Consider the following 72089-nt stretch of genomic DNA (forward strand, 5'->3'; position numbering starts at 1 on the left):
TATTAGGTAATAATTTAATAAATACAAGTTTATCACTACAAATGGCTGACCTATAATGCAAATGTCAAAGTCCTTTACCTTTTGAAAGATATTTCTTCTCTGGGCAAAAATTTGACGTTTAACCCTCTGTGTTAAAATATCTAGTTTGACTATTTCGCAGTTGTATATAAGCAATGTCTTATCACTTGATTTTTGTGCAAAATGAGCAAAATTATCTTAAATTTGCATGTCATCTCCGATTTACAAAATAATAAATAATCATAATAATACGTGATAAAATGTTTGTTTTGATGGTGGTATGAACGGAATTAAGAAATGAGTAGACAAATAGTTAACACTGAACTTAAAAAAAAAAAAGAAAATCATAAACAAGAAGCACATTGTATAACAAGCATTCAATTAACCCTACCCAAAATTCAATTTATGTCTTTTTTTTTAAACATAAATTATTTCGGAACAAGAATGCGTTATATCGGTAGATTACATTCATTTACCAAAATTGCTTAAGATACATATTTAAAAAATGAAATAAGAAAAAAAATGAATAAATAAATGACGGAATGAAATTAAAATTATGACATCGAATATATCTACGCAACACTTATAAGGTCATCATGAAAAAGAAAATCATCGGAACATTGTTAATTTCATTTTTTAAAAAATGGAATAAATAATAAAAAGAAACAGATGACTGACGGAAAATTATGACATTGAAAATATCTATGCAGCACTTATAAGATCAATTTGGAAAAAAAGGCAGCTGAAAATTGTTGTGCACAAAAGATTAATGTTACACTTTTGCTAAAACTTTTTTATTATCAGATAACTTTCATAGCTCCCCCCCCCTCCCCCCCCCCCCCAAGAGAAAGAGAAGAAATTACAGTAAACGCGAATGAAAAGTTTCCTTTTAACTCCAAACTGAGTTTTTCTTGGAATTAAGATACAGAAGAACCTTGAACTAATTATTCTATGGCACATTTTTGATAAACCTTTGTCCCACCCTTGTAATCTGAACTACTTTTCTATTCTTCACAATAACACGGAAATTGAAAGATACAAGCGGACGGAGTTTAAATGTCTTCTTAAATTCAGAGGTCGTCAATAGTCCACGAAATGGGTTTATATAAACGAATATGGAAAAATTATTTTTTTCCCTTCTGACTTCCGAGAATTCTTTTTATCAGTTTTATTAAGAAAAATAAACCTTGTTCTTCGCAACACACATTTTCTGTTCTGATGTCTTAAAAGATAAAACACAAATTGCAAAAGATTCTTTACCTTAGTTTTTAAATCCAGATATACATCTTTCACTGAACTAAAGCCTGTAAATTACTTTACGGCACAACTAATAAAATAGATGAAACATGCTAACTTTCAAGATCAAACGCAAAATAAACAATAAATTGTTAATAATGCTTAACAAAATTTTAAAACAACAGATAATGAGGAGGCAATTTATTTGTTTCAGTGTTAAAAGACTGATTTGTGAAAAAGAAATTTCATGCCAGTATCTGCTAAAAGAGATATCCATATTTTTAAACATTTTTTGCTTAAAATATCTTATAATCTCTTTAACGAGTGGTCTTGTTTAACTTTAGGAATAAAGAAGAGTACTTTCTAGCTGTCAATCTACACACAGACTTGAAGCACCGTTAAATAATTGCGAATCATGTTGGAGAATTACTATATTGAATCATGCAACGGGAATTGGCTATTGCTTTTTTCCTATATACTGTTGCTAAATACTATGCATATTCCGAAATTACATCTCATGTTCTTATTACAAAGAGGTAAAATATAAAAAAAAATAATGTGATAGAATTTATATCGATGCACAATGTATCGTCTTCGGTACTCATGTGTAAAAATGCATTCCATTTAGGCATACAACTTTGTTTAAACGTTGAATATTAGTTGAGGTTATGAAAAGACTTTGAAAAACAGATTCAATTTTGATGTAAGGTTGACTTTTTAACGTTAAAATGTAACGTTGATTAGAAATCGAATTCAAATTTGTTGAATTGCAAACATTGATTAACTGGCGAATCTTCGCCGAGCGGGAATCAATTTTTTTATGACCACCAAACCATCTTCCTCAATCCCTATAACAATACGTTTTTTTTCTTCTGCCTTGCATTGCCATCAATTATACATGTAGCTCTTTCAAAAAGCTTTGCTGTTTTATAAATAACCTTTAACAGTAATATGAAACACCTATCAGGCCGTATTATTTTTGAGCAATTCTTCTTTGTATCTCCATCAGTTTTTACAGACATAAACCCTACCATTGATCACACCTTCTCGAGCCTTTTTGACTAGTGGAAAAACACGGTGTTTTTCCGAGCTTGTCGGAAAGGCCCGAGAAGGTGCGATTGGACCTAAGATGTGAAAGACAGACAAAACAAAGTAAAAAGAATAGCACAAATTTTAATGTTTACATACAAAAAAGAGCATTCCTGTTATCCATGAAAATAAAGAATCACTCTTTAATGCTTGCTATGAAAATTTCAAAATTGTAAATTTTATTTATTGCAATTTCTTTTGTTCATTTTGTCAATTTCATTTAAGAATGAAAATCTGAAAATACTGTTAAGTCGTACGAAAATTAGATCATCAGAAAACTATCCCCATTGCCATTAACAGCATTTCAACTAATGAAATAGTTGAAAATTTTCACATCATGCATTTTCTACCAGTCAGAAAACAGAGGAAGTGCATAGCCCGAAGACTGTAAAAATCTTCAACTCTGTATACCGTCTTCTAAGGAGTACAGTAACTATGCTTGCAAAACCAAGTAAGGATTCTGCCTTATGTATAAATCCATTTAGAATAATATGCATTGAGATTATCTGTTCATGACACTGTAAAGTCATTTAAATAAGAAAGGATTCAGTCTTTTCTTAACTCCAGGGAACCTCATCAAAATAATGTATAAAGGAAGAGCGATCGGACATTAAGAAACAATAACGTTATCGGGCGTCATAAAACTCATCGGCCGCAGCGCCGGGTGATCATATAATGTCTTTTTTATTTAATGATGATTTTGCAAATTATCAACGTGTCAAGCTAAAATTTTCAACATTTCTTTAACTTCTGTTATTTTACATTCCTTATGAATTTTGTAAACACCGACTACATAGTACATGTATTTACTTAATTGCATCAGTTCACAAACATTTTGGTAACCCCTCGTACTTAATGATGAATTTTGCAAGTTTATGTAAGTTCTTATGTTATCGATTGATTAATTGATTTGTAGAGCTTAGAACTTCAATTTTTGTTCTTTTTTCTCTTTTCTTTCTTTCTTTTATTTTTTTATTTATTTTTTTTTTTGAAAAAATGACCACCTTAATGTTAGTAGGTTTCCAATATATTAGGTTTTTCACCCTAAATTTTACAATAGATGTTTTATTTTGGGTTAAAATCGGGATATATATATATATATATATATATATATATATATATATATATATATATATATATATATATATATATATATATATATATATATATATATATATATATATATATAATTCTCTACAATGTATTTTTCTTGGATTTAGAAATACATTCAATTGGAAATAGCACATACCTATTCATTGAAATTTCTTTCTTCATTCTCAATGTCACGGTGATTTAAATTCATGATATGAAACTGTTTTTGCTACTTCTATAAATTTTTTAAACTCATTCCTCTATAAAATCACAGAAATTTTAAAGTATGATGTGAAACTGAAACAGTTTCACCTGGTGTATTAAATAAACCAAGGTAGATGAATTTTATGAATCCACATGTATGTGTATTAAGTTACAATGAAGTTTTCTTGGATTGGGAAATACCAAATACCCACGTCTTAAAATTAGAAACTATTAATATTCATGTTTTATTTTTCACATTTCACGTTCAAAATTTAAATCTAATCTAATGTTCTGTAATGCACAATCCAACGATGATATAAATATAAACTGTTTTAACCAGTTTTATAAATTTATAGAGGTCATTCTTTTACAAAATAATGGATATCTAAAAGCCTGTTCTGAAACTGAAACAGTTTCACCTGGTGATTTATAATGGTAATGGCTAATGAATCGTACCTGATAACGTCAATGTAAATGGGAAAGGCGGTGGCATATTATTGTTTTCTTCAGCATTTTTTTTTTGATATAGAAATAAATGTACTCTTGTTCTGCTGAATATACTTTCTCTTCTAGATCTAATGTATTTATCCCAAAGGATCGATTTTTTTACATACAATTTTGATCCAAATGATCAACTTCCGTATACTGAAAATAAAAACCCAGCATCTACACCTATACAACACACAAACTATATTGACCTTGTTTAAAGTACGCATTTTCAAAATTCTTTGGTCCTTTATAACTACTTTGATTGCACATACATCTTAACGTTGCGTCGTTTATTGACTCACAAGTGTCATGATTAGGTCATATGTTCATGTGTGGCCGGGACATGAGGTGTTCATTATGTTTGTTTTAGCTCAATGTTATAGAAACTATTCAAATTATTTTGATTCAACTTTATACACAGATGCATATTCGTGAAGTCTATTCAACTCTATCAAAATTTTTGACCTCGACCTTCCATATGATCTTGATCTAAATATTTTTCATTCTGCATTTAGCTCAGGTTTAAAGGAACTATTCAAGTCATTCTTTTTATCAAACTCATAAACTATTACTGGGAAGTGTTATCTATCTCCATCAATTCTTTGTGACACTATTGATTTTGCGTTTAACCCTGTTTAAAAAAAAATAACCGTGCTTTTTCTGTCCATGACCTTCCCCATAATTTGACCCCATTGTTCAATTTTTTTTTTTGTTTTTTTCTTAAGTTTCAAATAGAATATTCAGGATGTTTTTACCAAGCTTGACACAGACAAGCAATCATACATTCTATAATTATTGTCCCTGATCCCCTGTAACCTTTAACCCTTTTCCAAGATCTTTCAACAAGCATGATTCATAAGTTTTATTTTAGGAATGGCTCTAATTCTTGGCCAAATTATTCGCGAAGCGGATTATAAAACAGCGTAAACTGACCCAAACCAGGTTATACTCGAATAATTTGGCCAAGAATTAGAGTAATTCCTTATAATTTAACTTTAAAATCATGAAATAACTATGGGTGTAAAATTTCGTTGCTTTTTATTAGTTCAAATTTGCCGCTCAATAATACAACCTTAGTAACGAAGTAACGGAAGTGATAGGAAGCAAGGGGAGGTAAAAACTGATACATAGGCCTAGCAGCCTTTTTACATGTGGTAAGAGCGAATTATTGTTTGAAGTTAAAGGTACGTTTATTAAATTTGGAATTTTCCATGTATCTCGAGGACTGGAAATGAGAGGATTGTATGGATACAGATAATTCAGCTGGTTGCCAGGGGGGGGGGGGGGGGGTGTCCCCATACCAAACCAGGTTATACAGAAATGATTTGTGTTCCTTTTTGGATATTAACCAATCAGAGGCAAGAATACAAACAAAATTATTATTTAACTATGTCATAATTTTCTAACTTGACCTTTCTTATGACCTTGACATGCCATATGACCTTGAATCTTTCTTGATTTTGTTCTAAGTCCATCTTATTTAATTTCATGTCACAGGCGTTAAAATATTTGTATTAACCTTTTGAATAATAAGTCAATCAGTTATTGGGATCAATAATTATCGATTTTTAATTTATTGCAAGATTAGATCACCTTTAACAATAATAACAGAATTGCAAATAAATAAATACACTCTCACAACTCTGCAAGCACATTTTATAATTCAGTTTATCAAGCTTTTACATATTTGATCTAACTATCTTTAACCAAATTATTATTTTATTATTATTAAATTATTCATTTAATGTATTAGTATTCAACTTAATTAATATGAATGAAAAACTTTATGAATGGACATACAGCGAATTTTAGATGGCTGTAATTTATTTAGTGTTAAGGGTGATGATGATAATGAAATGATAATACGTACAGTTGAACTTCCGTATCTCGAACACGGATATCTCGAATACCATGGATATGTCGAAGTGATTTTGAAGTCCCAATCCCTTTTTCCTTGGGTATTTTACCCTGGATATCTCGAATCCTTGGATATCTTGAAGTTTTTGTCGGTCCCACTGAGATAAATCAATATCAAAACCTATGAAGAACATTTGTTATTATATTTCATCTGGCCAAAAAATTACTGGCGACCGACAGATAAGTTATCTTTTTATCTGGCGGCCGCTAGAAAATTATATGGTGGCCGCCAGATCTTTTTATCTGGTGGCCACTCCGCAAGATCTTTTTATCTGGTGACCACTAGAATTGATTTTCTTATTTGGCGGCCGCCAGTTATTTATGTGGCGACCGACAGATAATTATTTCGCAGCCGCCAGAAACTAATAAAATATTTTTTTCTACCTGGAACCTACCGGCTTCCATAGTTTTGGTGGATGTACATCACAGTTATTTCATTATGTTGGATGTCTTTCAGTGTGAACGACAAGTCATTATTCATTAATGTAATATCCGTTTCATATTTGGATGGTTTACTACTGAAGACAACAAAGGCTTACTAACAACTAAATTGTATGACAAAAGAGATGACTTTAGCAGTTTAATCGTCAACTATCCTTATTTTTGTAGTATATTCTACCATAACCTACATTATGGTGTTTACATCTCCCAGCTTATTCGAAACTCAAGGGCATGCTCCGAGTACAATCATTTTTTTTAACCGAGACAGGCTACTCACACATAAATTTATGTAACAGAGATTTCAACAACCTCGTTTAAAGTCAGCATTGTAGATGTCTTCTCCTGTAAACAAGAAGATTAGTAACGCATAAGCAACATGAGTTTTAATATTTCTGATCAATCAATAGATTAGCCAGATAATTATCTAGCGGCCACCAGATGAAATTATTTATTTTTACCTGATCAATCAATAGAATTTAAAACCATATACTATTCTAAAAAAAAAAAAATACACGATTGTCTTCATAGAATATATTTAGTAACTCTCTTTAGCTACTAAATAAATTCAAGGTCAGAAAACTATAATAAACACATACTGTACATCATATTTCAGATAGTTAGAAAATTCATTTAGTAAGACTTCTTCGTTCATTGCTGAATTTAATGTCATAAAACTATTATAAATATTTCATATCATTGTGACATTTCCCCTTATACATTCCAAACCTGCGTAGTGTTCCCCAACTAACCAGTTCCCAAATCTTTCTGGTATCTTTTGCACTGGAGTAGAGCGTCTTGGTTGTGTAATAGACGGATTCGTTTTACGTTCTTATGGCGAATTTTTATTAGCATTTGTATAATATAAGCCCGAAGTTGTGTTAGAGTTACATTATGTATTCTGAATATAAGATTCAGGTTCAACAGAAGAAAATCATCCTAACTGTAGATTAAGTCAACTGATGTTATTACTCACATTGAAAGTAAGCGTTGTACGAAGAATAACCCTCAATGCTCAATGGCACTGAGTACCGAGTAAAGATCTAAACTTAAAACCCTTCACCGGTGTATGCTTATGTCTCTATATGAGTGTGAAATTCTCGAATGGGACGTAAAACAAGATATAACAACAAAAAAGTTGCCCTAGAGGCACCTGATCCCATATGTTTACTTGAACCATTGAGGCCAGTATTATCATCTATACCTGAAGTGTGTGAGACATATCCTTTCTTTTTGTATAAAAAAAGGTCTTGGTATGTAGTATATTTCTTGTTCTGAATCTGACGCACTTGATTCAGACTCTTTTCTACAAACGGTACCTACTTTCATTTTCCTTATCATCTTATACTGTCTGGTATTTTTGGGAATGTCTTTTTAATCTCTTTCTCATCTGCAAGAAAAATGAAAGGTAACAGTAAATTCGTGTGCAGTAACCGTATAGGTCCCTATACTGATAACCTTTGCACCTTATACACAGGAAAAACATCACGTGGGATGTCTATAATTACTTAGGGAACTTTCAATAAGGAAGATTTCGTTTTTACATCCATTAGATTGGAGTGGAAGAAATAACATGAACTATATGCAGTTTTTTTTTTAAGTGAAATGCATAGCATTTAACCTTTAAGATTTTGGTGGCTGCACAAGGGTATCAATGTACGACCTTAAAATGACAGATAAAAACTGCTTTAATTTCTCACGCCATTGTTGACCTGTTGAAAGGAAAACACCATAACAGAACTTTATCCATTTCTTGTAATTCTATTTACGTCTCTTTCTAAAGAAAAGAAATTGGCCATTCATTGTGCTCTTAGTATATAAATATTCTAAGACAGCTATCATGAACAGTCTAGAGTGCTTTTGGTGATTTGAGCATCTTATTCTTGGAAGAGTTTTTGATTCCCTGTCATAAGCAACTGAAAGACAGGTACCTGTACCTATTTTCAATTCATCTAACATAATTAGTATAAAGCAAAATTATTCATATGCTTTGGTAATTTGCTTTCTTCATTTTTTAAAATGATTTTTAATTGTTTTTATTTTCTTAATACATATATTTTGTTCTTATCTCTTCACGTTTGTTCATTTTTTTTTATTTTGTAAGTGTCCATTATTATTCTTCCTTGGGGGGGGGGGGGGGGGGAGGTTTGATTTTGTGCAAACTTTTGCCTCTGTTGTTCATCAAAGATGAATTAGGTTTTTATACAGCATCCTCCTCTTTTATTTTAGCCTTTATATATATCCTAATAATTTCAGGTATTTTTTGAAGCGTAATACCCTTTGAATGGAATTTTTTGTGGGTTTTAAATATTGATCACTGAGATTACTTTATTTTCTTTCTTTTGGCTTTTGGTGCAAATTTTTCTTAATTTACAGCATTGATTATTAAATCCTGTTGTTTTTTTTTTTTCATTTGTTTAATTGTTTGCCTGCTTTTCCCTCCTGTTAAATTTTCCACTTACCTTACATTACGGCATATTGATACAAAATAGAATATATATATATATATATATATATATATATATATATATATATATATATATATATATATATATATATATATATATATATATATATATATATATATATATATATATATATATATATATATCCAAAAAATGAAAAGAAATATCACAGTGTCCGGTAATTAATATGAAAATTAAAAATAACAAGGCAACAATGTTAGTAAAACGTAAGCGCTTTCATTATACTTCTTCAGACGTTTTACAATTCAAGACAATTCAAACATGTGACGTTATAACGCTACCTGATGATAACGTCAACAACAATGCAATGACGTCACAATGCTTATAGAGGAAACAATTATAGAGTCTAAGTAAAATTACTTTGTTCATTAATAGCGTAATAAATAATAAAGTCATGAAACAGTCTATATTAAACTATTTAAGGACGGTTTAAAAATCTTGATGAAATGTTTTTCTTTTTCCCGTCTTTCTAAAAGATTTTCTGTTTTGAGTTTATAAAAGGGATAAACTGAGAATTGTCCCTGTCCACAAACAGCAAGATGTTCACTGAGTTTTATTTTTCTGTACTCGGGTTGGTTGATATGTTGTCTATGTATGCGTATACGAGTGCGTAGTGTGGTCCCCGTTTCTCCTATGTATAATTGTCCGCATCCAGTGCATGTTATACAATAAATAACGTTTTTAGATGCACAGGTCATATCTGCATTGATAGTAAATTCTTTATTTCCGAGTGTAAAAGTACTTCCCTCTTTAATATACTGGCAGGTTCCACAACGTGAATCAGAGCATTTATTGACCACATACAAATTCCGTTGGTGAAATGTAGATTTACACAATATTCTTCGGAGGTTTTTAGGTTGTCTTTTACTGTTGATGAATTTATATTTTTCCAGTACTTTGGACATTTTCTCATCCGTCTGTAGAATGTTGTTGAGGTGACGCACTGTAGAGGTTATATTCCTGTTCTTTGGATTGTATGTAGTTACAAGCGGTAATATTGCAGAATCTGATGTGTCACTTTTTGAAGAATTAATAAGTTTATCTCTGTCGATTTCTATAGCCTTTCTGATTCCGTCCTCAATGATTCCAAGAGGATAGCATTGTTCAAGCAGATATTTTTTTTAATTCATTCAGACGTTCATCTCTTTTTTTCTTGTCGCTAACAATAGTGCAGATTCTTCTAGCTAAATTGTAAGGGATTGAACGTTTCGTATGACTTGGATGACAGGAACTGAAATGGAGATATTGATGTGTGTCTGTCGGTTTGTAGTATATGTCTGTCGAAATACATTCTCCATGCTTTGCTATAAGGACGTCCAAAAACGGAATGCTTTGTAAACTTTCGTCCATTGTGAAGTTGATGTCAGGATCTAGATCGTTTATAATATTTAGGTAAACTGCTAGATTCGCATCGCTGTCATTCCAAATGATAAAACAATCGTCAAGGTATCTTTTCCAATTGTTCTTTATATTTTCTGAAGTCTGTTGGTCAAAGTACTGAGTAGTTTTTTCATACATCCTCTCCTCTAGATATCCTAGTGTAAGGGTGGCATAAGTAGGGGCCATCTTTGTACCCATTGCCGTTCCTTTCTTTTGTGCATAATGTTTGTCGTTAAAAGAGAAAGTATTATTTTCCAATACTATTTTACTAGCCTCTAAGATGAAGTCTTTGCTGAAACGCTCATTAATTTTTTGTGGATATTTATCAATCCAGTACTCGAGCGCCTTGACACCAAGAGAAGTAGTAATATTAGTGTACAAATTAGTAACATCCATTGTGACTAGCTTGGCATCATGACTAACTTTTTCAGGAAGATGTTTCAGGAAATCTAGATCATCCCGAACATAACTTTTTACTTCTAAACATAAAGGTTTCAGTAATATGTCCATAAGATGACTCAGCCTTTGTGTTGGAGCTTTTGGTCCACCCACGATAGGTCTAAATGTAAGATCCTCTGGATCGCTACATGTAATGTATGCAGAGTTTTGTATTTTGATCGCTTCCTTAATTATTTTAGATTTGTGTATCTTAGGAAGTCCATAAAAGGCACTTTCTCTAAAATCAAAATTAGTCAAAAAGTCCTCTTCTTTGGCTGTTAAAAAGGAAGTTGTATTGTGGTTTTTTATTAAGTTTTTAATTTTTCGCATTGTCTTTTTATCACTGTTCTCTGATATTTCATCGTAAAACTCGCTGTTAATGAGCATTTGTAATATTTTTGTTTTGTAAAATTCTGCATTCATAACTACTACTGCTCCACCCTTGTCTGCTTCTTTGATTACGATTGAACTGTCGTTTGTCAATGATTGAACAGCCTTTTCCTCTTCTTTTCGTAAATTATTTCTTGTGTTATTTTTTTCATTATTTAGAGGTATATTTTGCAGAGTATTACAAACGGTGTCAAGGAGACTGTTCCTTCCTTTCTTTGGATTAAAATTTGATTTGTTCCTAACAAGATCACCTTCAGACGTGTTTTCGTCTTCGTCATCATTATGAAAATACTCTGCTAGTCTTAATTTTCTTGTATATTCCTTGATATCCTTAGATAATTCCTGAAGATTAGAGTCACTTGGTGTTGGTGTAAATTTTAATCCTTTTGACAGTAATTTTATTTCAGCCGCGTTTAATGGCCTACTTGACAGGTTTATCACTTTTGGGTCTATGGTTCCCAATTTTTCCTCTGTCCTTGTAGGTATTGGTATTGCTGAAATCTTTGACCTTGGCTCTGTTTGCCTCCATTTCAGTTCCTGTCATCCAAGTCATACGAAACGTTCAATCCCTTACAATTTAGCTAGAAGAATCTGCACTATTGTTAGCGACAAGAAAAAAAGAGATGAACGTCTGAATGAATTAAAAAAATATCTGCTTGAACAATGCTATCCTCTTGGAATCATTGAGGACGGAATCAGAAAGGCTATAGAAATCGACAGAGATAAACTTATTAATTCTTCAAAAAGTGACACATCAGATTCTGCAATATTACCGCTTGTAACTACATACAATCCAAAGAACAGGAATATAACCTCTACAGTGCGTCACCTCAACAACATTCTACAGACGGATGAGAAAATGTCCAAAGTACTGGAAAAATATAAATTCATCAACAGTAAAAGACAACCTAAAAACCTCCGAAGAATATTGTGTAAATCTACATTTCACCAACGGAATTTGTATGTGGTCAATAAATGCTCTGATTCACGTTGTGGAACCTGCCAGTATATTAAAGAGGGAAGTACTTTTACACTCGGAAATAAAGAATTTACTATCAATGCAGATATGACCTGTGCATCTAAAAACGTTATTTATTGTATAACATGCACTGGATGCGGACAATTATACATAGGAGAAACGGGGACCACACTACGCACTCGTATACGCATACATAGACAACATATCAACCAACCCGAGTACAGAAAAATAAAACTCAGTGAACATCTTGCTGTTTGTGGACAGGGACAATTCTCAGTTTATCCCTTTTATAAACTCAAAACAGAAAATCTTTTAGAAAGACGGGAAAAAGAAAAACATTTCATCAAGATTTTTAAACCGTCCTTAAATAGTTTAATATAGACTGTTTCATGACTTTATTATTTATTACGCTATTAATGAACAAAGTAATTTTACTTAGACTCTATAATTGTTTCCTCTATAAGCATTGTGACGTCATTGCATTGTTGTTGACGTTATCATCAGGTAGCGTTATAACGTCACATGTTTGAATTGTCTTGAATTGTAAAACGTCTGAAGAAGTATAATGAAAGCGCTTACGTTTTACTAACATTGTTGCCTTGTTATTTTTAATTTTCATATATATATATATATATATATATATATATATATATATATATATATATATATATATATATATATATATATATATATATATATATATATATATATAAGAGGAATAAGTTTCTTATGATTTATTCAATTACTTGTCTTGAAATCAATTAGGATTTTTTTCAGAATCTATTCTATCGGTGCAAATTAATACCTTATATGCATTTACATACTGCATTTTACAGGAAAAAGAATGGAGATGGATAAACACAGTGGCAAGCATTGAGGGGACTCCAAGGAGAAAATGTGTGCAAATGAAACCTCATCTAAGGATGGTGGAAAGGCTGAAAAAAGCAAGAATTCAGGAGCTGATAATAAAGCTCCTCAACACTCAAAGGGATGTGATATACTTTCTTCCTTCACTCGTCCACCTCCTAAATAAAACAAAAAGTGAATAGCAGACATAATGCAAAGTTTTCTTTAAAGAAGGATGTTGAAAAATTCGGACTGCATTATCAAAGGTCTTCATAAACATCCATGGGCTAACAAAGTAAAGGATCAACCTATTTACTTACTAACAGACAGTTAATATTTTATTTTTGTTTTCACTTACTAATTTGAAATATTTTAGACATTATGAATAAAATTTAACTCAAATTTACACAAAATGGTGTTTTGCAATTATTTATCATAGTTATCCAATTTACATGTGAAATCTCTACTGATTGTTCTCACAGATAACTTTTATTCATCGCCATTGGTACTTGTAGTCCCTCTCATTAACAAACATTTCTTTCCCGATTTTTTGCCATGAAGAGAACATTGACTGCAATGATGTAAAAAGCATCATATCTTAAGAATCATGTTGGGTTTCATCATATACAATATTTAGTAATTAAATGTATTCAAATACCTTTTTTTTTGTTTCAACTCATGAGTACTTTAAGGTTTTTAACCAAATATCAGAATTACCATATGATGTTACCTCTTTTATTTACAAAGATACCACGACAGTATAGAATATGACGTCAATTATCATAAACTTTATACAGTGTATCCTGTTTTAAACTACATGCATAATGTTAGCACGTGATTGCAAAATCCATTTCTTAAATTATTCTTCACGAGATATAACAGCAAAGTAAACAAATATCTGGGAGGCATCTCCATGCAAATCGACAGTTGTCATACACAAAGATCATTAATTTGATAAAAATAAAAAAAGAAAGAATTGAGCTGAAAATGTAACGGAATTTTACAAGTATCTTGAAACTTTGGATGGCCTGACGATTTATATTTCCAAACTCATTATCATAATTGCCATACTTTATATGTTTATTCATACAAATAAAACATAAACAAAAAAAAAATGCCTTTCCTTGATTGTAAGAACAGGATTAACTGTTGCAGATGTCACTGAAAAAATTGCATAACCAACTTACTCGAGTAATGTTTTTGTTTTATGTAACAAATACAACCGTTTATACTTGTACTCACAAAGAAAGCAATCATAGAGACGTCATCATATACAGGTGAAGGGCCTCAAATATAGACCTATACTTGACACTCAGGATCATTGAACAGTGAGGGTTCATTATCGTGTCAACGCCTATCGTGATAGTGAAATGCCAATTATATTGCACAGCCTCCTGGTCTGCGATGATATAGTAGCAGATTTGTAGTAGAATGTTAACACTTTTAGAATAAGTTTTAGATATGTTTCGACAGAAATGTCCATTTGAAGCTTAGTAGAGTGGAAGAGTTTATCATTATGAGAAATGCAAGTAATGTATCAAGGAGATGTGCAAATAAATGCAAACCCTTTCCCAGCATTGTCAATGTCGGATGATAGATTTTACTGAAATGTAAATTTAAAGCCATCAACTTGATTATTTTCATTGTTTAGATCATGTGATACTGGAAATGGTTAATTTCCCTTTAACTCATGATCAGAACTATTTTTAGTGATATGAACGCATATTCTCAAATACATATTTTGAATCAATTAACATTACAATTTTTCTTTGAAAATAAACCTAATTCTATGAATTTTTAAATATAGATATATTTTTTTAATTCTTGGAATTTGCCAAGAGAATGACGCAGTTGTGTACCAACATAATTTTTGTCTCCAAATTTTTATTGACGATTTAAAATCATTTCTTTTTTTCAAGTAATCTCAAATATCCTGAGCATGGGACAAAAAGAGCTTGAATTGATGAATTTGAGCTTTAAAAATTGCAATCTCTTGGCAATCTGAAAAAGTATTTGAAAACACTAAACACTGCTGTGTAATTTAATAATTCGTTCACCCTATCTAGAGAAAACTATATTTCTTTTTTACATTTCTTTATTTCTTATTTTGACAACAAGGAAATTAACAGTAAAACAATAAAAATTCTCGAAATCATATATATATATATATATATATATATATATATATATATATATATATATATATATATATATATATATATATATATATATATATATATATATATATATATATATATATATATATATATATATATATATATATATAAAATCTACTTTCAATGAAATCAATACTTTTGACGTTTTTATAACTTCAGTCAGGATGTTTTTCTAGTTTGTGTTTAAATTAAAATTTTGGTATTTTCGTAAACTAGGAGATGCTTTCCCCTATCAAAACAGGGAGATATGCCTTCTTCTAATATTTTCAGTGGCATATATTATATACATGTATATTTAAGAAAATGGACTGTGTATTTTTTTTTTATATTTTTTTATTATTCAGTACCTATGTTTAGAATGTCGTAAATATCGAAATATTTATTAATAGAAATTTTCATAAACGAGTTTTTTTGTCGTTTAAGTTGTCTCGGAAAGTGCATAATTTATTTAATTCATTTGCAGTGTTGAAAAAAAAAATGCTTAAAGAATGTTAAACTCAATTCATGCTGTAAAATATTTTAAGAAATGTATGTCCTTATGGATATGTTCAATAAGAAAACAAGTAAATGTTATGTATGGATGCAATTTCTCTTTCTGTTTACAGCTATGAGGAATTCCTGTTATCTCCTGAGTTAAATCGAGGAATTGACTAATATTATAATATTCAGCAGTTTTAACATTTTAAAAAGAGGTATAATCCGTACACGTATATAGTATTTTCAGAGAGAGAGAGAGAGAGAGCAATGCACAACACCGCTCTTTATAAATCTTCTTTATTCTGAAAATTACCATAACGTAAAATGTATTTAGCCATTATCATTTTAATCCATAGTTAATCATACTGATGTTCATAGTTAGACAGCTCCGTGTGAAATGTCGATTTTCAAATGTGTAGTGGGGGGAGGGGAGGAGGGAGATAAATTGACCAAAAAAAATCTCCGAATAGAAATACAAACGTTAAAAGTTATAGCTGAAAAAATGATAACCCCTCTTTGTATGGATATAGATACTGGTAACATGGGAGATTCATACCTCCTACTACACCAACAATTGAGGGGAGGGGGGAGGGGGTCAAACGGTCCCTATATAATTAATTCTATACTGAATTAACATTAAGAGAATATGCTAAAGAAAAAGCGGTAGATGAGGATGCCCCGAAAATTTTGCTACAAATAAATTGCTTAAAAAATAATTTTGAAATGATCAAATAAATACATCAAAAAGAAGTGTCTGATAAAAACTATTGTACATATCAATTTTCTTAAATTATTCCGATAAAAGCCGGCCTACCAGGTATATGCGAAGAACAGTATTCTCAATGTTGAAGAAAATAACCATTGTATCGACAGAGATATTATGATTGAGAACATTTATAAAACAGAAGATAAAAAAAAATTATGTATGTATATATATATATATATATATATATATATATATATATATATATATATATATATATATATATATATATATATATATATATATATATATATATATATATATATATAGTTTAGGCGAAGAAAAGTACTAGCTTCTGATAAATATCAGATATGGAGACATCTTTTGAGAATAAATCACTGTTAGAGGAAAAAGTACTAATACTTGTAACAAGTGGTTATGTTTTTTATACTAAAAGTTATAAAAATGTTTAAATCATAAACCAATTTATATAAAACGTAAGACAACAAAGAAGTCTAAGTTTTATAATGATGACAAATAAAAGCACTGGTGATGTTAAATGCGAGGGAAAAAAACGACGATTCGTTCAAAACGTTGATGACCATGAAACTTCTAAACAAAACATATTTTATTGCTAATGAATTCGTCACATGAAATAAATCAGTTGAGTTTCACGTTGAAATCTTGAAGGCTGATTGTCAACTCTGATACATGTATCTTGATACCCCGGATACTGAAGTTTAAAACCTGTACATGACTTTAAGGAAAGGAATTAAATAAAAACACGCACACACACCTTTCTGGTTTAAAAGAAGAGGAATGTTTCCATTCCAGTCGTGTGGAAACAGGCGAAAATACGAGTCTTTTTTATTTTATTTCCGAGATACCGAGAACGTAGAATTTTTGAAATAATAACTGGGAAAATATGGTTTGCCTATTTTTACCTTAAGCTTTTAGGACGAAAAAGAGTCAAGTTAGAGCGGTAGAGTTTTAACATTCAAGGAAATATTACATAACCGCATCGCTTCATACCAAAACTATAAACATGTGTGTTGGACGTAATATTTCGCCATTGGTTAAAACAATCAAATCGAAATATGAAAAGTTAGTTGTCAGGTTAGCCGATGTTACGGAGGAAGATGTATATATGACCTGAATTGCGTAAAATATTATTCATTCTGTTTCAAATAGATTTCGTCAAAATTGTAATGCAACTGTAATTTCGCACAGAAAAGTCCAGCTCCGTTAAGTGTGCATACATGTGTATATATAAAAAGAGACAATAGCAATACAATTTACCATCTCTCTGCTCAAACTATACAATAAACATAAACTAATTTCCTTTTTTGGAGATATTAGTAGCGGCCCTTTTAAGACATGAACGAATGAAAAAAAAGATAAATGTGCAGAAGCGTTTATAATCGATTTTAATTAAGCTTGCTTTACTTAAAGAAGTAAGAATTTCATATAAAGTTTTGATTTTTATGTACGGCATATAAGACGTTCTTAAAACAATCCTTTGACATCATTATGTGCCCCTCAAGTTTGTTATGTTTCTACTCCATAGCTAAGACAGGCAAAGAAAATTAATTGTATAAACAATGGAAGCTTCTTTAAACATTTTTATTCAAAAACATTTGATTAAAAATCCGCTTGGAAGTAGCGAACATATTTTTTATTGGTAGCCTTTTTTTTATAAACGGAATAATCTTTTTTAAAAACGAGTTTACATATAATTGTGTACCTGAATAATTTCCAATTAGAATTTTTCGGAGATACAGAAAATACATGTTTTTCCCCTCTTAGCACTTATAGGGAATAAAGTAACGCGCGTGTTTATTGTTGAGTGAATGCGGGCTTATATTCAAAAATTATAATCCTTTTAAATATCGGGATCAATCTGCTGTTTTGCCAAGGGATGCCCCGATTTGCGTGCGGTACCATTCTTGGCCATCTATCTATCTATCTATCTCTCTCTCTCTCTCTCTCTCTCTCTCTCTCTCTTTCTCTCTCTCTCTCTCTCTCTCTCTATCTCTCTCTCTCTCTCTCTCTCTCTCTCTCTCTCTCTCTCTCTCTCTCTCTCTCTCTCTCTCTCTATATATATATATATTAAGTTTTAATGTAACAAGTGCTTTACATATTTTATAAATGGAGCTAGATTATTTGATATAAAAAAGTATATTTTCTGTGGATTTAAACATGTATTATTTTTTCCACTGAATATATTATAATCCCTTCCTAGATCCTTTCTAGACCCCCATCGCCCCTTTACGAAATTACGAGATCTGCTCTATAATAGTACAAAAATATGAATAACATGCGAATTTCCTTAGAAATATTTACATACTAGTTGTTTGGAAGAAGAAAAAATCAAATATATATATATATTTTTTTTATAGATAATATGTTCCAAAACGATTAAGGTTTTTTAAGTAACATGTCATTTTAAGAATGTTTGGAAACTGAATTTGACGCTCGCGACGTCGTTACTTTTTTTATTGAGTAACGTTGTTTTGGAGCGCCTTACTAAAATGCCATAAAATACTGAAAAAGTGAGATATTTTTAAAAAAAATATGCATATTTGCATTCAGAAAGAGTCCTGCTATTAAAATTTACCAAAAAGTCAATTTGTAGAAATTTGACCTTAAGGGCCCTTTCCTCATGATGACAGTCCATTATCTTAACCTGTTAAGTTAACAAAATTTAGAATTGCAACAAAAATCAGCTGATTATCTACTAGCACAGCACAGCCAAATATTGGTCGGAAAACAATAAATTATTAGACAATTTTAAAGTGTAAGTGCCTATTCTTTTGTAAAATTTGATTAATTAACACTAGCTAGATAAGAAGTTTCACAAATTATGTCACATACCAAAATGCAGCTCATTTTCTTTCATCACTGTGAAAAAAGCTCGAAAAACAGGGATTTCTTAGAAAATTGCAATGATCAAAATTGAAGAATTTAAATGTATGTATGCAGGATGTAATTAAATTTCTTGTAATAAAAATTGTATATGTATTATGCAAATTGAAAATATTTCATCAACTGTAAAATATTCGTGACAAACATAACATATTCTTCCTTCAAACTTGTAATTTAATCAACTTTCCTTTATAGCACAATTTCATTGATTTGAAAATTGTTAATTCATCTTATTAATATTATTTTCACTACACGTATTTTAAATTATGAAACTGACACTATTTAACCTGGACTCTCTCAATCGTCTTATGGTCAGAGACAGGAATCTCCTTCCTCTAACACATAATCCCTTTCTTGTATGCGGATGGGATAAAAGAATGTATTTTTCCATTCTTTTATATTATATCCAAAACCATATCCCTTAGAAAACTTGTGTTTTTCCGTCATTAACCTGAAGAATTGAGACATTTATTTGATGATTTAATTTTAAAAATTGTCACAGTTGATTTTTTTCAATTACTCTAATGTACCAACCTGAGAGGTAGCAGTCACAGAGCAGTCCCGGGAACTGCTTTCTGGGACTGCACTGGGACTGCAAAAGCAGTCCCAGAGCAGTCCCACAGCGGTTCAAGCAGTCCCAGCGGTCCCAAAAAGCAGTCCCAGCAGTCCCAGCAAGCAGTCCCAGTAGACGGGGTTAATAATTTAATGGGCGGAGCTTAGTCATAACTGAGATTACACGGTGTATCAACAAACAATGTCAGTAATATAAAGAAAGTTGAAATTTAATGACAGACTTTTTTGGGGGAAGAAAAAGTGTTAGACATGTAACATGTACAGCATATTTACAATTCTTATGTGACAATTATTTCTGAATAATTCACAAAATTACAGTATATATAAGAAAAAAAAATAATAATAGAAGAAAAGAGGTTTTCACACTAAATACACTGTAATTACATCCGTAGCATATTAATTTGAAACCAAATTAAACCATTGTTTATTAAATTTTATTTATTGATATTGGTTACCATATATATTTTTATAGAAAATTAATCATGTGCTAAATAAAATTAATGGCTTATTTTTAGACTAGAATTAAATGACTTTAAAATAAATAGATCCTACAATTATAGAGCAAGGCCGATTCCCATATTACTCCGTATATTACGTTTTTATTGACGTAGAATCTTGAGAGAATATATATGCGTATCATGAATTATCTGATGACAGTTAATTCTTCATCAAATTTTGCTTACAAATATATTTTGGCTATCATTTTCATTGATATATAATGATTGTAAGAATCTTTACGCAACGTAAAACAATGTCACTTAAATATTTCCCGAGCCCTTACATCAGTGTGCATGTGTACACATGTAAGTCATGAAAGTGATATTTTTAGAAATTAGATAATCCTGAAATACATTTATACCACTTTTATTAAAACAGTCTGAAGAACGAAACAGATTCTATAAGATTGTTGAACAGCATGGTCAGTGATGTGTAACACTGATACACAAATAACACGCGTGGACTGCCTGCTATTTATGCCATCATGTTAATAGTTTGAAGAAATAATAATTCTTGCAATTTCTGCCCTCTTAGATGTATGTCTACAGGTGAAAAGTGCACAATTCTGCATAAGTAAGGGAAGTTGACGATTGATAAGTTAGTCATCACGTTCATCATAAAACTTTGTTGTTAGGTTACCATTAACGTCTTTTTCTAGTAAAATATCCAAATATGAAACATATGTGTCAGAGTCTATGGTATATCTATATCTATATCTATATATATATATTGTCAATCAGAACCTCAAGCATCTTTTAATATCAATCCCAATATAAGTAAAAATTCTCAAATGTGCGTTAAACAAACAAATAAACAAAACTATACGTTGTACATGTAACACACGTGATCCCAAAGAAAGTTTAAGATAAAATCATCTGTGTCAGTCTAATATAATCAAGGACGATCAAATAATAATACAAGTAATGAATTTCCATAGATTATCTTCATTAATGACGAAAATCAGTGTCACGTATAGATAGATAATACTATTGCCTCAATCTGTCTAACTTTCCAAATATCCTTCACCATTTTAGAAGTTATATCAGATTGAAAGAAGCTGTGCATATAGATTTTTTTTGTCTATACTTCCTCAAGTCTCTTTGTTTTTAATTATATTTTTTTTAAGTTCTTGGTTCAATTTTGTTTTGTGTTTCCTCTGCTTTCTACCATAGTTAAGTGTTATGGAACAAAGATGTTTTACATTTATCAAAAAAACATTCAAGAGAGCACTTAATTAAAGTAGAAACTTGAGAATGTCTACATTTTCTCTCGTGATATGGAATCTACAATGAAAGCTGCTATAGGCACGTTTATAAAGGTGAGAGGTATTTCTTATATTTCAGTGAAATTATTTCGAAGGAAATCCGTCACATTTATGTAAATTCGTCTGTTTCATAAAGCAGAGTTCGTCGCTGTTGAAAAAGAATCCCAATGGCGTTGAGATCAAAGTCAGCAGTAACTGATGAAAACTTGGCTGAAAAATTTGGCAGAGTAGTGTAGCCGATATATAAAAATGTATTGTTAACGATATCGGGATTCATTAGAATAAGTTAAATGACCAAACACCCCAGCTTACGGAAAATAGGAGCACCATAGATTCCTTATCAATTATTACCAGAATATATGTCAAGGTGTTCGAAATTTGATTTAATTGTTAGAAATAATTTTAAACATACAAGTAAAACTTCTCTTTTATATGAAGAACTAGAATGTAGGAATTCGAGAACATGAACTATATCAATTCCAAATTCAAAGTTAATTAACTTTTATTTATTGTAGTAATATTATAATTAGTAACTATAGTTAACTTAAGTGTTTTTAGGAGTAAAGAAGACACTTGAAGTAGAAAGTTATTCAATTTTTACAATAATAGAAAATGGTCGAGGAAAAAAAACGAGTTGCAATCAGTTATCCGAGTGATTATAGGCACCTTATGGGTGGAGACACAAAAGACCAGCTCGACAGACAGACAGACAGACGCGTATCCACGTTATTGAAGCCTGTGCATGGCTCTTGTAGCTCAACTGGACTAAGGTCCTTCACACTTACAATGAACACAACATATATATATTTGAGGAAAATAATTGGGATTTACAGTCAGTAAATCATTTAGAAAAGACAAAATATGTCCAAATATAGGAATGAAAAATAACCTTTAAAATATCTACTATATTTACAATGAATTAAAATTATGCATTTTCTTTGGATTGATAAATGTTAATCAATTAATGCAAGTGTAAAAAAATGTCCTGAAAGGACAATGCTTCAAAAGATTAAAAAAATAAATGTATGCATAGAAAAAATTATTATGATTTTTTGTAATTGTAACTACATTACACATGACTTTTTTTTAGCATCTAAACACATTTTTGTATTAAAAAAAATCGATCGTGATATGCAAATCTAATGAATTCAGAAATACATAAAAATATATAATTATGAATTAAAAATCATTAAGAATTCTAGATAGAAAATTTCAAAACTTACATTCTACTGACGCCTAGAAGTCGAAATGTTTGTCATCAAAGAATTGTTTTGGCTTGGATTTTTCTATTTGATGGATTTGAATTTGGATTCAATTCAAAATGCACTATTTATTTTATTTTTTTTTAGAAATGAAAATAGATTTCAATTTTAATTTATTTTACAGTTCTGTTATAAATATTATATAATATTTTCTTACTTTACCCAAGACTAAAACAATTTCAAGACTAAACCTTTTCCCTCTTATTTGTAAACTAAAATAAAATACTTTTCTTTTGGACAATAAACGAGCCGCATCATTGCTGCTTACGCAAAAGGATTTAATTTTTAAACCATATAATATACTCTCAAAATGTATATTTAAAAAAACACGGAAACTTCATTTCCTCGACCGATGCAGCATATATATCCCCATACATCGCAAAACATCGATGTAAGGCCGTTGACATTTGTTTAAAATTTAAACAGAAATTGCATTTATTTTCAACTAATGGCTTAAATGAATCATATATTGCATTTATTTTCAACTAATGGTTAATTGAATTAAATTTCAATTCAGATCTGATAACAAAATTTAAATCTGAAGAAAATCGACATTATGTGTTCTTGATGGGAAAGTTCTGAATAGATTTCTCCAAAATACCCATGTTTCCCCTCCCCAGTAAGACCATAGCTCATCTTTCAAACAAACTGAAGAATACTTTTCATTGTTTCTTGTCCTATCAATTACAATTTAAAAAACAAAAGCGTGTACACATGGACATAATTATTCAGATTATTATTAAGGGGGATAATTTTTGATTGCTTTGTTTTACATTTTATTCCCAGAAATTAATAATTATAACGTTGATTTTTGATATGGAAAAACTAACGAGAAAATAATTTTATTGAGAAAGGATCAAGTCTTGTATAAAATGGCACTGAAAAGACGAAGTTTAAAATAATTTTTGTTTGCCCTCTCCCGATTAAATGTCGAAAAATTTGGGTCAGTGGGTAATGGGAAGTCTTCTTTACAGAAAAAAATCAACATAACTGCTCCATTTTCAAAATTTATTTTCCGGAATACATTATGGAAGTATATTTTTTTTTGTCTGACCAGTTTTAGCCAGTCCGTCGAAAGATGGTAACAAAACAATTGATGACCTCAATTACAATATATAATAACAAGACGTCTGTGAGCCAATGCTCACTAATAATACATGTACCCCAGCTCTGATGTGAATATACAAGTTCAGTTATAGACAGACACAGTGATAATCAGGAAGTGGACATTGGATCATTACAAAATTGAATCCCAACATATGGCATCCTTAAACAAAGGGTGTGCTAAAATTTCAAGCATCTGTGATGAGTAGTTGCCGAGAAAACTGCGACCAAAATTTGTTATGTATGGTACTGGCAGATGCACGGATAAACAGGAAGTTGACATCGGCTTCGTACAAAAATGAATCCCACCGTATGACATGCCTAAACAAAGAGTGTGCCCAAATTTCAAGCATCTGCGATGAGTAATTGCTGAGAAAACTGCGACCAAAATTTGTTACGGACAGACACATAGACAGCTAGACAGACGGACGGACGGACAGACAGACAGACAGACACACAATGGTAAAACAATAGACCCCCTCTCCTTCGGAGCGGGGGTATAATAGTCATAATTCAATTAAAAAATAGCTGTTTTTCTAATAGCACTTCTTTTTTCCCTAGTCCTTTTCCATTTCGGGGACATCATCAACGGATGTTCAGACAATTTTTCCTCTAATGGGGTACCTTGAATTCTTTCACAGAAAATTTTGATCAATGCCGTGTTTACTGCTACAGTGAATGGTTCTTGTTTCGATGTCGTAGGCCGAAGCAGCTGAAGTAATGCATCCATATTGCAAAATCGTATCATTTTTTCAGGGTGTGCATCAAAGCACACATGAAATGCGCATATATACAGAAAATTATGCCAAAATACACGGACTGTTTGGCAAGAAGCGCCTTCAACATTTTTTGCAACATTGCCGTTACTTATGTTTGCCGCCCACATTGGAGTAAGTTCAGATTTTTTAATAGATTTAGTGTATTTCTGTACCTTTTTGTTGTTTTCAAAACAAGTTTGCGCTACATTAAACTCACGAGCAACTTCTTCTTTGAAATCGTGTTGGTCGTAATATCCGTTATTTACAAGGTATAGAAGACATTGGAAGAGCTCTGTATCGTTGGATTTTATATCATGAATGTGTTTTTTCATTGCTTTTAAGGGGCTTGTGTCCTTGATTAGGAATTGTTCTATCATGCTGTGGTCAATATCCATCAAATTAACAATCAAAGGAATCCCTGTATGCTTGCAGGATATATTTTCAATATTTCTAAGTGCTAGAGACTTACATTTACATGTATTATTACAACAATTGGCCTTTATCGATTCAAGTTTCTGGGCAACCTTTCTCTGTCTAAATTTTGAGAAGGTATCAAGTAATAATGTTTCATTATCATTAAAATTAATTTTGTGATTCTCAAGATCTTCCTTTATCTCAGTTCGAATTCCTAGAACAAATTTGATATTGAAAGGAACAGTTTCGCAGCAAGAAATTATTTGTTCAAGGTTCTTTATTGTAATCTGCATCTCGCTAGGATTGGTATTCCACAATCCACACCAACCATCTATAAAATTTACAGTCTCTGGAGGAAAATCATTAGGAATATCCAGGTAATTGTAATAATAGGGATCAATGTTGTGTGTCTGCGCAAATGCTTTTACAATATCTTTTCCAGTTGTAGATAAGGAGTTACCAAGTTTTCCGAAAAGGCAGAGCAGATTTTTTGAGGTTAGGACATTAACTCCACCGGCAACAAATTCATCTAATAAAAACAATATAAGTATATTCATATGTTTGCATAAATTTACTTATTCATTGTATGTAGAATAAGTATAAAAATTCATTTGCTTAATATAAAACATTCATATACCCTATTTACGTATCAAAGAGTTCAGATTTTTGTTTAATTCGATTGTTTGTTTGTATTTTTTTTTTTTTTTTTTTTTGGTTAAATTCAAAGGTATGCCAATTATTTTTGTTGATATTTCTAAAAGGGGGTCAGGTTTGTAAACAAGTTATTGTAAATTATTTTTATTATTACCTCCTTAAGAGAAAAGCTTCAATTACTTTAGATATGTAAAGAAAAATTACAAACAGACTGTACTGATGCAAAAAATGAAAGCAGTTGCAAACTTTCAACGCGCTAATTATAAATCATTGGCTTTATGTCAAGTTATAATGCCTATTATTTCTGCAGAGAATACTGGATGGCACAATGATGGACTTTATAATACATGTACATGTGTAATTTGAAGTATTGAACACTTTATGGCTTTGACTTGCATATTTCGCATATTGATTACAAAACTCTGACTTTTCAATTACTTAAATGCTGATTTTTAGAACATGGGAAAGGGAATATATTAATATCTGTTAGAAATGGTAAAAAAAAAATCATTACATGTAATTATAAGAATTAAGACAATATTTTAACATATTTCTTTTGAAAAGTCATCAAGGACAAATTATTCTACAATAAAAGTAATAAAACAGGACCCCTTGTTATAATGTACTCTTTCAAACAGAACTATGAATATCTTTTCTTTTGTTTGGGCCGATAATAATTTAATACCTGATTGGGTCAAGTCTTAAAATACAAATTGCGAGACTACTACTTCTATGGAAATTCCCATTTCCAGTATATCGTATAACAATAGACTTATCAATGCTATATCTATATTCTATTTAACACTTCCACCAAAAGGTAAACATTTTTCTTGTAAAATTTAAAAGAGTAACATCAAACCCCTTCAGCCGCAAAAGTAAGTCCCCACCAAGCAATACACACACACACACGAACATACAAAAACGAAATAACGATTTGAATGCTATGAATGATTTTTTTTTAAGTCAAAGTACAAATATTTTTTTTTTGTTTGATTAAAACACCATTTGCTGAAATACATATTTTTTTCTTACTTGTTTCTTCATCTTCTTCAATATCTGCAGTATAATTAATCAGCTCATTATTCTCTTCTACGTTACTGCCTGTATCAAAATAACAATGAGAAATATCTCATGATCTCCTGTCCATTTATAAATATATTCATATAGAAATAAATTGACTAGCTATTTAGAAAAAATAGTTCTATAATGGTTTTTTCCGAATATATTTTTTTTCTGCTACATGCATCTATACATAAGAATGAAGCAGTTTTCATCGCGAAAGAGAACATATGGAGAGCAATAATCAATGTGAATTTTGGTTCTTTATATATGAAAAAAAATATTATCTAAAGTTTCGTGTTTTGTTGTCAAACCTATGTGTAAATGTATTAAAAGTAACAGCAACAGTACCAAGACGTATCTAAAATCATTTTAAATACCTTGCTTTTCTTACATTGAACTGCCTTCTTTGATCTTTCAGACAAGCTGGGGAAAATAATTTTCAATTTTTTTCCCGAGCTTGCCGTAAATGACTATGATGCTATTGCAACAAAATAGTACCATATTAGAATATTTTAAACTAAGTGTTCATTGGCATTACTAATCTCTTATTTTTCACCTCAGAAATGAAATTACAGTAAAGTACAGAATGTTTGAAGCACAATCATTGCCCTTGTGAATCCCAATCTAGATTCATCATTCCACATTGAGACACCTCTAACATTAGCCCAACTGCATCACTGTGACTTTCCAGTGGTACAGATAACTACCTCTGTGTAAGCAAAATATACAATAACATAGCCAGCCACTCAATATGTTAAATTTTGCATGCGAAAAGTGGATTGCTTTTAAATTTTTAGATCTTACATGTACGCCTCCATTTGGCGATGACGATTATTACGATGATGAATATGAGTGCCGATAGTCCAATTCCCAGAGCAAGTCCCAGTCCAAGCTTTAGACTACTTTTGTTTTCCCCCAGTCTTTAGAATAAAAATAATTATATAATCAAAAGATAATGAACTTGTTTGAAACATTTCAAAATTCTGTAACAATTTTATGTTACTTTTGGTGCGAATATTTAGATGGAAGTATTACACCAAACAACCTCTCTTATGAGCGACAAGTTGTGTCTAAGAAAAGATTGTTAAAATCTATAATGGAACAGTAAACCAAGTCTTTCTTTTACGTCCAAGGAAGGTACATTAAAAAGATGAAGAAGATGCGTTTGTGAAACATTGATGCTCCCATTTGGCAGCTTATGGCAAATGTTAAAGTTTCTCAAATGAAAGTCAAATCCAAAACCAAGGTCAAGAGATGAAAAATACTGTTACCCGAAGAAAAGACCTGTCTCAGTGAAAATATCTGTGAATATTTAAAAGCCCAAGCACCAACCGTTCAAAAGTTATGCCAAAGGATATTTTTTTTAAAAAGTTGGTCCAACTCTAAGGTTAAGGTCAAGGGATCAAAATCAATGGTACCGAGGGGAAGGTTTTGTCACAAAAAAATAAACAGACGGAATATAAAAGCCGTAGCACCAACTGTACAAAAGTTATGGCCAATGTTCAAAATTTTCAAAAGAAGGTCAAACTCTAAGGTCAAAAGGTAAAAAATTTTTGGTATCTTGAGATAGGTATTGTCAAAAGAAATATATACTTGTGAAATATGCCACAAGAAATATGAAAGCCCAGGTACTAGCTTTTAAAAAAAAAAGATTTAAGATTTAAAAAAAAAGAGTGAAACTCTAAGGTCAAGGTCAAAATTCAAATATATTTATACCCAAGAAAAGATAATTTCATAGAAAATGCACGTGTAAGGTATAAAAGCCCGAACACCAGCTGTTCAAAAGTTAATGCCAAACCTTAAGGGGTTTTTTTTAGTGTGACCTTGAGTTTGACCCATTTTTGTAAAAAAAAAATTATAAACCTGACAATAACTTTTGAATGGTTAATGCTTAGGCTTTCATATTTCGCAGTTATATTGATTGATACAAGTACTTTCTTTGTGTAACACCGTTTTTAATCTGTTGACCTTGGCCTTGGATTTCGACATGCAATTGAGAAACTTAAATAATTATTCGCTGTAAGTTGTCATTAAGGAACATCAGTGATTCAAAAACACATCTTGTTTCTTTGGAAAAATATTTTTTAAGTATTGTTTCTATGTTTTCTCTTTAAAAGTTTAATTTCTTACTGAAGTGCCATCCTTTACCCTAAGGGGGATGGTTGAGGAATCTTGCATGTACCCTATGTTGTGAAGCATTCGCATCAGATTATTTTTTGGCCGATTGTTAATGAGAAGACTGTTTAAATGGTTATTTTTTTTTTTTTTCGTTTTTTGCTTATTTCTTACTTGAAGTTGACATGGTTTTCATTTGGACAGATCTTAATTGCCTTTACCTAAACACGTGGCAAGTTAGATTGACCTTAATCCATTGTTGTAGAAGTTAAATCTTAACAGAGGGACATACATGCAAAGGACGAAATGTAATAAAAAATCTCGCTTAAAATTTCTAAAATTTGTTTCAGTGAGCCAAAATTATTTCAGTCATCCGACACAAAAATCAAAACATTGTACTAACTCTAACTTTTAAATATTAATGATGAATAAAATAAAATCAAATCAAATGAAAACGTAGTAAATGATTACAACTTTTAAAATAAGCGTCCTGCCAAAAATGTCATTGTTCCTTTCATGATTGCTAAAGAATAAAAGAAAAATAATGAATTTATTTAGTCAAAAATCGTTAAGATCACATGAAGATAAAAAAGAATGGAATTAATATGAGTACTTTTAAAAAGGAGTATACATGTAAAGATTATATAATTGTTATTTCTTTTAATGTATTTGACCCCATCTCTGATGTTCGTTCACTACATATTCATGTGCTCAATAAGAGACATTAAACTTTATAAGAAATCAAAAACTGGTTCCATATCTCTTACCTTGATTGTATATTGCTTGTATCATCAATAGAACCATAGCATACAGGATCTGCAAATGATATCCTTTTTATAACCGTTTGATTGCGCTTGTAAAAAAGATTATACGTGCACGTGCATGGTCAGGATTTGAATAAAAATAGATTATCTGTTTACTTACATTTGTAGACCTGATCACTGTGGTAGGTACTATTTGGACAGCCTGTGATATTGCAAGCTTTCCAGAATATGTATCCTGTGTTTGTGAATGCTGGACAGAATCCTGAATATATCCAAAAACAATGGTACTTGTAACCTTGAAACATTTATATGTTGAAATGTAAAAAAAAATTCGAGATAAACTCAAATTGGTACATCCCGTAAGATTGTATTTGTTCAAAATGCCTTTTTATTACTTTTACTCTCAAAGTTCATTTAAATTATTTCTTTAAAAAGGAAAAAAAAAACATTAACTGTGTTACTGCAATTCTGATCATTTTATTTCAATCCGATTTACCTGCCACTAGCGTAGTCTTTTCTATGCATTTTTCTTTTCTTGATAATTCGTCCTCCATAAGGAAGCAATGGTAAACATCTTCTCCCTGACAGGAGAATATTTTGGATCTTTCAACCCATTCTGCTTCATTGGCTGGGCATTTAAGAGGGGCTGAATATATACCTACATGTATGGAATTTCATTTAAAATTGACAAAATAATTTAATGTTAGTATACATGCAAAATTAACAACAACCCACCCCTTCTACTTTTGGTTAAAATATCACTGGTTAAAAAAATGTTTATTTATGTAATCTATGAAATGGAGAGATACAAGTCTATTCGTATTTTAGACTAATATGGTGCAAGAATCTGCTTCTAGCATATATGCGAATAAGAAAGTTTCAGCGTTAATTAGAGGATTTATAATTGCATGCAATGTATTCCCGATATGAGATATTACAAAACATGGTAATAAAGTAAATTATCTTAGTACATTCTGTATTAGACCGTATAAGCAGAGGTTCCGTGTCACAGTAGGTACTGGGACTAAAAGATCCCTTACTGCTCAATGTCCCTTAGTGCTGAGTTTAGGTTTAAATTTGGAGCTCTCCAGCAGCAAGTGGTGGCGTCTCAATATGAGCGAAAAATTTTGAAGTGACGTTAAATAAACAAACAAATACTTAACTCGTTTTTTTTTTGTTTTTTTTGTTTTTTTTTTTTCGCAGAACTTTGATTTTACAAATAAGCATCTAGAAAATAAGAAAAGACAATGAAACAGAACATACTTCTTTTAGACAAATCTCCATTTTTTTTTTTTTTTTTTTTTTTTTTTTTTTTTTTTTTTTTTGAAGAAAAAACATACATACAAAGGTTGTCGACAGGAAGATGCATCATATATGAAACAAAAATATAAAATTAGAAAACAAAACTTTGCAGTTCAGATACTGTTGCTTAATGCATGCATGACGATATCCTTCGGAAAGGAAAGAGTGTCACTTCTTATATCTACTTTTACCCCACTTACATTCTTACATATTTCATGCATATGTTTCATAGTCTGAGGCAAAGCATTGCAGAAACCATTTTTAAGGTGAAATCCGATTTCATTATGACTATGTATCTGCAGATTTGAGAACTTTGTGCAGCCTTTTTTGAAAACTAATTTCCAACGGTTGTTACTAAACAATTTATTATACGAGTAGGACAGGATTTTTGATACCTTCACGAGTGAGAAGCACGAGTGAAAATATTAAAAAAAAAAATGTCTAGTCTATCGAGTGAAATAAATCCCACATCCAACTACAAAACATTGAATTTTCTGTTTATAACATTTTTTTTTTATTTTTCCTTTGCCTCTCTCTTTTCTTTACACAGTGTTATAGGTGATGACGTCATAATTGAGTAGTTGAGACCTCATAAAGCTTAGCAGTTGTAAGACTGAAAACATTGTAACATGGATTTTAGCAGCATGTTTGAGAAGAAATTGGTAGTTTTAGTCTCTATCAAGACGATTTACTTAATATCTCTATCTTATGACAGGTCGAAAGTTATTCTTACTTTGAAAAATGTTCACACTGTGACAGGATATCACTTTGGTATCCTTTCACACCGTGAGTGAGAATCACTTTTATTCAATTAATAAATCACAGTATTTCACTGCTGAAAATTAATAAAACATACTTATTGACACAATTTGCCATTCACTTTATAAGAACTGCACGTTTGGTACATAAGTTACCATTTAGAAAAGGAAATAAGGTAGGTATGTTATTATTTACTTAACAGGTAAATAACAGTAACACTTTGGTAAAAATTTTGTCATTAATCAATGATAAGCTATTGATTGGAACATATACAAGTACATGTCCAAGGTTTGAATCAGGACTCTATAATGAGATCATGTGTTATATCAACTCAGTGACACATGTCGTTGGAATGGTATGGGAGGCAGAGAAATATTTGCGCTAATGTCACGAAGTGCTGATTTTGTTTATTATTCATTTTATGTAATATATCCTTTCAGGCGAAAGCAAGTGCATGAACCAACATTTCATTCAAATGTAAAATGTCAATTGACATGCTTCCAATATATTTTTACAGATGAAAAAACGATTTTAAAAATAGATAAATAAGACTTGACAAAAATACATACCGTTAATAAGTAGGATGAAAGTGACCACTCGTGGTGACATCTAGAAAAATTAGCTATGCTTTGATTAATAATTAATACCAAGGCAAAATTAATAAGCATTGACGTTCAAGGTTTATAAATTTAAAAAGCATGATTTTAAAAAGCAGTTTATCATTTACATTATTTAACTCTTCCACTCCCCTTCCCATCTTACTTACCGTTCATAAATTACATATGTGTTTTAAGTGTGTTCCTCCTTCAGTCATAGGCAAGTAAATGTATTCAGGAATTTACCACTACTCTGTGCTGCGTCTAGCGATGCACTTTTCTTATATAACTGCTGTTAAAACCTAAAATTAGATTACAGTTCAGCAGAGGATTTTTTATTCGAATATACGAGATTGAAAATGGAAACATGTCACAGATTGCTTAAAAATAGATAGTTAAGGAAATTAACAATCTCGGGCGAAAGCTTAGAAAATGCATCGATGTTTACTGGGTTGCGTAGGGAAAGAATTGAAAACAGATGCTGGGAACAAGTGCATGATAAACTTTTCACTGCTGATACGAAGATTAAGAACTCGTTTATAAGATGCTGGTTTGGTCAAGAATGAGGATGTAACCAATCAAAGAGGTTTTGGCAAGGGATCAGAGGTCATGCTTCTGTATAAATCATCTGCAAGGAATAAAGAGTAGAGATTATGCAAAAGGTTTGACATGAATTTTAAAAAGCAATTAAAAATTGAGAGTGTTTAAGGATGTAAAAATGTCAATTTAAATTTGTATCAAAATTACAAGTCATGATTGCAAATTCTGAAAAAAAAAGATAAAATATGCAGGGCTTGCACAGGGTATAAATATAGCTCAGTGAGACACATCCGACTAGTGGTTAGCTGAATTGTGTCTCTTTCTGGTTGCATTTATACAGGTAAGATATTTTTGTAGACACGCAATTTTTGTAAAATGGTTACAATTTTCAGATGGCTCTGTTTATTTACAGATTAATATATTTCTAATTTAATAGTAATGTTCATTAAAGGTGTATTGTGTACCTTTTGTAATGGTAAATATAAAAAATGGATTGTTAATTTAATAAAGAGTGCTTAGCTGGATTGTGTCTCTTTCTGGCTGCATTTACAAAGGTTGGGTAACGGGGCCACTCCCCATGGCCTGTGGTGCGCTTTGGAAAGGAAGGGAGTTATCCTAGAAGAGTAAATGCAAACTGGAGCGTCATTTTGAGAAATAAAGAAACAAATGAAATAAATTAACGAACTTTGGTCAATCTTTTCAAGTCCAGAGGATTGTAGGAATTGCCCCCCTGTGTCTAAACACCTCTCACATGCCAAAAAAAGTGCACAACGATCCCAAAGTGGACAATCAGATTATTCAGTAACCAGACAAATTACATGAACGATAAAAAAAACTATTCTCATAACAAGTTGTAAATCACACCATTATTTTTTTTTTAATATTACAATGGTATCAAGACTGTCGGAAACATTTGAAATGAGAGGAAGTTATATTTGCAGTTCTTTCTTTCGTTTGTAGGGGATTTATTGTACAGAAAGGCGTGGCAGCCGAGAAAGTGTCTGTAAATGTCTTGTGTCATGGTCATTTGCATAGTCACTCCTTCAAAACCAAAGCAGAACTACGGAACAGAAGGACAGGACAAATACTTCTCTATACTATGCTTGTGCTGTACAATGCCGAAGAAAGACTTTGTCGTGAGGAAGATAATGACATTAATATATGTGAAGAAGAGACCGCTTCTAGGACAATACTCTGTGATGAAACCATTGCCTGTTTATGCGAAATAATAAGAAGAGAAAATAATCTTCAAAAACCATCCTATGTAGATGAGGCGAAAGATCTGTATAAAAGACTAAGACGTTTAACTCGCTTTGAACTTGAAAGCATGGATGTATAACAAAAGCAAATAGCAATATATTCAAGCGCAGATCCAAGATTAAATCCATTTTCTAAACGTGAAAAACACCTATTTCGTGGTGGTGATGGTGGGGTCCACGTTTTCATAACGGGGGGGGGGGGTCAAAAGTCATTTTTTTTTTGCTTTAGTATATGCTTTTTATAGCTCTGCGAAATTCCAATTCCAGGGGGGTCCTGACCCCCCCCCCCCCCACGACCCCTAGATGCGCGCACGGAATGAAAATCACCCTCCTTTCCGCTTCTTTTTTTTTTCTCCGGATCAGGCCAGTATTCAGGGTCTATTTGTACTGCAAAAATGGCAAATGACAGGTTCAGGTCTTTCGGAATCTTGTAACCACTGATTTCCAACTCCACTTTACTCTTTCGATTACTTCTAGCATTTCAAAGAAAGGACACATTTAATTATTATGACATTTTCCGTAAAAAAAAAATCCCCGGACACAAACTTTACAACTTTTTTTGCAACATATGACCTTGTCAAAGGATTAGGATTTTTTTTTTTTTTTGCATCAAATATGAACTTCTACATGTACAATAACGTTACACTTTTATCCCTGTAACACTGACCTTGTTCCAATGACGTTCAAGACACCTCCTCATTCAAATTACTGCACGCAATCTTTGTGTCAACTATGGGCTTCCGCAAGGTCTCTAGCAGAAGCCCTGACAAGGATTTTCAGTTCTGATTCGTTTAAATAAACGTTAACAAAATGTAATTGAATGATTTTCATCAAAACACATGAAATGTCATATGACGTACACCCTTATGACGTGTTTCTCGCCTGTTTCTCACCTGTGTCGAGCACAGGTTTTGAAGGAAATATATGATTGCTACAAACCCTTCAAACTTTAATTTGTTTGAGTGGTGGATTCGGTGGAAAAGGATAGTTTTAAATATTAAATGAACATTTTCAATCAGGTAGAATTTTCAACGTGAATAACACCCCCTCCCCTTTTTTTTAAACAAAAGATAGAATACCTTACAGCAGGTGGGTAAAGCCTCAGAGTTTCATTGAATATCCAGTCCAAGTACTTCAACTTCTGCACTTGTCATATGTCGGAAGGTCCTAGAAAAAAAAGCTGACAAATTTATTTACCTCAAAATTGAAATTGTATTGCAACCTTCATTGCAAAACGACTTCTAGAGTCCTTTTTTTAAGCGTTAGGTTTATAAACCTTGGCCTATTAAATTGTTAAGAACGATTGAATTGGTTACACAGATTAAATAATACACCGTAAGTTTCAATTTATTTTATTTTTAGATCAAACTCTTGTGTGTGAACACCCCTTTCTAAACGTTTATTTCACCAAAGAAAGATAACTCTAAAAATGTTGAAGTTTGTGAGCATTATGTCTGTGAAATATTTATTATATAGTGTTCACAAATGAATTTAAAGAAAATAAAGACGATCATTTTGTAATCCAATTAGAATCAAATTTATCTACTAACTAGCACATTGAATATTACCCAACTCCCTCCCCAATGAAAGCTTGACAAATGTACCCGGTAAAAAATATGCATGAATCATACATAGAAAAATTTATATAAATTTTCTTACGGGCTCGCCGTTGTATCAAATCCCCCAGAGGAAAGAGTGTTGCATTACTCGTCCCTTCATCCTCAGTCAAACCTATCAGAGGCACATCAATGTGGGGCGGGGCGGGGGGGGGGGTACCCCGTAAAGTCTTTCTATCAGAAAGATGGTTGCTTTTGCTTTGAAATACTGTATATAAACTGTGTAAATGTCATTTTTGAGAGAAAATTTATCCTGTACATTGTTGGTATCTTCAAGATGTTTGCGAATCATAAATACTGTACCAGTGATATTGTTGGGGGGGGGGGGGGGTTATCCCGTAAAGTCTTGCTATCATCAAGATGGTTGCTTTTGCTTGGAATTACTGTATATAAACTGCTTCAATATCATTTTTGAGAGGGAATTTACCTTGTAGACTTTTTCTATCTTCAAGATGTTTGCGGATCCTAAATACTGTATCAGTGATATTCTTTAGGGGGATATTAACCCCGTAAATCTTGCTATCATCAAGGCGGCTGCTTTTGCTCTAGAGTACTGTATATAAACACGCTCCGAGTTCACTTCTTCGTTTGTAGAATCCTTCAGATTGTTATATCGTAATACTTTCTATTTCCATTACTGGGACTCATCAAATTAGAGGCGCGTTTGGTCGTCTTACTTGGACAACAATGACGTAACGGAAAATACAATCTCAATCGAATTTTGAATGTTAAATGGATTTTTCATTCCAGTTAAAGAATGGAAGAACTAACATGTGAGATGCGAAAACGCAGAATTTATCATTCATTGATAAACATTGCGGCGTTTCGGAGGCATGTACATTGTATTTAGAGACGAACCGTCAACACTAAGTCTTGTCAACAACGTCCTGTTGTGAAAAAAAAATGACGTTGTTGTTTCTAATGCTTATGTATGTTGAGTCCACAACAATACAGTGTTTCATTTGCATGTTTGTTACGCGTTTTTTTTTTTTTTTTTTTTTTTTTTTTTTTTTTTTTTTTTTTTTTTTTGTCATCGACATTCAACATGCTGTTTACATGTTGTAACCATTGTCCCTGAAATCCCGCAAGATTTGTACATTTTCCGACATTTTCACAAAAGAGCGCACTTAGAACTATAACTTATCCATGGTCGGGATTTTAAATATGTCATCAGTTCAAACCCGATTCAAAATACAAATGGAATACCTGTGTATATATTCCAGGACTTTTTTTTCAATTTTATTTGAGATATTAGTGTATTGTTCACACAGACGAATCACGTAAGCATATATTTCATAAGGAGTGTTAGTGCCTTACGATAAGTATGCCTAGCGCAAGTATGTTTGATGTTCAATTTCAGAATATCGTGTATGGCTAGCATTCTCTACATATAACTTCAAAATTATGTTTTTATTCCTATGCATATTTAGTAAAGAAATAAATATTGGTAAATAAACAAATTATGAAAGAAATTAAATAATAAAAAAAAAAGCTATTAAGGTTTCTTTGTCAATTTATTTTACAATTTTGTCGAACTTACCAAAGGGTGAAGCTTAACTTCATATCACACGGACATCGTTGAACAAGACATAAGCGTAACAAAATCGTGTCATGTTTACATTTTCAGAGAACGGGAAAACTACTCTGCCGTCACACGAAAACTTAAACAAGCGAAATTCAATAAAATACATAAAATTCCTGCTATCAAACACACAAAAATTATTATTGTAATGCCCGCTTCAAAAATCTTGGCTGTGGTCTGTTTTTATGAAATCAAACTGACCGCGTAAATAACGTGTACTTGGTCTCATTGCTCTGAGAATTCATATGTCACTGACGTCACTGATATGTTAGACTGCAGCGTAAAGAAACGGATGGGTAGATGATTAAATTTAGCAATATGTACATATTGACATGATCTTTAAAAACTCTTTAATATTTTTATATTAAATGTTGAAGCTAAACACGTTGTAAAAAATACATAAGAAATGTTGATTTTAACAGCTTTAAGCATCTACAACAGCAGAGACTATGACAAAGTTGATTTTGTCACGTGAGAGGTGTCCTGTCTCCTTAAAATTTTAACAGATTTCGTTTAAATGTCTGTGTACGTCCTCTATGTTTCGTGTCGTTTACATGCAATGTGTAATTATAATATTTCAGTGTTATACAATTATTAGCTATTCTTATACCTTGAGATCGTTGTAGTCATGGATGAAGTATATGTTAAACCAACGACTACATCTTTGTTAACAATTAACTTCCCCGTCTCTTTTTTTCGTTTCCCCTCATATTAGATTAACAATTTTATGTATTGTTTAATTAAATAGAATCTTAAATATGCCAATTAGATTATATCTTCTTAAATATCGATTTTTGAATTTAAAAAAACCGATGATTGTTACACAGAGTTTGAAACAGATTGATTTATAATGAAGCTTTACCCGAAACTCCGCTGTGGGACCTGAGACCATTGGTTGGCCAAATGTTTCGATGATTTACGTCTGTTCTCTGCGATTCCGAATGACTGGAGTAATAAGTTTTTCCGTAAAATGTCCAATTGATCCCTTTAGTGTGCCTCTTTTATCGTCAACATGTAATATAAAATATTTAAATTGAAGAGCAAATATGAAAGTGTTGCACGAATTTACAACAAAAAATGTAAAGTTTAGCAGTAAACATTTATATCTTAGCAATTAAAGTTTCCTACCCATTTTGTGTGTAATGTCTTACATTCTGTTAATTGTTATTTAGAGTTGCAGATTATGCATTTTTAAGTGCATTGACTACTGTGTCAAATTTCGATTGATTAAATACGTTGTTCATTCTTTTGATTGTTTTTTTTTATAATTATGTTATCACACTGGAATTTTGTTGACTGACCATAAAGATTCACCTGCTGTTTATGTTGAAATCAAATGTTGCTGCGTTTGTTTATTTAATTTGGGAGAGCTAGCAGTTTGATATTTATTCCTAACCATGCAGCTGCCTTTGAGAATTACATGAATATTCTTTTGCCTGCGTAGAAGACTCTTTACTGTTCAAATGATATTATAGTCAGAGAAACTGGGGCCAATCGAAATGTAATTTTTATATATTCTCATTTTTTTTTAATTTTCAAGCTGCAGCTTTAAGGCTAATGAAATGTGACATTAATTACCTTTGTGAACGTTCAGGTTTCTAAAAGTCATACCGATTATGTACCGACGTTATTCACAGTACATCTTTAAGAAGAAGAAAAGTTAACATAATGTCCCCTCACTGTATTATTAAACACCCCACTGTCAAGCATTCAAACAGATTTCCCTTTATTTCTTACCTTTTAGGCCCATTATTTTTATCTTTTACATGTATATCATAGCATATGGGATCTGCAAATGTAAAGCATTGTTCACTTAATACTCACAATATTTAATAAAGGACTTAATTCACCCACTTTTTTTTTTAACAAAAAGAATTTTTTACACTGTTCCTTACATTTGTAGACCTCATTACTTCGGTACCTCTCTTTTGGACAACCTGTCCCTTCACATGCCTTCCAATGTAAGTAGCCAAATGTTGTGAATATTGGACAGTGTTCTACATTTATTCAATACTGTGATACAAAAACTTTTATGTGGACGTGTGACTATGGTATAAGGCCAGCACTGACTTAACACAGTTTGAATTAAAATTTATATGTCAGAGGTATTATTTAGCAAGCAGAGTTTTAAGAAACACAAAAAAACTTTTCATAACTTGTTATTTGTACTCATTAAAAAGTTATTGTCCCAACCTTCGGGTATCAGAGTTACTTCAATACATTTTTCCTTTCTAGATAGTTTGTCCTCCATAAAAAAGCAATGGTATTCGTCCTTTCCTTGGCATAAAAACTTGATTGATTTGTTCTCCCATTCTGTTTTATTCAGCGGGCATTGAGAGATAGAAAATACCCCTAAAACGATTCAAAAAGATTAATGAAACAGATCAGGATTGGTACTATGTTAACCAACCCTTTTCCTGCACAATCTGAATATCATTGGTAACGCGGGTATGTTAAGGCTACACCCAGAGATATACTATTTGCCTCTATAATATGACGTCATAGTAAGCTGCATGACGTGAAGTTTAGAAATAATGATTTCTTAATATTTATATTTAAAGTTTAATTTCAGGTCCAAGAAATGAATGGAATCATTCAAAAACATAATATATTAAACAAAATCATGTCGTTTTTTGGTGGTATAAACAGCTAAGTATTTATCACGGGGGTTAAATACCAAACCCATGACCATTGATCAAATATTTGCCGACTGGAAATTAAACGTGACGAGAATTCATGTCAACAAATATGTAAAATGGGAGTTTTAAAGCATATACTGTGAATGTTTTGTGTGATTCATAAGGAATTAAAGATTAAGAATCAGGTATGCTGATATATTCTAATCATGTTTTCTTATAATGAACACAGGCAGTGCTTTAAAATCCCGATCAGCCTTTCCTCTGTCGTTCTAAATATTACAACAAAGTTGCAAAAGTTCAACACTACGCTGCATAGTTTGAAACATAATTTTTGCTTGTATCGAAAGCTTGTATTCTATAGTACTTGGAAAGTGCTGCTAGAATCGTGTGTTTAACATGAATTGATGACAATTCCTTGATCGTTTGTACAAAATGTAATAATTTTGATAAGGTTTCATGCAAAACTTTGGAATATTTTTTTCTGTGTCGGGAGAGTAGGATTCTAGCAGCACTTTTCATAACCCAGTGATGTTTTTACTTAATTATTTTCACAAAAAGAATTAAATTATCCCCAGGGTAGTGTTGAACTTTTTACTTTTTCATTAAGGCAATTTTTCTATTTATAGACGTCACGTGATGACGTCGTAGTGGAGTGCTTCTTTTAGCCTAAAACTCAATGACGTCTATACAATGGATAATTATAGTAAATGTTTTATCTATGGCTTTTCCGATTTATCAATGTTACATTTTACGAAAAAAGTCTAAATTCGCCGAAATATGATATGGGTACTGCCTTAACATACCTGCGAAAGTAATAATAGTTCTACATGATATGAATGAATATAAGAATTGTGAGGAAATCGAGTAACTAGGGATTCAGTGCATTTTAAAGAGTTTAATTTGTTTCTGTAAGAAGAATAAGACGAGGAAACTGTCTACGGTTCAACAAATATGAAGTTGAAAAATTAAATCTCAATTATAACCTTTCTTATTATTTAATGTAAAATCTCAACAACCTAATAATATCTCACAAAGATTAAAATTATTTGCAACTTATGTAACATACACACACACACACCAAAGATGTCAATGGATTCTTTTATCATATTATGACACTTTTTTTTTTCCATATCAGTGGGTCTTTGTTCCATTTTTTGTAAGTTTTCCCTCAAAGTATGCGTAAGAATAAAAAAGAATTGGTCAGCAAAAAGCTAATATCCACTTTGTATCAAAAGTACACTTTTATGACACAGCAAATTCGCAAATTTCGAGATATATCTTAAAGTTCGTTTAGTCAAATGTCATATCACAAACATGGTTTAAATGCCAAGAGTTGTGTAGCAGTTAGCCTGTTAGTCTCTCAGGAGAATGATTTTTTTTATTACTAGGGTTCTAACCCAAAGAATACTGCCTTATTTGTTTAATGATAGAATAAATTTTGCCGAGAAATCTCCCGCAGAAAAGAAATTTTTAATAAAAAGGACTTTACTCTTAATACTTAATTCACAAATTGAATATTATTTTTATATATTTCAAACTGCAAGCATTCTTCACAAATTTCTCGCCAATTTTCATTTTAAAGCAGCTGACTATCAAGGTATTCTCCAAACATCATTATTTTTTTTCAGGGCAAGATCAACCCAGGAAAGAAATATGAAGGGAGAGAAAAAATACGAAAGGTATTCAAAAAGAGTGCTTAAATTATATTTGTTGAAATATAAATGAAGTTCTGAGGAGATTTGTATTTCAAAGTATTTGTTATAATCTTACATCAACAATTGGTAAAAGTTTACTTTTTTACTAACATTTTAAGCTTCATAGCTTTATATATGTTCTAAAATAAAACCTTTTAAGGCAATTGAAAACAATTCACTCAAAGTCTAAGACTGCTTTATGATCTTGGGTAATATGCCTCGCAAGATTTTCATGTTTCCTCAACATTTGGCCTTTTGAATTTATCAAAATTCGTTGTAAAATTTTATATGCACACAAACGATCAAAATTGAGGGAAAAAAAATCGTTAACTATCCAAAGAAATTCACTTTAAAAACTACATGTACAAAATTACATATTGGTGACCTTTAACAAAGCTGTGTAAAGAATTAAATTGTAGAGCATCTACTTTATTGTTGATAAGCTGCTTCGGTTTCTGAACTGATCGCATACAGAGCTTAGACTCGCGCAAGATATCAGATGAGAGACATAGTCAACATCTGTAGGTACATGCATTGATATGCGAATATTTCTACATAAACATGTGAGGTTTTCTATGGAAAAGACGTTTTTCATAAAGATAAGTTGTTAGCCTAAAAAATTACTGATAGTGTCACTTTTTACTGATAATTTCTGATATTTACTGATATTATACTGTTGGTACTGAGAATTTCTGATATTTGCTGACATTTTATCTGTTGTTACTGATAATTACTGTTAGTTCTGATAATTACTGATATTTACTGTCGTTTTTACTGTGGGTTCTGATAATTACTGATATTTGCTGAGAGTTACTGTTGGTACTGAGAATTGCTGATAATTACTGAGATTAGTTTCTAAGTTCATGAGATGTAAAATTTAAAAGAGACTGGGGTGGATGGATTAAATAAATTTAACAAATTAGTTTCATTTTAAAATTTATCCTTGATATCTTTTTTTAACCCGTAGTCATTTGGAATTCGTAACTTGAGTGACAGCAAGAATGGCATTCATTTTGTCCTGAAAAAATTATTTTCAAAGTAATTACATATAGGAAAAAACTTAGATTTCTCTTTCTGTAAGAAGATTCAACCTGCCCCCCCCCCCCCTCCCATTTCATCCTGTTCCTTAGTTCCGAAGAACTTACTTGTATTATTTCAATCGATGACTAGTAGGCCTAAAAAGGACGTAATAAATCAGTTTCTTATTATAAAACCAATTTAAAAAAATAAATAAATTGGATTCACATTTAATCCATACATATGGTGCGGTGATGTTGGTCATGGAGATCGGTCCTTCGGATGGGACTGTATAAACCTCGGTCTTCTGTTAAAGTAGGTGCTGGCACAAAAAAGATTCCTCGGTGATCAAATAGTGCAGAGTCACGAGAAAGATCCCTCTCTGTTCATTGTTTATAAGTGCAGAGTACAGATAGAAAATTGCAGGAGAAAGATTGCTTATAAGTAAAAAAAAAATGGCGCCGAGTACATGTCAAAAGTTGAACACGGAAGATCCTGCCACTTATTTATGGACATATACATGTACATGTAAGTGCATCGTACAGGTCGAAATTCGCAGCTTTTAATAGGGAAATAATAGTGCCCCAGTGTGAGTGAAACGTTATCTAAAGAACACATGTAAAAAAAAAATTAAAACCGTTCATTTTCAATGCCATAGGAAGTACTGTAGTTATTTCTTTCAGAAAATTCTTGATCCGCTCGTAAGAATTAAAAGAGATTGGATCAAAGTTAGTCAAGATCGATACACCACCACGCATGTGAGTTAAGGCTAGGTATAGGCGTTTCTATGCAAATGAGCTAATAAAAACGCATAAGAGGTATATCTATTATTCCGAGAAAGTTTTGATTTATTTTCTTATGCATACTTAGTACCCGCGATATGTTATAGCCAGTATACATTATGACGTCATATTATGACGTCATTGTTCTTACCTACTGGAGGCAATAAAACGCATCAACAAAACAGCTTCGGCGCAAGGGATTACCCTATTTATTTTTACATAAAAAACCATATATAATGTTCTCGAATACATTGATCATGATTACATTTGTGTAAATTTGTGTCAAAAATATTTTTAATAAATAGAGATTTTTAATGGACTGTCAGTTAAAACAATTAATGGGAAAATTAAATGTTCGATACTCATTAAACCTCAGCGTATTTATTTCATATCCTTAGATAAATTAATCCAATTCATATAAAATTTTGACTGAACATGTCCAGAGACATGTATTGTCCTTAAAATAAATAAAATTAATCTTATTGCTAATATTTTATATGTTTTAATTGTTGGATATCTTAAAACGAACTAATTACACGAAGAAACTTAACTATTAGTTTGTAGGAAGTAAGTTTTGAAGGAAGGAAGGGGTGGGGGCATGCGCGATCTATAATCATCCTGAAAATTATGTATTAGAACTTTTTCCAACAGAATTTGTTTCTGCACATAGCGTTTCCTTAATCAATGATATGTCTTATTTAGGCCTGAGTCTCTTCAGTGGAAAAATATTTCGAAGATTTTTGCAGAAGGGTAAATATTTACACGTGTAAGTGAGGACATACTGATCATGAACAAGTAGAATGCACACGGAAGTATACATGTACTATACAGCAGGTTAAAATCGCGGTCGGAAAAGATCGCCATTTGTTCAACTTGCAGCAAATTGCGGTCGTTTGAATTCGCGGAAAGGAAAATTTTCAACACTGCAAATATTTTTCTTGAGTATTGTGTCGATTCTGAACCCGGTTAAATAGAACGAAGCTCCGTACTGATCCCGATTACAAGACAAAATGTTTTACGATTTACAATGTTACGCATTTAGATAAATTTTCTTCTTTCTTTCTCGTGTTTTCTTTCTTTCTTTTTATTAAATATTTTTGAAATACATATGAGTCTATATACTCGAGTGATTTATTCAAGTGATTTCAAGTCGTATCCAAAACATTCATTTAAAAAAAAAAGCCCTTTGGCAGGTGTTCCTTCATAGGTATGTTTTGAGTAGAGTCCGTACAGAGTAGTATGTTTAAATCCCTCTAAATCTAAATCAGTTGTCAGTACCGATAGTCAGAATGTTGAACTGTTAATAAAATTTAATGTGTAACAGTGTTGTCTTTACTACGTAAGTGCCTTGATCATGCTGATTAAAGATAATAAAACGAGTGATACGCACGGGGGAAATCTAACAATACATGTTTTATAGATAATTACATCGCACCTCTACTGGGTGGCAGAATTAAATGTTAGTTATAGATGTTTATTTATCAATTAAGCTTAAAAAACCCCCAGCAACTACGTGTTAGTAATCGTAATTAATCCGTACATCCGCATAAATAGGAAGACAGTACATCTCCTCTATATATCAATTACTGCTTTTATGTTTACAAGGAAACACAAATAGAGTTAACGAATCTAATCACAGATATCGGTAATATTTCAACTTATCTTTATCAATTTTTGAAGAGTTATTCACTGTATGTTGAATTCGCGGAATTTGTATTTCCTGCGAATATAGCGAATATTAACTCCGCGAGTTAATTTCCTGCTGTACAGTAGTTGATTTGTAGAGGAAAACAACAGATCTAAAATATTTTTTATGCAAAGTTTAGCTATTGTTGGAATTAATTGAAACAAGTCAAGAATTCAAGGATTTGGCGTCAAATAAAATTTATTTATTAAACTTGAAAATGAAATCGTATTTTTACAATGTCATGTAACAGAGAATCAGCATGTTTTATATCAGTATGAATTATTTCTAACTTAATTCACAATCTATCCCTCATTAACAGTTATTATGACTTATTTTTTTGTTGCACCTAGCTCATTAAAAGAATATTAAAATACCAGGTAAGGTTTGGTTTACATGAAAAAATCCTGTTCAATTTACCACAAAAATATAATTCGTCCCAAATTTTACAAATATAATTTTGTCTGATAACTGTTGAACACCGTAACGGGGTACAAAGACTTTTATGGGTATTGTACACAAACGGAAGTGCTGTGATGTGCACTGTACGGTAGCGAGAAAATAACACAATAGGTGTCCCTGCTGTATAATATATACATGTATGACACGGCGAGTGAGACAGAAGGGCACTCGGCGGCCGGGACTCACCGGATATCACAGTCAGTTACGCAACAATGAAGTGACAGGTGGATTTAAAAAAATGTACATCTCTCTTTGATATATATCTCACTTTCGTTTATTGCGTAAAAAGAACAGAAAGACAACAATTACATGAAAAATAAAGACTTTAAATGTATCAAAATATGAGGTTACATGTATCAACACGATACTTGTAATATAGAACGTTTAAGCTAAAATTCTAGGGGGGAAAATTACTTCTATTTTTATTTTTCTGGCTAAGCTTGATTAGTAAATCTCATAATTAAGAATGCCTCTTTTCAGAAGAAATAAATTCATTACATATAGTAAACATATAGATAACTGAATGAAAAAAAAAATATCCGTGTAAAAGTCTACTTCGGGGAATAGGGGAAATAATTTAGTTTTAACTAAACAAGGGTCCGGGATGTATAAAAAAAAATGCAGTGTCAAACTTCTTATCTATGTCATCCTTTAAATTTCCTCGAGGTTGGGTACATGTTATTGTGCATTCTACATTTAAAGCAGAAAAGGGGGGGGGGTATAAGAAGCAGACTCTTAACACGAATATTTATTTATTTATTACAGGGTGATGGGAATGCGTTTTTTTCGGTTATAAAATACTTATTAATATAATTTAACATTACATCTGAGAAATGTTAAATTTATTATTTAGATACATTAACTTAAGATCAAGGCATAGACTCAATGAAAACGTAGTTTAAGAAAAATGCCGGGACCAGCACACATCTGTTGCATGTAATTGACTAATATTGGAAGGAAATTTTAGAAATCTATTTTGAAAACAATTTACATCAGGCATCGTTGTGATTAGTGAAAATAAATACTTATCATTTGAATATATTAATTTTTAAGACTTGCAAGTAGTCTTGAATATCTTCAAAATAAAAAAAAAAAAAAAAAAATAGATCGGGATATTGTCTTTTCCTTTAAATTTATTTCTGTAATTATAGTTCTTTCAATTGTAAGCATTAGATATAATAACATCCTCTGTTCTTTGTTTGAATTTAAATTAAAAAAAAAATGTTTAACACGCCCGTGGGAAGCGAGAAAAAACGTCCAAATAATTTTACTGCAATACTTCCATCAGGCTCATTTATACAGAAATGTGTGTGTCTTCTAAAAACGTCCTGTAATTTTTTTTTCGTTTGTATATATTGTTCTTCTTCTTATTTTTTATTTAATTTGTTTGGGGGGGGGGGCTTGTCAAGAAATTCTGAAACTGCTTTTTACAGAACTTTTTTTTATGTGTAACAAATACTGTATAGATAAAAAATGAGTACATTGTCAAGCTTTAAAGGATTATTTTTTAATTACATGTATAACTATTATTGAAACAGCTAGAATTGAAGAAGTCTTTAAAAAGTTTCATCTACCAGTTATTTTTCTTTTCTCTGAAATCATGTTTTAAAATAAGAACGATTATTAACGATTTATAAAGGATTTTCTTTCCTAATTCTTCCTTTAAACCAATTCCCCTCCTTTTCTATTCATTGTTAGGCTTGTTTTTACATCTTTTGGGTTCAGAAAAATAATCTCAGTAATTATCAGCAATTCTCAGTACCAACAGTAACTCTCAGCAAATACCAGTAATTATCAGAACCCACAGTAAAAACGACAGTAAATATCAGTAATTATCAGAACTAACAGCAATTATCAGTAACAACAGTAAAAATATCAGCAAATATCTGAAATTATCAGTACCAACAGCATAATATCAGTAAATATCAGAAATTATCAGTAAAAAGTGGCACTATCAGTAATTATTTAGGTCAGTATTGTAGTTTTTTTGTATTTTTTTTTTAAAATTTTACAATGTGCATGCATCTGTCTTGTTGTCTTGTTTATAGTATTTTGTCAACAGATAAAATTGAGAGAAATACTTACCAAAAAAATGGACATTTATTAATAAGATATGGCTTCTCAAAGGATGCATTTCTTTTTTAAGTGGTAGGTTTTCTAGTGATCATACATTTACTGCAAAAGAAGTCAATCTCTTAAATATATCGGGGGAGGGGATTTATCTCTATTTAAATATTTCATATGACACATCTATATCTTTTTCTTTTGTACTTCAATATTTCAACCCGTTCTGTTGTTTATAATGGTGTTTAATTAAAACGAAAAAAAAAAAGAAAAGAAAAAAATTAAAAAATCTTACCCATTTAGTCATTCCCCGAGAGAAGAAAAATATAAAAGACGTTCAAATGTTTAACGATTTAAGTAATATACATTGACGACTTTCATTTTGAATTCATTTTTTTTTTCCACTAAAAAGATCATCTTCCTCAATGCTTTTTCAATCCCTAAACTTGATCGTGTTTTGCTAGCACATTGGGAACGGATATCCATGTCAATCTTTCACAAAAATATTCCCAGTTTAAAAAAATCAATTTTAATGGGAATATAATCCCAACAGCCATTTAGAACATCCTGTCTTTGAGAGGTTTATGGGTTTTTTTCTCATGTTCACTTGCCCACGCCCACCGGGAAGAATTTTTTTGAATTAACACTAAATCAGAATAGGATGTTTTTATATCATTATGACTAATTATGATCCTCCCGTTTAGCAGATGATCTAAAAAAGAAAAAAAAAAAATGTTCCCATATAAAATTTTGATCTCCTACTGTACTCCCAACATACCCTTTGGGGTTAAATTTTGAACAAATTTGAATCTACACTGCCTGAGGATGCTCTCTTATGAATATGACTGGTCAATGAGTAATTGTTCTTCAAAAGATTAATTCGTTACGGGTACATGTAACACTCATGTAGATTATTGCTTGTCTATTGGTTCTTGAAGAGGGTTTTCAAATCATGCCAAACTTTCGGATGGCTGCATTTCATTTCTGGAATATTTTGAAATATCTAACTGCTATCGTTTCCGACATTTTACAGTTTTCATTTGCTACATTTTATAGCTTCCATTTGCTAAATTTTATAGTATTTCATTTCCGATAGTTTAAAATTTTAAAACATCAATCATATATTCTTTTCTGGCAAAGAGAACAGAATTAAAGAATTACCTTTATAGTTTCGTAAAGAATAAATCAAGACTAAATCATTGATATCCAAATAGTACACGTAAGTTTCGCTTATGAAGATTTTACCACGGAGCACATATAAGAACATGCACATGCTCATTGAACTCATTCAAAACTTTTAAGTAGACTAAGCGATGCATGAATAAACAGTTTAGTGTAATATTTTATTTGAAAATGTGTTTGATATAAATGTAATATTTATGTCCTGCTCAATTTCTATTTTTAACTGCTTGGTCAACATTAAGTTGCCGGAGAGGTACCATATCCAAACATTCCGAAAATGTAAAGAAAAAATTAAAAATACTTGAGTCCTGTTAAAATTATATATATATATATATATATATATATATATATATATATATATATATATATATATATATATATATATATATATATATATGACGGCAATGAGTACCAAAAATGCCGGGAATGAAATGAAGTGTTTCTGAAATATCTCTAAAAAACGAACTTTATAACACAACTTGATGGGGTGGGTGTGATTTTGTTAATGATCAAATTAAACATAGGTATAAATACGAAAAAAAAAAACCTCTTTCAAATTCTTCTTTTCAAGAACAGCAAAGTCATGATTAGTCATATTTCTATGGAAGCTTCCTCAGGTTGTGTCCAAATCTTGACCCCTAATGTAGGATGGGGCAAGTATGGGCGATAAAAAATGTTACATAGGGTACCTAGTAGAAATCTTTTAATTCCTCCTTTCAAGAACATCAACGTCATGATTAATAGTATATCTATATATGCACATGAGTATGGAAGTGTCAGATAGTGTAGATTCATTTTGATCGATTCAGGAGCCAGAGAGGGTTTGTTGCTGCCACTATAGGCGATCAAAAGTTTTCTTAGGAATGCATGGGGAAAAATCGTCTTTTTTCCCGAAGACCAGAAAAGCCATGATTAGTTACATATTATACTGAAACATCTTTAGGTAGTGTAGATTTTAATTTGTTCAATATATACCGAAACGCAAAAGAAACACAAAATCCTATTTTAGGGGGAAATATTATATAACGGATATAATGTTGTATCTAAAAAGTAAGGACACCTTCAACTTTGTAAATATGGGTAATTTAACGGTTGAATGATTTTCATACCATTACCGGAAGTTAAGTTTGAGTCCGCTTAACAGAAATCAAAAATTGCATGTTCAACAAAATATTAGGCAATAATATGTTGTTTTTTTTTTTAAGAATTTGTATCTGTTCGTCATAAGTAATGAAGCAATGTTACGAAAAATAAATTATCCTTTCTTTTCCGTAAGCGATGCCAAGGCTTCCTAAAAATGACTTTAGTACGCATTTCCATTGCTCTAGCTGCAAATATGCAACACATCACACCTCAACAGGCTCTTATTCATTAGCATGAATGACAGTCCTTGGACCCGAAGTCCAAGGGTTCCTACACTGCGTTTGGCTAGAGAAAATTCGACCTTATCATCTGAAAAACAGGCATTTAAAAATGGCAAAGAATATTTCTTTCGCTCAGATCTCGAGATTGATGAACCTACTGCATCTTAGAAATCAAGCTACATCTGTTGTAGATGGCAGTCTTGTACGCTGTAATTGAATGGCCGGGATGGGGGGTGTTTTAACATTCATGTGTTACTTTGTAAAGTTAAAAGTGTAACGTGCGGGACCCGGGCGATCTCCTTGGGCTCGTACTTGGTTAATGCCCAAGTCTTATGAGGACAATAATAAATGCGAAATATACAGATCAAAAGCAATATATACAGATATAGAGGACACTTGTTTGGTGTTAAGTTTAAGCAATATATACAAATATAGAGGACACTTGTCTAGTGTATAATATAAACAATATATATCGAGATTCCTGCCACTTGGCTACATCAACACCACTTGGCTATACGATCGCCACTTGACTTTACAATGGCCACTTGGCATATGCTATAACCCCTTGACTTCTACAAAGGCCACTTGCCAATACCTGCCACTTGACTACAAAGGCCGTCGGGGAATTCTAGCCACTTGGTTATAAACGTCAACTGGTTACGCCAGGTTTGGACAATTGACGATACAATCAAATATTTCCTTTGCTTACAAATCAAACACTTGTCAACAACATCAACTTACAAATGACATTCGTGTCTTGACAGAAGTTCGTCTCCAGCAAACTGCATACCAAACCCATTGGCCATTTTGCCACTGTATAATCTTTATATCAATAAAATTAAGTGTCTTCACTGGCAAGAATCCCTGAGCATATTTTGCTCGTCTCAACCAAACAATTATTTTTGGTTTGTTTTTATATATATAACGTTCTTTATTGTAAAATCATTTAATCAAATAACCCGTTAATTACACTATTTACAATGATTTCTTAATTAAAGCAATGTAGCAAAAGGGGAATAACTCTAAACCGTTTCAAAAGATTATAATTTAACATTTTTATCAAATCTCTGATGTTTATAAATCGAGTTTTACCTTAATGTATTCATTTTTCAAAATCATTTGATAAAAAAATCAAATGTTTGTAGATTACTGCTTGTTGCGTTTCTTTTGCGTTTCAGTATATATGAAAAAATCTTTTATAATCTTCTTCTTCAGAAAAGCAAAGCCATACTTGGTAATATATTTATGGAAGCATTCTCATATTCAAAATTAATCAAATCAAGGCACCTGAGGGTATAGTGGTGTAAAAAAAAAGGTTTAAATATTTGCAAAACTTTTCCCGCAAAGACTCTAAAATTTGTCTGAATATAGCATTTAAACTGTTTTTGTTGGTTCACAATTATTTTGAATCGAGCAACGGGCTGCATATCAAAAAGCCACGATTCTGCATCCACCGAACCCCAATTCAAAGAAAACTCGATATAAAAAATAGGGCGAAGTTAAAAAATCATATTCCCTCTAATCTTAAATTTTAGATGACTTCTCTACTACTTTTCTAGCGGTAGCAATGTAGGAAACACATCAAAAGTATCCGTTGGATGTTTGAAGCAATATTCAGATACTGACAAAGGTACTGCCACTGTAAATCTGGAAGTTACTGGCTGCGTTGATCAACCAACATTTTGGGTTGGTGTGATGGATGACATGTTAGCTCTGGTAGTTTTACGCCGGCTTAACGCCTTCGAGGCCCTCGTCCCGCTCGCTCGTAACATGGCGCACAAAACGATAAAAACATTCTTTTTAATTTGTTGTCTGATTTTTATTATGATTTATTTATTTATTTTGAAATTTGCATTTGCTTCAAAAGCAGTTTTTATCAAAGATGGCGGATACAGAATGCCAAAATTTAACAAGTAATAAACTTATTGATATTGCTTGACAAAAAAAAAATCACTGAACGACAAATGAATTACAATGAAATGAATCTACAAACAATGCTTTAATAGACTTTCTTAACTTGTTGATCAGATGCTCTCTTCAATTTGCCGATGTACAAAAATATTAAAAACGCACTTATTTTTTCCCCCCTATAGCTTTGACCAAAGAGAAACCATTGAAGTTCAATTGAATGAATTAATGAAATTTGAGTTATCCTTCTTGACCCAAACGCATAAAATAACCAGGTTAATCAAGCATCTATAGGAAAAACATTGTATCAATATTTAATTTAAAATGCTTACGTGCACCAAACAGCCTGCACCTGGCGAGTAAAATATATTTATTTATTTTTATTTTGTAAAAAAAATCGTATTCCCTGATTTAATTTTTTTTTTTTTTTTTTTTTTTTTTTTTTAAACACAGGGAGCAAGCCCTTCTGATGGCACGTTTATACGGTATCTAAAACATAAAACGAGTGAGTTTCTTTTTCCTGTATGAAATTAATATTTTTTTTTCTAGTTTTAAATTACGTGATTGAGTTTGAACGATGTGATATATGTCATGTTTACATTCCTTTCTCCCAACCCCATTTACATTTAAAAATTCTTCCTTGTCCCGTTTCAAATGAAATGTGTGAATACTGATATATCTTTTAAAAATTAGTCTATTAAATCAACCATTAGATAAGATGCGTCTACTTGCTCTCAAAATCATTTTTATTGATTACCGCCGGGTCAATATTTAAAATTCCCCAACAAAGCAAACGTTTGCTGTGATGTTAGAACACTTCCTGTTTGGAAAAGGGCTAACACGACTTAATAATTTGCAACAGCGGAAATAGGTAAGATCGCACAACATGTATCTTCTTAAAATAGGTATTCTTGACATATTATGTACGTAGGGTCCGCAAGGGCTATACTGATCACGAGTATACATTTTCATAATTATAATGTCAACATATTTCTTTACAGGGATAAGTACTTACAAATTTGATTTATCCTTTTAATGTAGGTAAACAACAAAGTGCATTTTATATGGTGTACCGATAGGGCCATTTGCAAAAGTGTAACAATGCGCTAGCGCAAAATGACGACGCACTTGCACGTTGTCACTTTTCTGTATCGCGCTGTCATTTTGCGTGGACGTGTTGTTACTAATTACGCGCTGTTACACTTTTGCAAGTGTCAATTAACATTTTAACGCTGAGCAGGAACGCGCCGTTGTGAACAACACGCTCGCGATTTGTGACTTCGCCTTTGCGCGTTGTTTATAACGCGATGATACACTTTTGTAAATGGCCTTATAAAAACAATATAATTTTAAGACAGTATATTCGTTTACTATTATAGGATGCCCATCATGCGCGGATGGGGGGGGGGGGGGGATTCGGGGAAGGAGGGTCCGGACACTGGAATTTGCAAAGCTAATAAAAGGATATACTGAAGCAAATAAAAACTGACTTTGGAAGCCCCCCCCCCCCTCCGGAAACGTAGACCCCATCATCACCATCACGAAATAGGTTTTTTTCATGGTTAGGAAATGAATTTTAGTTTTTTTTTTTGTTTGTTTGTTTGTTTGTTTTTTTTTTTTTTTTTTTGTTTTGTTTTGTTTTTTTTTCTTTGCATGTCAAGGAATTTCTGGGTTTGAATTTTTTTACCCCCCCCCCCCCCGGAAAAAAATCCTGGATCTGTGCCTGCCCATGTCTTGAAAAAAAAAATACTCAATTATGTTCCCCCTTATGTATACTTAATAAATGTTTTGAGAAAGATGGATTTTTATGGTAATTTATCCCATTTGTTATTACTGCCATTGTAAATACCCCTAAACTACTCCAGGTGTACTTAGAAAACTCTACCACCAAGTATTAGATCTGTTTGATATATTAATTTTCCATGAAATACATATAATATTGATAATTTCATTATATGTTTATACATGCAGTAGAGAACATTTAGTTTTATTTGTAAATGAAATATATGGAGACAACGAACAGTATTCAAGCTCAAAAGTCCATTATACAATACAAAATAGGAGCAGAGCAAACACGGACCTCTCAAACATCAGAGGTGGGATCAGGTGCCCTGGAGGAGTGAGCATCCCCTGCCGACCGGTCACACCCGCCGTGTGCTCCTTGTCATGATCGGGAAATAACGGAAAAATCTGTCGACAATTCAGTGTGTAAATAATGGCCTAACAATTAGTATGAAAAACGTCAGTCAGCATTTGATTCAATGATAAATTGTATTTGCTGACAAGGTCATTGTATCGACCATAGAACTTACGAAATGATGACTTTAAACGAGACAGCTGATATTCTTGTTTCATCAACTTATTTGTCAATAATTAGCTCTTCTGAGCCAAAGACTCAAAGAGCTAATGCTATGGCCATTTGTGCGGTGTGCGGTGTGCGTAAACTTTTTAGAATATGGGACATAACTCAAGAACCCCTTGGCCAATTATTGTCAAATTTGTCACAGTGTATCCTTGGCCCAAGGGCTCCCTTTTATACTAAAACTAGGGTTGTGACCCTTAAACAAGGGGAGATAATTAGGAAAATAGAAACAAAAGTATTGGTTGCTAAAAAATCTTTTTCTCTAGAACCACTGGGCAGATTTTCACCAAACTTACACAAAATGATGAAGATATGTTGTAAATTAAAATTTGCACGGGGATTTACCCTGGGGCAAAGGGTGTGGTCTCAAGGTCACTTCAAATTTGACCAAAAATTACATTTTATTAAAATGTTGATATTTTGCTTACTATAAGGACTAGGATCATCAAATCTTGTCAGTTGGTGCATCTAAGGACCTCATATCATGTTGACTCAAAAGTAGGTCACGGAGACCTACTTTTTAAATTTTGCGGCCATTCTTTTTCAAAATGATTCAGAGGCATATTTTGAACAATTTAATGCCTATGATCATCAAACTTTGTCAGTTGATGCATCTTGGGTACTCAAAGTACGTCAACTAAAAAGTAGGTCACCTTGACCTACTTTTTGAATTTTATGGCTAATCTTTTTTAAAATAATTAAGGTCATTAATTCGAATACGGGGAGGCTTAGAATCATTAAATCTTCTAAGATGATGCATCTTGGGGCCATAAAACATATTTATTAAAAAGTAGGTCACAGTGACCTACTTTTTTAACTTTGCAGGCATTTGATTTCAAAGCGTATTAGAGGCATCATTTGGAAGTTTTAAGTCCTATGATCATAAAACCTTGTAAGTTGATGTATTTTGGGTCCTCAAAAAAGGTCAACTGAAAAGTATGTCACCGTGACCTACTTTTCAATTTATATGACTATAATTAGATATTTCAGGTACTAATTGGCTTAGAATCATCAAACTTTGTCAGTTGATGCATCTTGGGTCTTCAGAGTAGGTCGACTAAAAAGTAGGTCGCCGTGACCTCCTTTTGAAAATTTATGGCTTTAATCAAATATTTCGGGTACTAATTGGCTTAGAATCATAAAACTTTGTCAGTTTATGCGTCATGGGTCCTCGGAGTACAACAACTGAAAAGTAGGTCACGGTGACCTCCTTTTGAAAATTTATGGCTTTAATCAAATATTTCGGGTACTAATTGGCTTAGAATCATTAAACTTCGTCAGTTGATGCGTCTTGGGTCCTCGGAGTACAACAACTGAAAAGTAGGTCACGGTGACCTACTTTTGAAATTTTATGGCTGTATTTAATATTTTCAGGAATTATTTGGCTTAGAATCGTCAAAATTTGTCAGTTGATGCATCTTTGGTCCTCGGAGTAGATTGACTGAAAAGTAGGTCACCGTGACCTACTTTTGAAAATTTATGGCTGTAATTAAATATTTTGGGTACTTATTGGCTAGAATCCTCAAACTTTGTCAGTCGATGTATCTTTGGTCCTCGGAGTACAGCAACTGAAAAGTAGGTCACGGTGACCTACTTTTGAAAATTTATTGCTTTAATTAAATATTACAGGTACTAATTGGCTTAGAATCATCAAACTTTGTCAGTTGATGCATCTTGGGTCCTTGGAGTAAAACAATTGAAAAGTAGGTCACTTTAACCTACTTATAAAATTTTATGGTTATAATTTAAAAAAATATTTTAAGTAATATTTGGCTTAGAATCATCAAACTTAGTTGATGGGTCCTCAGAGAATGACAAGTGATAAGTAGGTCACCATGACCAATTGGCTTAGAATCATTTTGGGTTCTCAGAGTGTGAATTGGAATTTCAAGGGTTTATCTAAATATACAGGATACTTCGAGGCTTCAAATAGAAGTGATAGGTTGTACAGTTGATCAGAAGAGCGATTCAAGGCCCATGGGCCTCTTGTTTACCTCGTTTTAGAAATTGTACATACGTAGAGCATACTCTTGCGTATCGAATCAACTGAGAGATGTATACCCCGTATGCAGGTGATGAAGGTATATTGCTGCATAAGTAAGGGAAGTTGACGATTGAAAAGTTAAAGTCATCATGTTTATCATAAAGCTTGGTTGTTAGATTACCATTAACGTCTTTTTCAAGTAAAATATCTAAATATGAAACAGATGTGTCAGACTCTGTGGTATCTTTTATCTCAAGTTCACCAGGATATATCGTATCGACATAAAAATGAAAATAGCCATTGTTAATTGACAATACGTCGTCGATATATCTAAATGTCGAGTTGAACGCCACAGCAAGTGTTTTCTTCTTTTCACGTACAAGATTTTGGACAAATTCTGCTTCATATGAATACAAAAAATGTCTGCTAATAACGGGGCGCAATTGGTACCATAGGAATTCCAATAGGTTGTTGGAAGACCTGGTCTCCAAAAACCACATAGATATTGTCAATCAGAAACTCAAGCATCTTTTTAATGTCAACTTCAGAGTACTTGTGTGTACAATCAGAATGTTTTTAACAAAATAATTTTGCAAATGACCAGTGACAAGGTAAGTATATTAACGAGTTCCATTTTTATTGAAAAAGCAGCTGTCAATGATATCAAAAAGCCTGGACTCTAATTTATCGTGGGGAATGGTTGTGTATAAAGTTGAAAAGTCGTAAGTTTTTAAGCTGTTGATTTTGGTAAAATCTTGTGATTTCAAATTTTCCAAAAGTTCCTTGGAATTTTTAAGTATCCACATCTGATTTACACCACTTCTCGAATATATTGTTGCACAGTACTCTTGAAGTTTCTCCTTCACCACTGTTAATATCTTAGTGAGGAGTAAAGATAGAGGCTTGGTTGAACATTTACTGGAACCCGCTATGTATCCTTGTTTGTAAGGATTTTTATGAAGTTTCGGAATCCAATATAAATATGGTAATTCGAATTCATTTTGGTTGTTTGGAATATTAAAAATATTCAAAACTGACATATGATTTTGAAGAATTTCTTCCTTAGAAAGGGAACTATGAGTATAAGTTGGATTACCACTTGTAGAATTAAATCCAAGTTCCTCTAAAATACATTTAATATAATGAGCCTTACAAACAAAGACAATGTTGTTACTTGCTTTGTTAGCAGGGACCAGTACGTACTGATCATGTAGTCTATCTAACTCTTTTTTCACTTCTGGATTATTGAATACAGAAGTATAGATGGTTTTCATATTGCCTCTCAATCTTTTAATGCGCGATTTTAACATACATCTGATACATTTGATCCATTCTGACAAAGTGTCAAGGTCTTCTTTTTCATGTCTGGCCCATCGCCTGGCGTAGTCCTCTACAGAATCCATAATATTTATGAAATTCTTACGCCAGTTGAAGGATCTGGGTTCCCTTAATTTAGGACCTTTTTAAAATTAGTGATCTAAGATCCTCATTATTAACTATATTTACGTCACCAGTAATAACGTGTCCTGCAGGACTATAGTTATAGGGCAAAGAAGAACATGAACACGATGGAGGATTATGTTTCAGATATTCGATATCCAGGCCCTGTAAAGTTTTCTTGTAATTAAAAAGTTTGGAAGCAATAGTCAATGTATATTTGTAGGAAATACAAGGTGTAGTCTTTAACTTGAAATATGGTGGAATACAAGACTGGACCCTTTTGTGATTAAGGATATTACTTATATTAACCGCGTCAATTCCTTTGTTGGCATATTGAAGTTTAAGGAAAAAACGGATTGTTTTAGCTGCATTTTCTTCAGAAAAGCGCGGGGGTTTAAAAAGCGTATGATTGGCAATATCCATAACTACAGATCCGAGCCTATATTCTGGTGTCGAGGAATCAAAAAATGGACTTTCCTTGACCTTTTCAAGAAGACTATTTAAAAATTTCAAAGGGACAGAGGTAAGTTTGGTGCGAATATGATGCAACCCTAACTGTTGATTTACGTAAGGTAGTAATGAATCAAAAGAGACATCGTGTATTAAAGGTTTATTGTAAGACCGATGCCCATGACAACGCTTACGTCTCTGTGTATGGTTAAAAAGTCCCATCACATTTACATTGTTACACTGTGGACTGGAAAGATTTCCAACACTATCGACATTGTCATTACATCCATAGGGAAAGGCTGTCCCTAGCTTTCTTATCCAAAATTCTTCTCGTTGTCTACGGAAAGGTGTACTCAGTGATGGACTGTTTGTGTGGTGGTAAATCTTTTCAAGAATTCTAACTTTCATTGACAAAATAGAATGATCAGGTAAATTAAAATGTTTGTATAAAAGTTGCTGACCCCCATTATTTATCTGAAATCTATGACCTGATGTTCTTTTATTGAGTGATCCCTTGGTTATATTGCATCAACCAATTACTGTAGTTTTTCGAAATTTTATCGCCTTTTCAAAAGCTACGAAGTTAACATGCATTCAGATATGCTTATCGGTACATTGTTTAGTTTTCCTTGCAGATTTTTTTGTTTTTTAGTTTTGTATTGAAGAAAAGAGGATTAAGTTTAGAATATGAAAAAAGTGCTGTTATATTTTAGGAAAGCACTGCGTTTGCCTGTAAGTAAAATAAACATCAAGAATAATGGCAAATAGTGAGGACTTTTCTGAAAAGGCAAGCGACCCAAGTAAATACATGCATGTATATGGCGTAAAGAATGATGGGAAAATTCTTTAGTAATTGAAGAAAAAACTTCGTTTCATTTGTTTATCTACATGGTTTAAAATTTGGAACTTTACAGTTAAACTTCAGAATCTTGAACACCGAACCCTCGAATACCAATAAAAAAAACTTTCATGTTTTACCATCGACATCTTGATTCCTTAAAAATGTCTTGAAGTTTTTTCTCGGTCTTATTTTTGAGATAACGATGTTCGGCTGTACTTGTACATGTATATACATTTGCCTTTTACCAACAATGATGCTCATGTGGACTTATGAAACGAGTTGCTGTTGTGATGGGTATAATTTATTTTAAAAAATGAATCTGAGATCAAAGGGTAAAAAAACATTCTCGGTAGTTGAGTCGGTAGAACTTTCGTTTCGGTAGCAATTATTGTTTAGTACTTTGAGGTGAAAAGTTGCAGGTCCTTTGGGTGGCACCTTAAAAAAGAGGTCCTGTGTCACGGCAAAAAGTACGAAAAAAGTTTCCCCATTGCTCAATGGCCCTAGGTGCTGAGTAAAGGTCTAAATTTGAAACCCTTCAACAGTACACTTATATGGTGACGTTTATACATGAATTAAAGATTCTCGAATGGGACATAAAACAACGTACAATCAGTCAATTAATCAAACAGTAAAGAGAGTGTATTGTATGAATGTGTGCTTATTTGGTTAAAAATTTTATTACTCATTAGTCACGAAAATTTTACATGTTTAAATGTGCATGAATATTTAAGTGCCACTAAAAATAAATCTGTATACCATTCCCATTATTTTTAAACAGCGACTTTCAATAATGCTTAGTCTTTCTTCAAACGCAATATCGGAAATCTTTCACTATTTTACAGATTTGTGACCGCTACAGACTGCAGGTAAATTTACTTTCACAATTTAAGATTTCACATTTTCAAACAGTGCGTTACTTAAAAGAATATGTATCCAATAAAAGACTTATCTTTTAAAAGTCTGAACAATTTTCAAATTTGGTAGTCAGGAACGATTATTGAGAGTTGCTATAAAAATACTTATTTAAGGATTAACATACTTATCTTCAAAAATTGTCCAGACCTGTTTCAGGGTGACTTTTCTCAGATTGCAAATATTCCACTAACAGGAATGAAAATCTAAGTATTGTTTATCGTGGAACTTTGGTTGTAACATTATATAGATCAATGACTTAATTTTCATGTTAGTGGTCCTTGCGTATTTTTTTTTTTTCTGAAAATACCTTAATTATTGAAATATAATGACTATATTGACATAAAGTTGTGGATTGTGAAAAATAAAAAAAAAGGGGGGGAGGGTAAAAAAAAAATGCTAAATTAAAGTAAAAAAATATAGATATTTTGTTATAATCTAGTTCATTTCTTTACCCATATTATCTTTTATATAAGATATCTGAAGAATGGGAAATCTAAAACTATTTAAAGCCTCAGTTTACCTGTGCTTTTATTATTCTACTAATATAAATTTTGAGATCTATGATCAAATTCTTTTGACATATGCATGTGTCTAAAATGTGTGTTTTTGACCATATACACCCACAGTATGTTCCTTAAGCTTGTCATGATTGGGCAAACGATAAAACCGTAGACAATTCAATGTACAAATTATACTAAACAATTTGTATGAAAAATGTTAGTCAGCATTCAACATAATGATATATTACTTTTCTTGACAAGTCATTAAGTCGAGCACGGAATTAACGAAAAGTTGACTTTAAAGGCAAGACTGTTGATATTCTTTTTCATCAACTTGTTTGTCAGTCGCTTGCCTACCTCTGAAAACTAATCGTACGTATAGAGCATGTTCTTGCGTATCGAATCAGCTGGGAAACCTAAACTTTTATGCAGGTGACTAGGGTATCTTGCTACATAAAAAAGAAGTTGATAATAGAAAAGTTTAAGTAATTATGTTTATCATAAAGTGTTGTTGTTAAGTTACATGTACCAATGACTTACGGTGAAAAATCCAAAAATGAATCAGATATGCCAGACTCTGTGGAGTCTTTTATATCAAGTTCAGTGAAATATATCGAGTTGATTATAATAAAAAGTAACTATTGTTAATTGATATTTTGTCTTCAATAGTTCTAAATGTCGAGTTGGAGGTCACAGGGAATGTATTCATCTCATGTAGGAAAAAACTAACATTTGGTTGAAAAAATATAACCTGATGATAAAATGTAATTAGCAAATGTGTGAATACCTATAGAGTGAGCACATACTGTAAAATATAGACTTAAGAAATGTTTTCATTTCAGAAATATGGTGATATTTTGAAATTAAAGCAACCATTGGTAAGTAGGTCTCTTTTCTTTTTCAAAAAGAACCTTAAATTATGAAATCATTGGTGTGGTAATCAATATTATTTCTGAAAGGAACAGTGCTAAAAAGACATGAAAAGATGTTATAAAGTCCGTTTATAGACAGTAAAATCTCTTTACAATTTCAATTTACAATAATTATTTGTAACGACAGTCAATTTCTTTTTAAAGCAAGGTACAAAGGGAAAATCTCATGAAGATCTTCATCTGCTGTGTTGGACAAACAAATCAGTTTTATCAAAATATGAAGATGTATTTAGCGACCTCGGCCAAAAATTAGATGACGAACTTTTTAAAAGACGTTATCAAAACACCACTGTTGATATTTATGTCAAGGAAGCTCATATTGAAATAATGTATGGAGACATCAAGAACAATATATTCTTCCGCAATCGATTTGTTGCAAAATTAGATGCCTACAGAAAGTTCAGTTTAAGCCTCCAATCGGTAAGTAGACCTTTCAACTAAAAAAATTTTCTCTTAAAATTAAGGAGAGATTCTTGTCTGGCTTCTTACTAAATGATATATTCTTTTTGATGACTTATTTACCATGGGTAAAAATATGGAAATATTAGATATTCAAAGCATATTAAAAAAATCTGATTTTTTCATAAAATTTAGGAAGAAATAGAGGAAATTCGGATTAGCCAATATCTATCTTTTTTTCTGTTATTTATGTCAATTTGGTAGTATCATCTGATAGCCACTTTATGGTAAATCATTTTATGCAGAAAGAAAATATTTAATCGTTGGAAATTGAAGATGGAATAACATGATTGGCAACAGTATTTTTTTTTATATATATTCTTGAGGGCAATGAAGAGATAATGACATTGGCCTGACCTTTCTAAAATTAAACGGTCCCATTGAATCTTTTGATACCATCACTTTGTGATATTGTCTCCTTGAAAATGTAAAAAAATTCATCATTTTTTTCCCATTACATTAGATATGAAAAGAATCGCTCCTCATGGTTTCTTACAAGTGCTACAAAACCTTTGATTGTAAATTAAGTTTCAAAGTTATCGACAATGATGTGTAAGGAAACTGCATTAAATAGTCCCATTTTCAATCAAATTATTTTAGGGAAGAAAAGAAAACAGATCACAGTATGCAAGCCTGATACTTTGAAAACGTTCAAAACAAGAAAGTAAAATTACCTGAAGAAAATCTAAAGAAAAACATTTTGATTACAAAAAACATTCATTTACAAATTCGATTATTTGGAGGTATGAGCAATTTTCTTAATTTTATTAAAACTGTTTTTAATCAAATCTGTCATTATTACAAGTGTTGAATCAGGTCTGGGACAATGCTTTGCCGAATTTCCTGGAATCGGTATTTGCGGTAATTTTAAAGCAAATTAGTGTGAAAATATGTTCGTGTTCATATTTAAAAAGATTATTTTTTTTTTTTTTAATAATTTAAATTTAAACCTTATTCACATAAACTTACAATAAATTTAAAACAATGGAGTTACGTATTTGTAAAGACTTTGCCCTCTTTTCCTCATTCAAACTTACCTAGTTAAACCTACCTTTTAACGTAATTATAATCAAGCAAATTCAAAAAAATTGTGGTCCCCCGCTTTCGGTATCTTATTGGATGGGGTGCCATTATTTATGGCACATTTTGTCAAATATGAAAGCCCTATCATATGTCATTTAAAAATAATCGCTGTTGTTAAAGTTTGGAAAATTAGGTCAAAAATGAAGGTCAAGGTGAAGTGGTCAAAAATCATAAAATGCTTGGAAAGACCTTGTCACAGGTAATGCACATGTCAAATATGAAAGCTCTGTCTCTTCTCAATCAAATGTTATCAGGAAAGATAACACTTTTGAAAATAGGTCAAACTTCATGGTCAAGGTCACAGGGTAAAAGAATCATAGCGATTTATAAAGAAATACCTATGTAACATAAAAGCCCTATCTTTTCTCTTTTAAAAGTTATGACCAATTAAAAGTAATGTTATCATTTTTAAAAATTATTCATGCTTCAAGTTCAATGTCACGGGGTCAAAAATCATAGCAAATTTGAAAATTGGTTGTCACAGGTAATGTACATATGAAATGCGAAAGCCCTTTCACTTCCCATTCACCGTTCACGGTAGCTCAGACGGTAGAGCGCTCGCTTCGTGATCGGGAGGTCGTGAATTCGAATCTCGGCCGCGACTGACCTAAGTCGATAAAAAATGGGTAGCAACTGTTCCTTCGCCATGCGCTCGGCACTTTGAAGTGAAAGTTGCGGGTCCTTCGGATGAAACCTTAAAAACCGAGGCCCCGTGTCACGGCAGGCGTGGGCACGAAAAAGATCCCTCACTGCCCAATGGCCCTGAGTGTCGAGTAAAGGTCAAACTTTGAAGCCCTTCACCGGTATATGGTGACGTCTCTCTATGAGTGAAAAATTCTCGAATGGGACGTAAAACAACATACAATCAATCAATCAATCAATCAATCACTTCCCATTCAAAAGTTAAGACCAATTTTAAAGTCTTTTTGGACAGACTGATACGAAAATGAGATTTAATGTCCCCTTGCTTTCGCGAAAGTAGGGGACACTAAGACCATGAAAATGTCTATTTAAAAAAAGATGCTCTTTGAACACAATTTTAAATAACATGTCATTCCACAAAACATAGGGATTTAAAAAAATATTGAAAAACGCCAATTAGGGAAAATGAAAATACGACAAAATTAAAAAAAAGGTTTTGAATAATCTCTAAATATTGTTTAATGAGTTAATAAACAGTTTAAGTAAACAATTGCATCAATGTAAGTTTTTTTTAACGTACTCTATCAGACGCGAAAAGAATGTTAGAAAAAATAAATCCGTCTGAAATGAATACTTGTGTTTTATCAGATAATATAATATTGAAGGTAAATGTTGTTATTTAAAAATCACTTCGAGAGAGAGAGAGAGAGAGAGAGAGAGAGAGAGAGAGAGAGAGAGAGAGAGAGAGAGAGAGAAAGAGAGAGATTATAAGACATTAAGTATAAGTATCAGCTGCATTTCTTTTCCGAAAAAAAACCACTTTTCAGTTTCGAATCTTTTCCGGTTGATTTTAGTTTTGATTTCCAACATTTTAAAGCTTTCATCCCCGACATTTATCCTTAGGTACTTTTCCGACAATGAAAACAATTAAAGACGCTCCTTCTAAGATATTTAAAAAAAATAAATCATTGATATTCAAAATAAATTCGGCGCAGTCACTTATATATATTCCATGGAAAAAATATATTTAATGAACCAAAAAAAGTGTGCCTATTTAATTCATGCAAAACAACTTTTAATTATACATACCGTTCCACCTTTATACTTGGCATTGTAATATTTATTTGGGGGGGGGGGGGGAGGGGTTGAAAATAAGCGTGATATTTATGTTCCGTTAAAAATTCAATCCCATCTGCATGGATGTGTTAAACATTAAATCGCTGGAAATATACCCTAAAAAATTCAGACATATATATATATAAAAAAGAAATTAACTGTCGGAAATGAAAATGAAAAAAAAAATGTCGGAAATGCAAAGCCAAATTTCGGGAGTGAAAAGCAGAGTAAATATCATAGAGCGATACTTTATGCGTCTCTTTTGTAGAAATTTGACCCAATACAGGAAATTGTGGAGGAAGCCGGACTAAGGTTGATTTGTCTCTACATGTGTGTCATCTGCATTCATTAATTTTAATTGGTGGTAATCGCAGATGAAATTGCCGTCGATTTTTTTTTTTTTTTTTTTTTGGGGGGGGGGGGGTTCAAAAGGAACATTAGATCACCGTCAGAAAGAGTGTTTTAAAAATGAATTCAGAAGAGAGGAAAGGACTTGCCTCAAAATTGTTTGGATGTTTGGATACTATAATTTATGTCTATCCTTTGAATCATTTTTTTTTACATGTATTAGCTATGTATTTGATCACCTTGTCAATATTCCTGTCCTTGTCATTTGTACGGTACTGAACACTAAAAAGCTGACCTATGGATTTTTTTTGTACAAGTTGGTTTGAATAAAAAGAAATTTTTGTCTTATATATGTTTCAATTTAAATAAAAGATTGAAAGAAATTTCTGGCAATTTTTTTTTTTCTTTTTGATTTTTGTCGCTATGTAATATTTTGTGCTCCGCATTTACCGTTTTATATTCATTTTCATTTGGGTAACGGTGGGAAGCAAAAGATCGCAGCACACTGTTAGTAAATTAGTAGGGAACTTTCACGGGCATTTACGTAAAAACAGTAGAACCTTGTTACAGTGCTGCTATCCTATAAGTTGACAATCCTATCCTATCCTATCGTGAACCCTGCATCCACAATCCTATCCTGTGATTTCAGTCTAATCCTATCCTATCCTATCCTGCTACTTTCAGTTTTTTAATATTTAGGAGTTAATTTGACAAAACGAAAAAAAAATAAATAAATAAATAAATAAATAAATGACCATCATATAAAAATCAGTTATAATTATGGATTTTATTTAATATGTTTTAATGATAAAAAATAATCGAGATCGACATCCATTAATTCCCGACACCCTGCACGAATTCATTTTCGAATACCCAGATAAAATGTAAACAAAGGGACTGTAATAAAACATAGGCAAGTACTGATCTAGCGAACGTGTAAAGAAAGTAAGCTTTCAAAATAATTTATAGAAAAAAAAAATATAATCCGACTTCATTTTGATTTAATTTCACATACTAACGATGATCGAGAGACGTCACGGTATTTGCGATTGCTTTTCGAATTTATACACTTTGATAAATAAATGGGGTTAAAGTTATAGAGGGGAAATCGTGGAAAAGGGGGGAAAACAATAACTAAGACTTAAGATACTTTTCTAATGTTATGATTATTAATAAGTAGACTGAACGAACAAAATTTAAGCTCTTTAATTATGAGAATCAGACTATTAATGTCTATACCTTCATGCGAGGAAGGTACAACACTGTATAATAACGGTACCCGTTGAAAATACAATTTCTCTACACATACTAAATAATGGAAAAAGGAGGATATGTTGAATGTTTTAACAGTTATATGTTTCATGTAAAATTTATGCAAAACTCTATTTTTCCCTTAACTGTAAACTGAGCACCATGAAAAATAATACATGGATATATACCTTAGATTTTATTCATACTCATGTAAATCCAGAAAGAAGATACATGTATGACAAGACCATAAACCAAGAACAGACATTTAGAATATCTTGACTTTTATTTATTAAACATGTAAAAAATTATTTAAATGTATGATTAAAATTTGTTTTATATTCATTATTTAAAGTTATTCTTGTTTGAGATGTTCAGTTCATCATTGTTTGAATTTGAATATTTTACAAACGTGCAAAAACTTTATTATGTTTGCTAAATAAAAATCAAGATATTCAAAATGTTAATTTTCTTATTTCACTTCAATTTGTTTTTAGTTTATGGTCAGTTCAGTATCATACAAATGTATTTCAATAACCATATTTTTATGAGTGAGAATTTAATTTATGTTTAACAGAAAACATTTTCATAAATCTTCATAGTCAGATAGATTGACAGCAATAATTACTGCAGTGAACACATACATATTCCTTTGAATTCTTTCTTATAAAACATGTATATGAATTCACAGTAGTTTCAGTATTTATAAGCCATGTTTAAGTAAATTTTGTTTTTGACCTTGACATTTGATCTTGAATGTTATTCAGGGTCCAAATGAGGAACAAAAAATGCTTGACCAAATTGACAATATTTATTCAGGGTAATTGCCTCTTCAGTGTTAAATATATCTATTTTGGGCCAAATAAATCTCATCTACAATTTTATTTTTTTAATCTACAATGTACAACAATTGAATGTTCCATTATGAGACAAATTCATCAGAAGTATACATATATTTCAATGCCAAGCTAACAGATACATGTACATGAAATCTGTTTAAATTTAAGTTATCAATGTCTTTTTCCAATTGTACATGTATGATGTTTTAAATGCACATATTGATTTCGCCTGCTTGTCCATCGCTCCTTTTGAATTTCAAAGGTCAAAGTTTGTGTCAAAGAGCTAGTCATAAGTAACCGAACAGTTTCAAAATTGACAACAATGCACAGAAAACAAATACTTCACACACTGATCTCCTTAATAAAAACCATCATGATTTCAGACTCTAGGGGGCTCTTGTACAGTGGTTTGAACATCTTTCATATTTATTCCAGCAGCAGATGAGATGAACTGCAATATGTACAGCAGCAAATATGCAGGATCGTCCTAAAAAAAAACAATTATTATCACGATTATAACAATATATGCATGTAGATTGTGCAATTTTGTCATATACATTATACATTACAGCTGTATTTTATTGTGATTATCTTTCTCATTTCATGTACGACTGGCTGAATTTTACCTTTTTCTCCCCCAGAGTAATGCAATTAAAGAAATCAAGCAAACTCAAATCTTATACTGCAACTTCATAATCATATCTTAATTAAACAATCATAATTTACTTGTAAATTGTAATTCATTTCATCTCGTCAACTTGTTAACTAGTATGAGTACATTTGTTTGGGTTTTTTTTTCTTCTCTATTTTGAATTTTTCTGCTTGTATTAATCTATTTATGTTTTTTGTTTGTTTTCTTCTTTGCTTAAAATTTGAATAAGAAGAAATTATGAAAATACATATAACATGATGATGACCATGATGACCAGAACAATAACACATTGTTTCCAGTTTTACTCTTTTTTAAAAGAAGAAAAATCACTTATTCAGAGAATTTACAGAAACTTCATCTCAACTCAGATAATGATATGTATGTATTATACTGATACCCATGCATAAACACATGTTAATAATCATACCTACTTTTTAAATGTAAAATCTTTTTTTCCTCACAAAATATTTTGATGAGGACAGGCAAAACCAAGTATCATTCTCTGCAATGAAGAATAATGAATGATTAATTTATAATTCATAACCCAGAATAGGTATACATACAATGTACATGTAAGTGCTGAGTTGGCTTATAATACAATTTAAACAGTAGCATAAGAAATGATTATATCTTTATTTTATTATAATTGCACTCAAATAAAAAAAACAAAACATTTTTTTAAACCACAGTAGGGAAATAATATAGTAATATTACAAACTGAAAAAGGCATAATACATCTTATTGTTTTAAAACTCATTGAATCATGACAGAGTATTTGTAAATTTTTAACCCCCTCCCCTTCCTACACTACCTATTTTTCCACACCCGATTTTTGTCTATATTATAAAAGAATAAAATTTTGATAGCTCAAGTCATTATAACATTGTTTAAAGGGGGGAAATGTATAAACATGCACACATGTGCAGTGTAGTATACTTACATGTTCTTGCACCAAACAACTGCGATATCGATCTGTTCAAGTCCGCGGTGGCGGTTTGTGTAGAATTATCCAGACAAACAGAGCACATTTAACACAGTTACATGTTATTGAACTTTAAAACAAGTAGGAATTGGCTTAATCATCCAAACATGCTGAAGAAAATAAGATCTCTTGATGTCCGAACTCTTCGTTGTTTACATGCGAAGATTCTTCCGGTGATCGTTCACGGTTAAATCGTACGCAATATCACCCGAAGTTAGTTATTAATTTGTGTTAAAATAAACAAGATATGTTTATTTTCTATCGTAATTTTATAAATATTTCTTTTGTAAACGTTTTAAAACATATTCCGTTTTTGTAATTAATTCTGAAATATGAATCAACCTTTACTCGAATCTGATTGGCTGTAGGATACAGGATAGGATAGGATAGGATAGGATTGGATTAACTACTATATGTTTCTATCGTGAATCCTCAATCCTGAATCCTATCCAAACCCATCCCATGTCAACTTGTGGGATAGCAGCACTGTAAACTGGACATTTATAATCCAGACGATTCACCATGATATTTGTGGGGGAGCGGATTCAGCATTTATAAGTATCAATTATAAAAGATCAGTTTTAGTTGATGCTTCATTTATTTATATGATTTGGTTCTACTTTATTCAATGTAAATAGTATATCTGAATTCATTTTATGATAAATATAAATATATGACCTTAACCCTTGGGCATTGACTTAAAAAAAAAGGTTCTTTTTTTATTCAAAAAAGTAGAATAATGACATAAATAGTTTTAGAGCAAAAACTGGTTATTTTAGAGAAAATATCCAGAAAACAAAATGGTGACCATGAACTTGGACCCTTTTTTCACGTGATAGAAACTATTCTTAGAAATATCAACTGTTAAAGAATGACGAACGGCCGATCTTAATACAATGTAATACTAACAAAATCGAAAAAAAAAATGAGGACGTAAAAACTTTGACGAAATTGTCGAATAACAAACCACGTAAGCTGGGAGAATAAGAAGGGCAAGTTTTTATATGTCAGATAAATACACCCTCCTTCAAGCTCAATCACGTGTTCTTAGAGGAATAGAAACTCACAAGTTGCATGTTTATTAGATACAATATACCGTACCAGAAATCATTTAAAATTGAATATTAAAACGATGTTTCCCTAAGCTTGATTAATTGGGTTTACCTTATTTGAATTAACCATGTTATTTGGAGTGTAATTTTTTCCTAAAGTTTTTTTATTGATCAAGAAGAATAACTAATTTCTTTAAACCGATTACGGCAGTTTAGAGGTAGTGAGTTCGCATCCTGATCGGGAGGCCCGGTTTCGAATCTCGTTCGCCGCGCCGGTCCAACCTAAGACAATGATATACGTAGTGATTGTTCCTTCGCCAAGCGCCCTGTACTAGCAGTTAAAGTCAGGGGTCTTTCGGATTAAACCTAAATCCCCTATCACTGTAGGCGTTGGCACGTTAAAGAACCCTCAGTGTTCAGTGGCCCTAAAAGCCGAGTATAGGTCTAAATTTGAAGCCCATCATCGGCGTACGGTGACGTCTCTATATGAATTACACATTCTCGAATTGAACCATACAATCAATGAAACAATCTAATTTTTAATATTATTAATGAGCATTTATGACCGTGCTTACCGCCAGTGTTACCGTGGCGTACTGGTTAGAGTGTTTGCTAGTCGCAGAGTAAAAGAGTTGATCCTTACGTCGCGGTATTGAGGACCGGTGGAGTCCGGTTCTTTTGATGATCGTATGAAACGAGGTCCTGTGTCACAGTTAGTGCTGGTACGAAAAAGATCCCTCACTGCACAATGGCCCTAAGTGTATCAGAGGTAAATAAATCATAAATTTGAAAAGTATTTTTTAGAAATGTGTGACACCTTTTGCTAAATATATAGAAATTAAGTAAACATTAACCCTCTTAACATTTACTTTTCGGTTATGGGCAACAATGCATACTAGGCATTTATACGTTTCGGGAAGTATTCTCAGTATTCAATTCTGACATGGTTCCTTAGGTCGAATCACAGTTAAAAGACCACATTGATGATGCCATATGTATGGGAATAAAATAACCCTATTGAATATGGCTTTTATTGAATTGTATTCTTACCAATCGTAACTAGATGGTTTCAAGGAACCCATGGGTCGCCTGCTATAGCATCATTAAAGACATGAATAAATCTAAAGGGAGACCATCTATTTCTTTTACACTAGGATTAATGTTCAAGCAAAGAAAAAAAGTCATAGATAGTAAGACAGCAATAAACAATACTTATCATGAAAAATCAAAATTAATGTAAAATGAATAATCAAATTGGATTTATAAAAACAAAATATATGTAATCATCCATTCATACGAGTTTATTTCAACAATTCCCAAGATTCACTTGCCCACGTTTGTGTACATGTAACAATCGGAACATCACACAGGCTTTTCTGTGAAGTCGAGAACAACATCGGCCTTTTCTGTGAAGTCGAGAATATTTTATCCAAAAAAAAAAAACAAAAAAAACAAAAAAACAAAAAAAAAAAAAACAAAAAAAAAAAAAAAAGAAAAAAAAAAAGAAAAAAAAATAATTAAGGATTCATTTTGGTTGACGAAAGAGTCTGAGTGATTTCCGATTGCTTACATAATATATTCAAATTTCCATTGTAAACTCTCTTTTTTTTTAAATATCGGTTCTTTTCAATTCTTTTTTTTTTCTTGTAATTTTCTTTTTTTTTTCCGAACACATAAGTCGTTTGCATCATTGAAGATTCAAATAAAACTAAAGGTGAACATATATTTATTTCCTTGTACCTTATAGGGATGGGGAAAAAAAAAGAAATCCGCAGGACCCTAGCAGGAGGGAGGGTGGCTTTTCTGAAAATAGTTTTTTGATGTAGTTTTACTATGCAATTTTTTATTTGGAAGCTGCTTGCCCCCCTCCCCTCTTTTTTTTTTTTACATGATCGAACACTGACAAATCCAACAATAAAAATATATCGAAAACTTAGAGAAAGATCCAAACCAACCAACCCCCCATCACCCGAAGTAGAATGTTCGAGTTTAGGCATTTTTTAAGACCGATAGAATAGCACTTATCATGTAAAATAAATCTG

The 72089-nt window shown here is 31.8% G+C and overlaps 2 protein-coding genes across 3 annotated transcripts; both read right to left on the reverse strand.

The window, feature by feature from the left end:
* Positions 1–7820: 7820 nt before the first annotated feature.
* On the reverse strand, positions 7821–12985 carry LOC133197859 (uncharacterized). The gene is made up of 3 exons (XM_061334045.1): positions 12962–12985; positions 10259–11714; positions 7821–7873 (listed from the first exon to the last, which is right to left on the reverse strand). The coding sequence occupies exons 1-3, from the start codon at positions 12983–12985 to the stop codon at positions 7821–7823; spliced, it is 1533 nt and encodes a 510-aa protein (XP_061190029.1).
* A 10890-nt stretch (positions 12986–23875) lies between these two features.
* Positions 23876–32687, reverse strand: LOC133197963 (uncharacterized). 2 transcript variants are annotated; one of them, XM_061334123.1, is made up of 8 exons: positions 32580–32687; positions 32383–32422; positions 30249–30410; positions 29913–30014; positions 29756–29804; positions 27678–27793; positions 26844–26912; positions 23876–25686 (listed from the first exon to the last, which is right to left on the reverse strand). In XM_061334123.1, the coding sequence occupies exons 2-8, from the start codon at positions 32420–32422 to the stop codon at positions 24503–24505; spliced, it is 1722 nt and encodes a 573-aa protein (XP_061190107.1). In that variant the 5' UTR covers positions 32580–32687; the 3' UTR covers positions 23876–24502. The 2 variants fall into 2 exon arrangements, with proteins under 2 accessions (XP_061190107.1, XP_061190108.1); XM_061334124.1 differs by lacking the exons at positions 27678–27793; positions 29756–29804.
* Positions 32688–72089: the final 39402 nt, after the last annotated feature.

The sequence above is a fragment of the Saccostrea echinata genome, unplaced genomic scaffold (genome assembly GCF_033153115.1).
Source record: "Saccostrea echinata isolate AGI-Se365-2 ecotype Australia unplaced genomic scaffold, CSIRO_AGI_Sech_v1 ptg000032l, whole genome shotgun sequence".
Taxonomy (NCBI): domain Eukaryota; kingdom Metazoa; phylum Mollusca; class Bivalvia; order Ostreida; family Ostreidae; genus Saccostrea; species Saccostrea echinata.

Bases quoted from the DNA above. Each gene is read 5' to 3' on its own strand.
- LOC133197963 (XM_061334123.1), bottom strand. From the start codon at position 32,422: ATGTCACCACGAGTGGTCACTTTCATCCTACTTATTAACG. The intron at 30,015-30,248 runs GTAAATCGGATT...GGATATATTCAG, and splicing joins AAAGACTACGCTAGTGGCAG to GATTCTGTCCAGCATTCACA. The intron at 27,794-29,755 runs GTAAGAGATATG...TTTATTCTAAAG, and splicing joins ACAAGCAATATACAATCAAG to ACTGGGGGAAAACAAAAGTA.
- LOC133197859 (XM_061334045.1), bottom strand. From the start codon at position 12,985: ATGCAGTATGTAAATGCATATAAG. The intron at 11,715-12,961 runs GTATTAATTTGC...CTTGGATGACAG, and splicing joins AGTATGTAAATGCATATAAG to GAACTGAAATGGAGGCAAAC. The intron at 7,874-10,258 runs GTATTTCGACAG...TTTTTCTTGCAG, and splicing joins TATAGCAAAGCATGGAGAAT to ATGAGAAAGAGATTAAAAAG.